The 66,592-nt window shown below is 49.4% G+C and overlaps 1 protein-coding gene across 1 annotated transcript; it reads right to left on the reverse strand.

Moving 5' to 3' along the window:
• Positions 1 to 12,383: 12,383 nt before the first annotated feature.
• Positions 12,384 to 39,254, reverse strand: NPTXR (neuronal pentraxin receptor). The gene is made up of 6 exons (XM_049884986.1): positions 39,170 to 39,254; positions 38,120 to 39,126; positions 21,354 to 21,579; positions 19,425 to 19,672; positions 16,748 to 16,927; positions 12,384 to 16,462 (listed from the first exon to the last, which is right to left on the reverse strand). The coding sequence occupies exons 1-6, from the start codon at positions 39,252 to 39,254 to the stop codon at positions 16,238 to 16,240; spliced, it is 1,971 nt and encodes a 656-aa protein (XP_049740943.1). The 3' UTR covers positions 12,384 to 16,237.
• Positions 39,255 to 66,592: the final 27,338 nt, after the last annotated feature.

Below are 66,592 nucleotides of genomic sequence, written 5' to 3' on the forward strand. Positions count from 1 at the left end.
ATCAAAGACTACAGTTTTCAGTATGGATTGCACCTCAACATAAAACAAAAATCCTCACAACTGACCAATAAGCAACCTGATGATAAATGGAGAAAATATTGACGTTGTCAAGGATTTCATTTTACTTGGATCCACAATCAATGCCCATGAAAGCAGCAGTGAAGAAATTAAAAGGCGTATTACATTGGTCAAATCTGCTGCAAAAGACTTCTTTGAAGTGTTCATAAGCAAAGATTTCACTTTGAGGGCTAAAGTGTGCCTGACCCAAGCCATTATTTTCAATCATCTCATATGCGTGCCAAAGCTGGGCAATGAATTAGGAAGACCAAAGAAGAATTGATGTCTTTGAATTATGGTGTTGGCAAAGAATATTGAATATACCATGGACTGCCAAAAGAATGAGCAAATCTGTCTTTGAATAAGCACAGCCAGAATGCTCCTTGGAAAAGAGGATGGTGAGACTTCATCTTAGGTGCTTTGGATATGTTATCAGAAGAGACCAGTCCCTGGAGAAGGACATCATACTTGGTAAAGTAGAGGGTCAACAAAAAAGAGGAAGAGCCTCAGTGAGATGGATTGACACAGTGGCTGTAGCAATTGGCTCAAGCATAGCAACGATTGTGAGGATGGCACAGGACCGGGCAGTGTTTCATTCTGTTGTACATAGGGCTGCTATGAGTTGCAACTGACTTGATGTCACCTAACAAAAACAGCACAACAAACTGTGAGAAAATAAATCTCTGTTAAAGCCACCCACTTGTGGTATTCCTGTTCTAGCAGCACTAGATAACTAAGATATCAAGTCTTCCAATTCTGACTCCTAACTGCCTCCTGATGACAGCCCCTTCTGGCCACCTTCATGGTGCCACCTATGTTCAGCACACCATGATCTCACTGCATTTATTGCAACAACTTCCCAATGGGACTCCTCTGTCTACAGTCTTGCCCTTCTCTAGTCATCCTCCATATCACGGTCAGCATGATCCATCTAAAACTCAGATCTCACCATCATATTCCTCTGCTTAACAACTCTCCCCGGCACAGTACCCATTACCTACTGGGTAACATCCAGATGCCTTGGCCTGGAATTCAAGGTCCCCCATAGCATCGCCCTTCATATTGTGGCCCTCCATTGTGTGGCCCTCTATTGTGTGGCCTGGGAGCTCCTCCTCCTCCATCCCCTATGCTTTATGCCCCAGCCACACCAACTCTCATGGCTCTCCACACACTCCATGCTGTTTCTCACATCTCTGTCTGCTCACATGTCCACTCTGTCCACATATACCACCTCTGCCACTCCCTCCTTTTGGTTATGTGATCCCATAAGCTTTTTGTTTAACCTTTGTACTTGTTGGGATTCTATCACTTGCAACCACAAGGGTCCTCTGTGCTCCCACCTCACCTGGTGCATGTTCCTGTCATTGCCCTTCTCCACTGTTTTGTACTTGAGTTTAATTCTGTCTCCTCCTGTGAGCTTCTTGAGAGCAAGGACATTGTCCTATTCATCTGTACGTTCCTGGGTTCCACACAAGACCTAACAGAGAGTAGGTGCTCAGCAAATGTTTCAGGAATGAATGCATGAATGAATAAATACAGATGAGATCGTTGTGTAGGGGCCATACCTACTTCTTCAGATTCAGCTCTTGTCAATCTCGAAGACTCTACCTCCATTCTAGCTACACCCTTTCATGTGCTCTTACTGCTGTTTAAAATGACCAATGGTGTACAGCCTCCTGGAACAGTTAGCAATTGGATCAGCTGCAAGTAACAGAGACTGGAAAAATCTCAAGGTTTTATTTTTCTCATGAAACAAGGAGTAGTCTAGGTCTGGCTGGCATGAGGTCTCAGTGACCTCATCAAGGACCCCGCTGAGCCATCACAAGATGGTTGATACACCTCCAGCATCTCACTTGTGTCCCAGGTAGAACAAAGGGAAAGGACAAAGGGCAAACCAGTGATTGTCAGCTAAATCAGTGCCCTTAAAAGAGACCTCCTCTCACATCTTGTTGGTCAAAATGGTGTCACACCATGCCAGGCACTTGACTTATATTTTCTTGTTTAATCCTCACCACCACCCAGCAAGAACTGTTTTATTATCTCTTATTTTTTATATGTAGATCAGGGCTCTGAGTTTCCCAGGGTTATCAGTTATCAGTAGCAGAGCCAGGACCTGAACACCGATCTCATCCTGACTGAGCACCAGTTATTTCTGCGCTGAAAAAAAAAAAAAAATGGTGCAATGGGCTTTTTTTCATATGGCCTTTCTGGCCCTGGGTTTGTTATTCTACATGAGTAATTTGGGAAAAGTGAGCAGGTCCCTTTTTAGACAGAAGTGGGTTCCTCCCTGTCTTAATCATCTAGCGCTACAATAACAGAAATACCACATGTGGATGGCTTTAACAAAGAGAAGTTTATTCTCTCACGGTCTAGGAGGCTAGAAGTCCAAATTCAGGGTGTCAGCTCTAGGGGAAGGCTTTCTATCTCTGTCAGCTCTGGGGGAAGGTCCTTGTCATCAGTCTTCCCTAGTCAAGGAGCTTCTTAGAGCAGGGACCCCGGGTCCAAAGGATGCGCTCTTCTCTTGGTTCTCGTTTCATGGTGGTATGAGGTTCCCCTGTCTCTCTGCTTGCTTTTCTCTTTTATATCTCGAAAGAGATTGTTTTAAGAAACAACCTAATCTTGTAGATTGAGCCCTAACTCGTTAACATATCTGCTGCTATTCCTACCTCATTAACATCATAGAGGTAGGATTTACAACACATAAGAAAATCACTTCAGATGACAAAATGGTGGATAATCACATAATACTGGGAATCATGGACTAGCCAAGTTGACGTACAATTTTTTGGGGGGGATGCAATTCAATCCTTAGCACTCCTCTACGATGCTAAGTGGGGTATTTGTAGAGGTGGAGGGGACTGGTTCACTTCAAATCTGTTCCTATTGTCTACTGTTTGCTTTCTACAAATAAAAATAATGGCTTCCAATTGCCAACATCGTGTGTCTTGTGTGTATGACCCAATTGTATCAGATAGTAGAGTCTTTATCCTGGAAGTTTTATCACTCCTTGTAAATTTGCGAAACTGGCGTGTGTTTATGCACTTAGTTCAATGGTGCTTCTATTGCTCATTCATTTCGAAATCTCCACGGCCCATTACAGTGTCTAGAGCACAGTAAATGTTTAATGAATTACTAAAATAGAGACAATCTTGTGTGGTGCTATAGCCCTGGTCTGGAGTTGAGGGGCATGGGGGGAAAAAGGGTTTGATTCTCCCACCCCCACTCCCGTGCCGTAAATCCCTCTCCTTTCATCCTTGACCAGGCAGTTCTCCATGACCTTTGCAGCCCTTTTAACTTGGCCCAGATGACCCAGTGGTAGGGAATGTGACTAGCTCACATGATCATATTCTATCCCAGAGCAGAGGTGGTTTCAGACTAGCTGTGAGAAGCTCTGTGTTACATCTCCCCGAGACTCTCTCTTTGGCCTCACCCCGGACTGTCCCTCAGGTATCCCACTCCATGGCTCCCAGAACCTTTTCCCTGTCACATTTTTGTCTTCTATCTACTTCCCTGAAGCTTAACCATTCTGAGTCCTAGTAACAGAAAGAATTAGTTTGATTTTATTGGTTCTCTTTGTATGTTTTCCATTTTGTTAATTTCTGCTGTTATGTTTATTATTTCCTTCTTTCTTTCAGTTTAATTTGCTGCTCTTTTTCTAACTTTTGAAGTGGAGATTTAGTTGACTTTCAGCCTTCTTTATTTCCTAATCTACACATTTAAGGCTATAAATTTCCCTCTAGGCACAGCTTTAACTGTATCTCACATGTTTTTCTATGCCATATTTTCATTATCATTTTGTTCCAATTATTGTTTAATTTCCATTATAATTTCTTTTCTGATCCACAAGTTATTTTGGAGTGTATTACCTAATTTATAAACATTTGGATAAAATCTGGTTATCGGATTTTTTTTTTATTGATTTCTGGCTTCATATTCAGTATGCTGTCATTCTCTAAAATTTGTTGAGATGTGTTTTTTACACAAGTATGTGGTCAGTCAGTGTCTTAGTTCTCTGGACAAATTACCACAGACTTAGTGGCTTAAAACAAGACAAATTTATCATCTTACAGTTCTGGAGGTCAGAAGTCCAAAAGGAGTCTCACTGGGTGTTTTAGTTATCTAGTGCTGCTGTAACAGAAGTACCACAGGTGGGTGGTTCTAAAGAACAGAAATTTATTTTTCACGGTTTACAAAGCTTGTTGTTAGGTGTCGTTGAGTTGATTCTGACTCATACTGACCCTATAGGGCAGAGTAGAACTGGCCCTAAGCCTTTTGGTTGGAAGCCATGGTGGCATAGTGGTTAAGAGCTCGGATGCTAACCAAAAGGACAGCAGTTCAAATCCACCAGCTGCTCCATGGAAAACCTATGGGGCAGTTCTACTCTGTCCTATAGGGTCAGAATTGACTCAATGGCAACAAGCTTAAGAGGCTAGAAGTCCAAATTCAGGGCACCGGCTCTAGGGGAAGGCTCTCTGTCTGTTGGCTCTGGAGGAAAATCTTTGTCTCCTTCAGTTTCCGTTGCTTGGCAATCTCCACTTGGCATCTGTCTTTCCCCCATTTGCGCTGGCTTCTCTGTGTCTAATCTACTCTTTTTAATACAAAAATTATTAGGTTTAGACATACCCTACACTAATGTGAGCCCATTAATATAAAAAGAAAACCCTATCACCAAATGAGTTTACATTCACAGATATGAGATTCCAACACATATTTTTTGGGGACACAATTCAATCCATAATACTCAGCTAAAATCAATGTGTTCCCAGGGTTGCATTCCTTCTGGAGGCTCTAGGGGAGAATCTGTTTCTTTCTTTTTTCTAGCTCCTAGAGGTTCCCTTCCATTTTTAAAGCCAGCAACGGCTGGTGGAGTCTTTCTCATGCCACATCACTCTGCCGTTGCCCCCCTCTTCCACATCTAAGGATCCCTGTGGTTACATTGAGCCCACCTGGGTAATCCAGGATAATCTCTCTATCTCAAGGTCAGCTGATTAGCAGCCTTATTCCAGCTGCAACCTTAATAGCCCTTTGCCTCGTAACAGCATATTTGCAGGTTTGGGGGATTAGGGCATCTTTGGAGGGGGCTATTACCCTGTCTGCCACAGTCAGTTTGGGTAAATGTTTCATGTACAACTGAAAAGAATGTCTATTCTGTAGTTACTCTGTCAGGTCAAATTTGTTCATCTTTTTGTTCAAATTTTATGTACCAATAACAAATTTTTTGTCTGTTTGTCCTATAAGTTATCAAGAGAGGTAGGTTGTAATACTCTATTATGATCGTGGATTTGTCAATTTTTCCTTTTGGCTCCGTCAATTTTTATTTTACATATTGTGAAGCTATATTAATATGTACATACCAATTTATAGTTCTTATAAGTACAACTTCAGGTTGTAAAGGATTTCATTTTACTTGAATCCACAATCAATGCCCATGGAAGCAGCAGTCTAGAAATCAAATGACCCATTACATTGGACAAATCTGCTTTATAAGACTCTTCAAAGTGTTAAAAAGCAAATGTCACTTTAAGGACTAAGGTGAACCTGACCCAAGCCATGGTGTTTTCAATTGCCTCATATGCATGTGAAAGCCAGACGATGAATAAGGAAGACCAAAGAAGAATTCATATCTTTGAGTCATGGTGCCGGTGAAGAATATTGAATATACCATGGACTGGCAGAAGAACGAACAAACCTGTCTTGAAGTACAGCCAGAATGCTCCTTAGAAGCAAGAATGATGAGACTTCATCTCACATACTTTGGACACGGTATCAGGAGGGATCAGTCCATGGAGAAGGACATCATGCTTGGTAAAGTAGAGGGTCAGCGGAAAAGAGGAAGACCCTCAGTGAAATGGATTGCCACAGTGGTTGCAACAACGGGCTCAAGCATAGCAACAATTGTGAGGATGGCACAGGACCAGGCAGCATTTTATTCTGTCGTGCATAGGGTTGCTGGATCAGAACCAACTGATGGCACCTAACGACAACAATATATTTTACTTCGTACTTGAGTCTTTACCATTGTGAAATGTTCCTTTTATCTCTAGCAATGTTTCTTGTCTTAAGGCCTACTTTGAACCAAGTATAACTAAACCAGCTTTATTTGAATTGCTCTTTGCATGGTACTTTTTTTTTTCCTATCCTTTTATTTTCAATCTTTCTGATTATCTTTTGAGTCTGTCAATACACCAGTCTGATAATGTTAATCTTTTAATTGGGATATTTATCTTTTTAAATTTAATATAATTACCAATTTACCTTAAGTTTAGGCTTAAGTCAACTGACTTGTTTATTTTCATTTGTCTCACCCTTTCTGTGTTCTTTTTTATCCCTTTTTAAATCTTTTTTTTTAACATTTTTTATTTTTACTGTGCTTTAAGTGAAAGTTTACAAATCAAGTCAGTCTCTCATATAAAACCTTATATACACCTTGCTATAAAAAAAATTTTTTTTTTTTATACACTCCTAGTTGCTCTCCCCCTAATGAGACAGCACTCTCCTTCTCTCCACCCTCTATTTTCGTGTCCATTCAGCCAACTTCTGTCCCACTCTGCCTTCTCATCTCCCCTCCGGATGGGAGCTGCTCACATAGTCTCATGTGTCTACTTGAGGCAAGGAGCTCACTCCTCACCAGCATCATTTTCTACCCCATAGTCCAGTCCAATCCCTGTCTGAAGAGTTGGCTTTGGGAATAGTTCCTGTCTTGGGCTAACAGAAGGTCTGGGGGCCATGACCACCGGGGTCCTTCTAGTCTCAGTCAGACCATTAAGTCTGGTCTTTTTACGAGAATTTGGGGTTTGCATCCCACTGCTCTTCTGCTCCCTCAGGGGTTCTCTGTTGTGTTCCCTGTCAGGGCAGTCATCAGTTGTAGCCGGGTACCATCTAGTTCTTCTGGTCTCAGGCTGATGTAGCCTCTGGTTTACGTGGCCCTGTCTGTCTCTTGGGCTCATAATTACCTTGTGTCTTTGGTGTTCATTCTTTTGTCCAGATGAGTTGAGACCAGTTGATGCATCTTAGATGGCTGCTTGCTACCTTTAAGACCCCAGAGGCCACTCTCCAAAGTGGGATGCAGCACATTTTCTTAATAGGTTTTATTATGCTAATTGACTTAGATGTCCCCTGAAACCGTGGTCCCCAAACCCCCGCCCTTGCTATGCTGGCCTTTGAAGCATTCAGTTTATTTGGGAAACTTCTTTGCTTTTGGTTTAGTCCAGTTGTGCTGACCTCCCCTGTATTGTGTGTTGTTTTTCCCGTCACCTAAAGTAGTTCTTATCTACTATCTACTTAGTAAATACCCCTCTCCCACCCTCCCTCCCTCCCCTCTCTTGTAACCATCAAGGAATATTTTCTTCTCTGTTTAAACTATTTCTCAAGTTCTCATAACAGTGGTCTTATACATATTTGTCCTTTTGCAACTGACTAATTTCACTCAGTGCAATGCCTTCCAGATTCCTCCATGTTATGAAATGTTCCACATATTCATCACTGTTCTTTATGGATGTGTAGTATTCCATTGTGTGAATATACCATAATTTATTTATCCATTCATCTGTCGATGGGCACCTTGGTTGCTTCCATCTTTTTGCTATCGTAAACAGCAATGCAATGAACATGGGTGTGCATATATTTGCTCGTGTAAAGGCTCTTATTTCTCTAGGATATAGACCAAGGAGTGGGATTGCTGGATTATATGGTAGTTCTATTTCTAGCTTCTTTTAAGGAAGAGCTAGATTGATTTCCAAAGTGGTTGTACCATTTTATGTTCCCACCAGCAGTGTATAAGTGTTCCAATCTCTCCACAGCCTCTCCAACATTTATAGTTTTGTATTTTTTGGATTAATGCCAGCCTCGTGGGAGTGGGTTGAAATCTCATTGTAGTTTTGATTTGCATTTCTCTAATGGCTAATGATCATGAACATTTCCTCATGTATCTGTTAGCTACCTGAACATCTTCTTTAGTGAAGTGCTGTTTCATATCCTTTGCCCATTTTTTAATTGGGTTGTCTTTTTGTTGTTGAGTTTTTGCGGTAACACGTAGATTTTAGAGATTAGACACTGATCAGAAATGTCATAGCTAAAAACTTTTTCCCAGTCTATGGTAATCTTTTTACTCTTTTGGTGAAGTCTTTGGATGAGCATAGGTGTTTGATTTTTAGGAGCTCTCAGTTAACTAATTTCTCTTTTGCTGTTTGTACAGTTCTAGTAATGTTTTGTGTGCTGTTTATGCCATGTATTAGGGCTCCTAGCATTGTCCCTGTTTTTTCTTCCATGATCTTTATCATTTTAGATTTTGTATTTAGGTCTTTGATGCACTTTGAGTTGGTTTTTGTACATGGTGTGAGGTATGGGTCTTGTTTCATTTTTTTGCAGATGGATCCATCTGCAAAGCAGCACCGTTTGTTAAAGAGACTGTCTTTTCCCCATTTAATAGACTTTGGGACTTTGTCAAATATCAGCTGCTCATATGTGGATAGATTTATGTCTGGATTCTCAATTCTGTTCCACTGGTCTAAGTATCTGTTGTTGTACCAGTACCAGGCTGTTTTGACTACCGTGTTGGTATATTTTAAAATCAGGTAGAGTGAGGCCTCCCACATTGTTCTTCTTTTTCAGTAATGCTTTACTTATCCGGAGCCTCTATCCCTTCCATATGAAGTTGGTGATTTGTTTCTCCATCTCATTAAAAAATGTCACTGACGTTTGGATTGGGATTGCATTGTATCTACAGATTGCTTTGGGCAGAATAAACATTTTTACAATGTTGAGTCTTCCTATCCATGAGCAAGGTATATTTTTCCACTTATATATAAGTCTTCTTTTGTGTAATTTTTATTATTCCATTTTTTATCCTTTAATAAATTCATTATGTATACATTCTTCTACAAACCTTTTAATGATTACCCTAGGAAAATATAACATTGATCCTTGGCTTATTAAAGTCTAATGTAAAATGAATAGTTTTATCACTTCTAGGATACTAATCAAATACCTTAGGCTACTTAAAGCACATTTATCTCCTCTCATCTTTTGTTGCTGTCATGAATTTCAAACCTCATAAGACATATTTTTATTGTTTTATTCAATCAATGTTAACTTAGATTTATTGCCATATTTACACTTTCTGTTGTTCTTCATTTATTTTGGAATCTCCATACTTACATCTGGGATCATTTTCCTCTCCCTTAAGAACTTCCTTTAGTATTTCCTTTAAGGCAACTCTTTTTGGTGCCAAAATCATTGGGGATGAATACTCTGTTTTTGTTTGTCTGAAAAAATATTCCGCCTTCATTTTTAAAGGGTATTTTCACTAAATATAGACTCTTGGGTAGCAGTTATTTTTGGAGTGCACTTTGAAGATGTCATTTTTTTGTCTTCCTTTTTCCATTCCTTCTACTGAGAAGTTAGCTGTAGGTAGTATATCTTTTTTCTCTAAGTGCTTTTACAATGTTTGTCTTTGATTTATAGTTATTTCACTATCTGGGCCTAGTTGTGGCTTTCTTTATATTTCTCATGCTTGGGGTTCACAGAGATTCTTGAATCTGTGGCTTGATGTCTTTCAACAGTTTTTGTAACATTCTTAGACATTATCTATTCAAATATATTTTTTTCCCTATTTGCACTCCCTGCTTCTTCTGGGGCTCCTTACATGTTAGGCCTTTCACTACTCCCCATGTTAATCATATGCTGTTTTCTGTATTTTTCATGATTTTTTCTTCATTCTAATTTGTAGTGAATGCCTGTTTTTGTTTGCCTGGAGCTCAGGGTCATGCTGTATCAGTTTGATCTTTTGAGGGAGGGGGCTGGATACCGAGCAGTTACATGACTGACCTCCAATAAAAACCATGGACACCAAGGCTCAGACGAGCTTCCCTGGTTAGCAATACTTTATACATATTATCACACATTGTTGTCAGAAGAACAAAAGGCTATCCAGCTCCACTGGGAGAGGACAGCTGAAAGCTTGTGCCTGGTCTCTCCTGGACTTCATCCCATGTGCCTCTTTGCTGATTTTAATCTGTGTCCTTCCACTGTAATAAACTGTAACCATGAGTATAACAGCTTTTCTGAGTTCTGAGTCCTTCTAATGAATCATTGAATCTGATGGTGGTTTTGCAGTGAAGGGAGCAAAGAATTGGGTGATAGCTGGAGGAGGATCTGGACTCAAGGAGGAGGATTTTGCTTAAGGGAGGAGATGCTAGGGCATATTTACATGCCCATTAGAATGATAAAGTAGACAAGAAGTTGGCAACTCAGGAGTGATGCTCTTGAGAAGGTAAGGGGGATGAGATCCGGTACACACGTGCCTTTAATGCAACAAGGTCAGTTCATTCAGAGTGACAGGACAGAAGCCAGAGGCCATGTGGACAGTGCAGATTTTCAGGTAGACTTGATGGTGGGGTGATGAGGGAAGATTGGACTGGTTCTGTTTCTTCAACGAACCTTGAGCATGCAGAGTTGGGGGTGGAGGGCTGTAGGAGATTTAAGGAGAGAGAGGGTCTAAAATAACCATTTTGGAGAGTGGGACCTCAAACCAGGGAAGTGTGCTAAGATTGCAGGGCAGGGGCAAATGTCCCTTGGAGATCTCTTGCCATGAATTTAAAATGAGGCAGTCAACACACACCAGAGCCTTGTGCTTTTCTGCATCCACTTTCAGTTGCACAGGTGTGGACACAAAACAGGTGGGCAGCTGGATTTGGTCAGGCTGGACACTGCCAACTGAGAGGGGCAGAGAGAGAGAGAGAGAGAGTGTGTGCAAGTAAATCAGTGCAAGGGAGGATAAACAAGGTGTAGATTGAATTGAGTCCCCTCCAAAAATGTTTTGTAAATCCTAACCCATATATGTGTGGTTATAATCCCATTTGGAAATGAGTTTTGTTATGTTAATTGGCAGTATTAGTGCAGGGCGTGTCTTAAATCAATCTCTTTTGAGATATGAAAGAGCAGATTAAGCAAGCAAGCACCCTGAATTCAGACTTCTAGCCTCCTGAAGTGTGAAAAAATAAATTTCTGTCTGTTGAAGCCACTCATGTGTGGTATTTCTGTTATAGCAGCACTGGATAACTACAACACAAGGCATATCTGCCTGCAGTTTAATTTTGCTTGATAGTAAGTAAAAACATCTTTGTTTTAAAATAAATCTGGATTCGTTCTGAAGTAGAATGGGAAAAAAAGCATGTGAATTTTTCAGATGACTCAAAACCAACCAAACAAACAAACAAAACCCACTGCCATCGAGTTGATTCAGACTCATAGCGACCCTATAGGACAGAGTAGAACTGCTCCATACAGTTTCCAAGGAGCGCCTGGCAGATTCGAACTGCCGACCCTTTGGTTAGCAGCCATAGCACTTAACCACTACGCCACCAAGGTTTCCTCAGATGACTCAGTAGACTTCAAATACATTTCTTTTTTCCTGTTTGAAGTGCTGCTTCCAGCTATACCTCCTGGTCCTCATGGGGCGAATTCACTCTTGTTGGAAGTCTGGGAAGCTTTGGAACAGTCTAGGAAGCCCTGTCCTACTGATGTGACCCATCCCTTGACCCCTGACTGCCTTCCCCTCCCCCAGCCATTTCACAGGGGTCATCTGAGGATAAGATCCCACCAAGAACAGTGACAGGATTGATAGAGTAGGAAGGTGTAGGCTTTGTGCCCCTAAGATGGTGTGGACAAGAGAGGGCCAGGGGCTAGAACCTCCCAAGGATGGGGTGGGCACTGAAAGTGTTGGGGGTAGCAGACTGTAATGATGACCTGATGGAGTCCACTCTAGAGGCCAAAAGTGTCAGAGGAGTCCCGGTACAGTGTGAGAAAAGGGAGGGAGTTGAAATACAACAGGGTCCTTCCCTCTATCTACCTTATTTCCCCAGGACCACAAGAGAGGCAACATTCAGGGGAGCAGGCAAGTGTCCCGGACACACTGGATCCCAAGGAACAAAGAAGGTGCCCGCTTGCCAGAACTGGGGCACAAGGTGTGGACGGCATGTTAGCAATGAGGCCAAAGCCCAGTTATCAGAACTGGGACACTTTCCATGTGGGACCTGGGTCCTTTACGTCCTTCTGCATAAGTCGTGGCGCCCGGGGTATGTCTGAACCTGGGACATGCAGAACCCATCAGCTTGCGGTGGTATATTTGAGGTCAGGTGAGGCTATGGGGTCATCCAGGGGCAGCCCCCTCCTCTGCCTATACCCATCGCCCTGCCCAAAGTCATTGCCTCCTTCCTGCCCAGTGTCCCCAGTATAGCCCAACCACTGCAGAGAAAAGCCTCAGAGTAAACATCATGTTTATTTGGAACATTCAAATTTACAAAAACAAAAAAGTAACAAAAACCAGGGCATCTGTCACACACACATCATACACACGTGGCACCTCATGTCACTTAATATACAAAACAGGGCAAGGAGGAAGCAGAGGGGTGGGCTTAACAGGGGTGGTCTATAGGGGGCACCAATTCAGTGTCGGACAACGTGACATGCTTGCTCACTGCTCAGCCTGGGCCCACATGAGCCCCTCCCCCACCCAGCAGGGTTGGGGGTCCAGGGGAGGTGGAGTTTGGGGTGACAGGCAGCTGGGACAAAGGGGTTGAAGACAGTGATCCCATCTCTAAGAAGGGCTCCTTCCTAGTTTTCTCAGGCCAAGGGTGCTGGGAACACAAAAAAGGAGGAACCCAGTTCCGGGAAAAAGGGGTCCCTGTGTCACGGAGGGAGTACTGACCTCAGAGTCTCTCCACATCTCAGCTGTGTGGCCTCATGGGTTGCCCACTCCCCTGACTCAGTTTCCTCATCTGTAAAATGGGGGCCTGTAGTCCTAGGTCATGCACAATTGTGGGGAGGAGACATGCCCCCTTGGGACATTGATTAGGGGCAGTATGTCCATCAAGCTGAGGGAACCTGGCAGATAACAGCTGTAAAGCACCGGGCTCAGGACGAGGTCCATAGCAGGAGTTGGGGAAGTATCAGCTTCCCTCTCCTTTCCTGCCTGGGACTGTTGGGAGTCACTCCAGCTTCCCTTTCCCTTTCAGCTGTCCTGGAAATTCCGCTGAGGTAGGGAAGGGCTGAGGCTGCCAGGGAGACACATCCCCTGAGGGTCTGTGAGCCCTTTGGTGGCCTCACCCAAGGGGACCCTTGTCTTGAGGCTGGGCCATTCCATACCTGATCCTCTGACCCATGGGGTGTGGAATGAGGCCAGGCACATTCCTTCAGACTGAAATTCTCAGGAGCAATGGTGGGTGCTAAACCCCACTCCACTCCCCACACAGAGTGGGCCCCCCCCCGGGTGAGCAGAGGGCCCTGCATGTAACCTGCCTTGGTCTGAAATCTGGGCTCTATCGCTTGCTGGCTGACCGACACTGGGCAAGGAACTTAACCTGTCTGTGCCCCAGTGTCCTTACCTGTATAACAGGGCTAAGAATAGTCCTAACTTGTAATTGTGTTGGAAGGATAAACGAGATAATGCCCGTGGTCTGACACTTACTAAGGGTGTAACAAACGTGGGCAGCATCATTATTAACCAGGAACAACTCAGGGACACGGCCGAGCACCGTTTCTAGCTCCTCTTGCTCTTCTGCCAGGAGCAGAAGAAAACACCAAAACTTATGGATGAGTCCAACCGGCAGGTGTTGGATTAATGGATGAAGGGAGGGTGCGAACTTTGGGCTTTGATCTTTCTGGAATGGAAATGGGGTCCCAGGCCCCTCACCAAAGATTCAGACTCAGAACCCACACCCCAATGTCTTCATTTTGTTCCTGTTCCCTTCAGAGGGCTGACTAGGGTGACTCAGTGCAGGAACAAGGCTCAGACATCAGATGTCTTGTCACCACCATGACAAAGCACAAAGATTTGGGACGATGTGCCCGGGTGGACTCAAGTGACCAAAAAAGTCCCATCGCCTCCCCCCGAAGGCCCTTCCCTTCCTCCAAGGCCCCCAGAAACCTGTACCCCTAAAAATAATAACAGAAACCAAATACAGCCCAGCGTCCCCGAAACCCAAGTTCCCAATTCTGCCGTCACCCCAGCAACAGCACGTGTAGTTATGGATGAGACACTTGACCCAGCACTTGGGCTGATGTCATTGGCTGTTACCGGGGCAACCTAGACCTCAGCAGGTTCTGGCTGAGCATGCCATCCATTGCTCCTTCTTCCAAGGGGAGTTGGACCGGAGGTGCTGAATCATCTATTTGTGCTCTTGAAATGGTAACAAGGATCTGGGGGCTGGAGGCAACAAGTCTTGGAGAAGTTTCCACGGCATCAGGCCCCACAGCTTCCAGCTCCTGAATATGCTCAGGCTAAGTGGCCAGGGGAGCTCCGAGGGGGGACAAAAAGGGGAAAGGCAACATGCCATGTGAGCCAGGTAGCCTGCAGCTGCCCAGACACCTGGTAGGTGCTGGCAGGGGTGGGACACCTGCCATTCTCAGCTCTCCATTCCCACCAGAGTACCCCGGGGTCACATTCTCCTCCCCCTACCTCCTGGGAGGTGCCAAGATGTCTGGGTGTTGCTTAAAGGAAGATGTCTCAATAGTCCTGTTGGAAAGCATCCTGACCTCTCAACTGTCCATTCTCTTGTGTGTCAGCTGGACTCACAAGCCCTTGAAGACAGGCAGTATAGTGAGGAGGGAGAACACTGAAGAGGGAGTCAGAAGGCCTGTGTTCTAGTCCTGGTTACGCCCCATTGTGCTGTGTGATCCTGTGCAAGTCACTTGCTCTTTCTGAGCTCTTTCCCATCTGTACAGGCAAGGGGTCACAATGGATGGCCTTTCTCAGCTCTGAGATTTTCCCCATTGTCTTGGTGGTGCTGGTGAGGTCTCAAGGTTGGGAACCAGGAACCACCAGCTCTTTGAGACAGCCTCAGTCAGGCAAGGGTGCCAGATGGGGGATCCAGAGGGAGGTGATTTTTTTTTACAATTCACGTGTGAGACTGGCCTGCTTTGAACCCTAACCTTGCCCTTGACTCTCTGGAGGAGCTGCTGAAACTGACCCGTGCCTACCCTGATCCCATCTGCTGCCCAGTTCCAAGACTTGCCGTTACCATGCTCCTGGGTCTCCTGGGAGATTCCCGGGCTTGCCCCACCCTATATACTTGGAATCACAGACCATCTTACGTTCAGTCTGGAGGGGGTCTCAGAAATGATCAAAGCAAGGGCCTTAGCTTACAGATGAGCAAGCCCAGGCCAGAGAGGGCAGGGCCTTACAGAAGGCTACACAGCACGTTAGCAGCCGGGCTGGCCAGGAACAATGCTCCTCTCTTGCGTCCAGTGCTCTGCCCACCACCACACACTTCTCCCTGTCCTCGCAGCTTCTTCCCTTCCCAGAGGCTGCAGGGCCATGCAGAGGGAGTGGCCATTGTGGCTCTGCCAGAAGCGGGGTCCCCTGGGGCATGGAGCCTCTGCCTTAAGCTGGCCCCAGCTCAGGTTGAAGCAGCCCAGGCCTTGTCCTGGGCACAGATGGGGAGGGGTGGCCATGCCAGTGGGGACAGCTGTGGGCGAGCAGAAGGGGTGATGGGTCTGGGCCAGGCATGGAACCAACATTCAAACAACTTCACACAATGAAACAAGGAAAGAGGGGGAGGGGGCAGGCTGGAGGGGCCTCTATCAAGATTCCCATGCCCTTGACCAGCAGCTGGAGGAAGGGTGGAGGAGGGGCGAGTCTGAGCTTCACATGCCTCGTAAAGTAGTCCCCTTCTCAGCTGGGGGGACTGTTCCACAGCCTCTTCTGGTCTTGAAGTGGGAGACACCAGGCCTGCTGCATGGGGGGGCAGTGGGATGGACAGCCACCCCCACCACTGAGATCATAGGCCCTTCTCCCATATACAACCTATGGTGGGTGCTGTTGAGAACAGTGGAATCAAACAGGATGGATGGGACAGGGTAGATGGGGGCAAGAGAGGGTTCCAGTGTAATGCCAGGAGGGTGGGCAGGGCTGTGGACACTGCTACCCCCTCCAGCCCGGCCCTGGCCTCACTCCAGGTTTGACTTGCTGACTGGGGCTGCTCGTCCCCATCTAGGTGGGGTTGGGGGACACCCATTGCTGGGCAGGGCATCTGGAGGTGTGGAGGAAGGTGGGGGAAACGGGGGGCATGGCTGGGGCTGCAGCAGAGGGGAGGCCAGTGAGTGGGAAGGCTGAGAAGGGAATGTACCCCCCTCAAGTCCCCAAAGTGGCAGGCAGGGGAGGGGCCCTGGATGAGGTGGCTCCTCATGGCTTGGTCCTCCCCTTGCAGACATCAAAGGTGGCCTTGGTGGCACCCCCAAAGGCCTCCACTAGCTTGTCTTCCCAGGGGAGGACGTTGCCCGGCAGCAGCTCAGTACAGTTGGCAATGCCCAGGACTTGGGCAGGTGTCAGGGCGTGGTCCCACAGGTTAAACTGGGCAATGTCACCCACGAAGGCCTGGGTGGCATCAAACCTGCCACCGAGGGTGTCCTGGCCGGGAGAGCAGCAGAGAAAGGAGAGAGAAATGGAGTGAGGGAGCAGAAGAGACAGCAGGCAGACATAGCTAGTCAGGCCCCTGTCCTTGCCGAAGCCCACCCCCACAGATCTAGCCCCTTTGGCAGGTCTCTGCTCTCCCTGGGCCTCAGTCTGACCATCTGTAGAATGACTGGGTCAGAAGGAACGATCACTGCTGTGCTTTCAGGCTCCCTCTGCCCAGCCCCTCCTCCTCAGGGGCCCTGGAGAGATCGGCTTGGGCAATGCCAGCCTGAGCCTTACCTGTTCCTGGCCCAGGATGAGGATTCCATGAGGCTTGATGGGGTGCCAGGCAGCCAGGTTCTCACCAGAGCCCCGCAGCTCGCCATCCTGGTAGGCAGACCACAGGCCATCCCGTGTGGTCCAGGAGATGCAGATGTGGTGCCAGCCATTGTCCTTCAGGCTCAGGGGCAGCTGGGCCACCTGGACACAGGTCCCCGACCCCAAGTCAGAGATGCCACAAGACCCAAGCTGGAGCAGTGGCAGAGGCACCCTTGCCCTTTCTTTCAGGGGCTGATCAAGGCTGACCCTCCCCTTCCTTCCAGTCCAGCATCTTTCCCTGATTCCTCTACCTTTTAATCCCTATCGACCTAACCAAATTGCCTCACTCAGATCACAAGGGGGTGATTCGGTGCTGGTTTTCGGTTGTTTCCTGGGAGTTCATTCCTCTTTAACAGGCCCAGAAGGCCATGCAGGGTAGGAGCTGTGTCTCATAGTCCTTGGACAGTGCTCAGCCCAGAGAAGAGGCTCAAGACATCCTGGCCCAGGCTCTGCCACCAACCCCCTTGGGGAGGCTGTTTTCCTCTCCGGGCCTCATCTGAAAAGTGAGGAAGTCAGACCAGGGATGGCAAATATGCAACCAGTGTCTCTTCCTCCACCCAGGGCACACATGGCAGATCAATCAGGAGCCTAGACTCAGCCTCAGGATCCTTCTCATCACAGTGCTCCGGGAAGCCACTGCTGATTGACTACAGTTGGCCTGTGAGATGAAAGGTACTTCCTGCCTGTGGATTTGATGTTCCCAAGGGGCTCTTTGATTGCAGAAATTCTTGGAGATTACAATTGAATGTAACATTCTTTGAAGCCTATTTGGTGCCAGGCCTTGCTCTGGACACTGGGGCTATGGACCTGGTCTTAACCTTAAACGAAATGAGTCTGCACAGGAGGGAAAGATTTCAGGGACAAAATTACAAGACAAAATAACATAGGAGCCATATGGGAGGCACTGAGGCTGTGAAGGCTCAAAGGAAGAGGCGGGTATGCGAACAGAAGACAGGGTGTCTAAAGAATGCCTGGGAAGACAATAGAATTTGTCTATTCCACTTAAAGGCAAACCGAGTAGAGGGCACAGCAGGAGCAAAAGGCTTAGAGGCTGGAATAAAAGAACACCGAGTAGCCTGCTAGATTCGTGCTCAAAATGACTGCAGAGGTTCCTGGAATAGGGCTGCCCAGTGCCCTGTCCAGGGTGCTGATTTCCTTTCCGTGGGAACTGAGCTCCGATCTTGGGCAGCGGCAAGGACGACAGCCAGGGTGTACGAAGGGAACAGGGTAGTATGATCTAGATGTAGCCTGGCCTTGGTCTTCTTAGGACCACATGAGAAATTCACTACCCCCTGGGCCCATCTCTTTCCTTCTCCCCAGGACACCCATGAAGGGCAGCTCCTGTGGAATTGCATTTGGATGGGTGACAACCACTCCCAGTGGCTCTATGTGGCTGTGGACTGGTCACAGATGGGTGTGATATATAGTGTCTGTATTTACAGAGGGTCTCAAAAGATGACCATGCCTGCAAGACCCAAAGCAACGTGGCAGACAGGGGAGGGCATTTTGGGGGGGATGGAGGTGATAGGAAGCTTGCCTTCCCCCAGTCTTTCAATGACTATACCCTTGCAATATCATTTCCCACCCAAGGCCTGTCCTGGTCCTGTCCTACAGTCAGAACAAGGGAGGAAGCTGGGGGTGAGCTCAGGGCATGCGGAGGGTGGGTGGCCCAAGGGAAGAAGAGGAGAGGGATCAAGAGGCTGCTTCCAGAGCCTGAGACCCCAAATCATATTACCACCCCTTCACCAGCTGTGTTGTCAGGGTGTGTTATTTCCTGTCTCTGAGCCTCAGCTTCTCTATCTGAAAAATGGAGATAATGCTGGCACCTACCTTCCAGTGCTGTTAGAAGGGACATGTGTGATAATGTGAGTAAAGTGCTATTAGCACAGAGCCTCGGATAAGAAAGTTAGCTTACATTTATCAAGGCTTGCTAAAGGCTAGGCTCTGTTCAAACACCTTATGCGTATTTAAATCACTTACTCTTTGCCACAACGTATGAGATACAGACTATTAACAATGCTGTTTAACAGATGGGGAGACTGAGGCATAGGAAGGATAAGTGACTAAGCTCACACTGTGGGTAAGTGGCAGAACCAGGATTGAAATCCAGCACTCAGGCTCCAGAGCCTGACCCTGCACCATTCTCCCCATTAATGGGCAGGGGCAAAGGACCTCCTAGTACCAGGGGAGTAGCAGGGAAGAGGAGCCTGCCAGCAGTCTCTTCCTCTCTTCCTCCCCAGATTAAGTCCTTGGACCTCACTTCCTTTTCTCTTTGCCCAGGGGAATGAGCAGGGGCCCTGGAGAGATCTCCGGCCCTGTCCCTAACAGCTGGTTTGTTGGGGAAGTCACATAAGCTCTGTGAGCCTCACGTACCTCATTTGTAAAATGGGAAAAACACTTAATGCTTCTATTAGACACAAGCCCCTCTTTAGCCAGGACCACATCTAGCTTGCCTTTATATTCCCAGAACCCAGACTGGTCCACTGTAGGCATTTAATGCATACTGAATATGTTAAATGGGAAAATTGAAAGAGCCAAACCATGCATGGGACCTAGCCCAGCCAGGACCCAGCTAAAACATGCAGGGGCCCCTGCTCACCTTGTCATTGATCAGCAGCTCCATGGGGTCATGGCCTGCCTCCAGAAGCACTATCTCATTGGCCTGGCCAGGTACCGAGTAGGAGAAGGGGGTGCCCTGGCCAGTGCCGCCCGACCGGGACCGCAGCCACATGCAGACAGTAAAGGCGTAGAGCTCAGGCAGCGCCTTCCGCATGCGGGCGTACATGTAGTTATTGCGGATGGGGATGCTGATCTTGAAGGCGTCTGGGGTGTTGGAGGCCGAGGATCCTGAGGGGGAGGGTAAGGCAGGCATGTGGGGGTCAGTGGACACTGACAGGGGTGGGGTGGACAGGTGGCAGACCAGAGCGACAGCTAGTCATTCCTGGGCACCTGCAATGGGCCAGGCACCTTCATGTCCTTCCCCACTCTGCTTCCTCGTTGACGGGGAGGTTAAAGCGTAACAGCCCTGGACCTGAGATGTTCTGGGTTCAAATCCTGCCTCCACCACTTACCAGCCATGTGACCTTCAACAAGTTGAAGGTTAACCTCTCTGTGCTTCAATTTCCTCCATAAAATGGGGCTAATAATATTTCTTCTCTCCCAGACCTGTGTGAGTGCTGAATGGGAGAAAATATGTAAAGGGCCTGGCTCATGGTAAATAAATATGGTAATAAAATCATTGTCATTTTCTGTAGTTCTCTGCCTACTTATTTAACACGTACTATAGTGCTTTCTGGAAACCCTGGTGGTGTCATGATTAAGAGCTACTGCTGCTAACCAAAAGGTCGGCAGTTTGAATCCATAAGCTGCTCCTTGGAAACTCTATGGGGCAGTTTCTACTCTGTCCTATAGCGTCGCTATGAGTCGGAACTGAGTTGACGTCAGTGGGCTTGTTTTTTGGTATACTGCCTCCTTTCCCAGGCACTGTTCTAAGTGCTTTTACATGTATTCTCTCGTTTATTCCTCATAACAACCCTATGAGATAGGGTTCAGTAAAATCCCTGTTTTATAGACAAGGAAATCTTGGCTAAGAGAGGTTAAGTAATCTTTTCAAGGCCACAAAGCTAGTAAGTGGCAGAGCTGGGATCTGAATGAAAACAATCTGGAGACCAGATTCCTGGTCTCCAAGGTATCTCTCGGCTCAGTTTCTGGGATTCTATATCTTGAATATAAGAGGGCTGTCTGCAGGGGGTAGACTGGAGAGGTACCACCTCTGGGGGAAGGGATACACCCAGCACACCCTAGGGTGGGAGGCCACGGGCACTGCCATCTGCTTGGCACCTCCTGATTCCTGGAGAGGCAGGAACCAGCTAGGTGTCCCTCACCCCAGCTGGTTGTTGAGGGCTGGGAGGAGGAGGTGGGGGCTGGGAAGGCAGGTCCAGGGTTCCCAGGTCTGCTTGGGGCTGGGGGTGGAGACTGACGTGATGCATCACGGCCAGAGAACAAGGAAGTCAGTGACTGCCTCTTTGAACCCATTTCATAGATGTTAAAATTGAGCCCCAAGAAGGGAGGAAACTTGCCCATGGGCAGACAGATATCCAGCCCAGCTGCCTACTTCCCCTCTGTCCCTTGAGGGGACATTCCCCCAACCCCTTCGGAGACACAGTGTAGAAAGACAGCGTCTTGGCATTTGCCAATTAACCCAGTAAGACTGGGTAGGGATTGAGGTTCCTGTCCCTGTGCTCCAGGTGGGATGTTGTGAAGATTACACCAGCTGGTGTGTCAAGTACTTAGCTCAGTCCTGAAGCATAATAAGTGCCAGAAAATGGTAACTGTTGGTAATGATAATAATATTCCCTGATTTTTCCTCTCCCTCTTCTCTTCTGCAGCTTCCCCCCACACCCCACCACCCCGTTCAGCTTTAGCCTCCGGATACCATGAAAAGAGCTTTTGAGTGGCTCTGTCATCCAAAGACCCACCCAAGGACCAACGCCTTGCACACTCTGCACTCTGTGGGCCCAGGACCCACCATGTTCCAGCTCCGCCACGCGGCCCTGCAGTGCGTCCAGCTCCTTCTCCACCTCCTGCCGCTGCCGGTGGCTGCTGTGGCTGAGGGCTGCGCGCTCCTTCTCCAGTGCCAGCACCTTGGCCAGCAGCTGCCCCTCCAGCTCGTCCATTTTGGAGTTCAGGGCAGTGGGCACTGCCGGGGCTGGGGATGCGGCGGCTGAGAAGTTCACACGGGCCGGGAGCTCCTGCTGCTTACAGGGCAGAGAAAGAGGGGCATGTGAGGTCACATGGAGAGAGGAAGGAAAGAAGCATGGGCCTGGAGATGCCCCAGGTGAGCCTCAGCTTCCCCACGTGTGAAGTGGGGATGGCAATTCCAACTTCAGCCAATGCATGTTGCCTGGGTGCCTAGCACTGGGTGGTGTAAACAGCTAAGGCTTACAGTGCTTTGTTACTAACTGGAAGGTGAGAGGTTCAAGTGTACACAGAAGTGCCTCAGAAGAAAAGCCTGGCCATCTACTTCTGGAAATCAGCCACTGAAAACCCTAAGAAGCACAGTTCTACTCTGCACACATGGGGTTGCCATGAGTCAGAATCAGCTCGATGGTAACTAGTTAGCTGGTTGGTAGCTGGTTCTGTTTCCAGTGCTGATGCATAATGGTGAGCAGAAGCAGACCTGGCGCCCACCCTCAAAGACATCTCCGTCTATGGTGGGGGGAGGGGAGCAGGGAAAGGGCAGAGGGAGGCTGGCATGGAGTGCCAGAAAAGCTCCCTGGGTGGATCTAATGTGTAGTGGGGGTTGAGAGCCACTGCCTAGTCCTGCATGGCTGGAAGGTGGTACACCAATGGGCCCTCCAAGGGGTGGACTGTCTTAGTCTTTGCTCATTCACTCGCCAAGCTGCTGCATCGCTGGAAAGCAGTACACCGATATGCCCTCCAAGGGGTGGACTGTTTTAGTCTTTGCTGATTTACTCACCAAGCTCCTGCATAGCTGGAAGGCGGTATACTGACAGGCCCTCCAAGGGGTGGACTGTTTTAGTCTTTGCTCATTCACTTGCCAAGCTTCTCTAAGGTGGTACTATGTGCAAGGTTCTGTGTGGGCACAACCAAGGGCTTCTGGATCAGGGCTCCAGTGGTGTGGTCATTCCAGGGTAAGATCACAGACTCTGGAGTCAGACAACCCAAGGTTCAAGTCCAGCTCTGTAACCAGCTTGCTATGTGACCCTGGGCAAATCATTTGACCTCTGTGGATCCAGTTCCTCACATTCAACACAGGACAACTGTACCTACTGGGAAGTGCTGTAGGAAGGGTTAATGGTAAATGTCAGTAAACAGATTGTTTATTGAAATTTACTGTCTGGGGCTGTCTTAGTTACCTAGTGGTGCTATAAACAGAAATACCACAAGTGGATGGCTTTAACAAAGACAAATTTATGTTCTCACAGTTTAGGAGGCTAGAAGTCCAAATTCAGAGGGCCAGCTCTAGGGGAAGGCTTTCTGTCTCTGCTGGCTCTGGAGGAAGGTCCTTGTCTCTTCAGCTTCTGTTTCCTGGTTCCTTGGAGATCTCCATGTGTCTTGGCATCTATCTAACCCCATCTCTCTTCTTCACTTGCTTGTTTAATCTCTTTTATATCTCAAAAGTGATTGACTCAAGCCAAACCCTACACTAATCCTGTCTCATTAACATAACAAAAACAATCCACTCCCAAATGGGATTATAACCACAGGCATAGAGGTTAGAATTTACAATGCATATTTTTGGGGGACACAATTCAATCCATAACAGGGGCAGAATGCTTCAGACTGTGCTCTGACACCCCCCACCATTCTGCTCAGAATGAGGATCAAGTGTTTAGAGTCCCCCCATCTCATCTTTTGATCCCAGCAGTCAGGAAATTTGGAGCAAGAGCCAGGGGGTACTCTCCTTTCCCTTCCCCTGCTGGAGAAAGCCCCTTCTGGGGTGAAGGGAGGCAGGAGACCACAGGTCTAGATTCTTGGAGGGGGCAGCCTCTGGTGGACACGTCATGGGAGCATCAGTAGGAGATTAATAATTCACTGAGCTTCTGGGAGCCAAATTAAACCTCCCCCACTGCAACCCCCCTCCCCCCGCTTCCTCCCTTCTCCTAATTCTCCACTGACAGGCCCAATGCTTTCCCGTTCCCCAGAGGCCTGCTGGTTCCTATTCAGCCTGGCCCTGAGCCCTACCGCCGGCTTAGGCCCCAGACATGACCTCATTGAATTCCCACACTCATTCACTGAGCAAATATTCAGGGAGCACAGACTATGTGCCAAGCACTGCTCCAGGTGCAGAAAAACAACTGAAAACAAAACAGAAACCCAGGAGCATACTCAAAACTTCCCAAGCTTTGGGCGACTACGGGAGCTCCCTCTCCAGCCTCACTGGTCAAGTCTTGGCCTTGCTGGTCATCTGCTGGGTGATGTGGGCAAATTCCTTAACCTCTCTGATCCCCTTTCCTGACCATGTGACAAGGGGATAAATGTGTCCCCTGCCACAAAGTGCTGGGGACAAAGGATGTGCAGGCAAAGTGCCACACGCTCAGCGACTGAGACCCCGGTGCTGCCACCATGGCGTTCCCTGTTTGTGCTGGGCAGTGAAAGTGACCTGGGGCTGAGCAGTTGGAGGACTGACCCTTGGCTCTGCCATTCTGTTCAGGGTGGGAGGGAGGGGGGACCTCACTGGTATCATTTTCCCTCATCTAGCAAATGGGGCTTGGAATGGCCAATTTGTGAGGCTGTTGTCAGGATAATTATGCGGAAAGGGCCTAGTGAAAGTCCGCCTAATGTGGGGGGTTCAAGGCCAAGGGTTCCAGCACTTGGGGTAATAGGAAGACCTGAATGGGGTGCTCTCAGAGGTGAGCTGAGCCCTAGCAGGCACCTCGCAAGCATTCACCCACTGGATCTGCTTAACGAGTCTGTGAGGTAGGTACCACTAGTGTCCCCATTTCATGGGCAGGGACACTGGGTAAGAGTGACCCCAAATCACACAAGGAGCAAGCAGCAGATCTGGGATTCGAACCCAGGCAGTCTGGCATTCCAACCCATGCTCTTAATCACTCCGCAAGCGGCCTCTCCCAACACCTGCCCTGCGGCCCCTCTGGCAACCCTCTTCCCTCACTGTCCTACCTGTCCCCAGGCTCTGCTGGGTGGCTCAGATGGGAAAGGTGGGGCTGCCTCAAAGGGCTGGGGTCAGGTACCAGCTCAAACTCTCACTTTGTGTGCGTGCGTATGTGCGCGCGCGTGCTCATGTGTGCGTGTGCACGCGGAGGCGCGCGCATGCGTGTGTCGGCAACCACAGGCAGGACTTGGAGCAGCTTTTTTCAGAAAGCCTTCAGTCCTTCTCCTCCCCCTCTCTCCATCTGCTGGAGGTGGGAAGGGACTGAGGATCCACCTCCCCATTCCAGGCTGTGAAATGGGGCAACAGAATGCAAGTCACTGAGTGGTCCAGGCTGCCTCTGGGCAGGGACCCCACGAAGCAGCTGGGGTTGTGGGGGGCTCAGGGCGTCTTTATCATCCACCACGTCCCAGGTAAGAGGTCACAGCTGTCCATCAGTGCAGACACCTGCGTGGCCACCAGGCTGGGGTGGAGGCCAGGCGAAGTGGGGCGGGAGATGGCTAGGTGACCAGCTCAGTTCACTTCGGTTCCCTTGGTCTTACTTTTGTTACACTAATCTTGCTCTCCTGGCAGCTCCTTCTAACCCCCAAGGCACCTATGAATCCTGGCTCTGGTATGAACTAACCATAAAATCTCAGTTTTGCCTTCTGTAAAATGGGACAACTGCTCCCCACTGTCTACCCTGGTGTAAGGATGGGAGGAAAGAGTGGAAGGGACTGGCCCTCGTGGGCTGTAAAAACATTATACAAACCGTGAGGCTCGGACACGTTAGCTGATGGCCCACCGGAGTGACAGGGCCAGCCACCCGACTGTATGAAATGGCTGGATTTCCAGAATCCTTTTTTGGGCATAGGCAATTAGCTCACGGGGTGCATTTCCATCTCAGGGCTGGAAGGGGCCAGAGAGCATCTCCATGGCCCCCAGTGCTGCTCTGTCTGGCCTCCATCTGACACCTCAGTTCCCCACCCTCCTATACACCAGTCTTGGCATGAGGGCCACACGACTGAGTGAGATCCTATGCCAGGCCTGTCCTTGCACTTCACACGTACTACTCCTAAATCCTCACGGCCACTCATGGAGGTTGGTACTCTAATTATCCCCACTTCACAGATGGGGAAACCGAGGCAGACATCCTTTTGAATTTTCTGCAATGATGGGGCTGGGCAAAGTCGATGCTTCCTCTCTCTGGAAAGCATCCCCGCCTCACTCAGAGGGAGAAACACCTGCCAGGAAGGAACAGGACGTGGAGGGCTATTTACACAGATGCCTGAGTGAGGAGAAAACGTGCGGGCTGAGGGGGTGGGTGCACAAGCTGTTCTTTTGTAAGAGCCGCCAGCTCTGCAGCCGCCAGGAAGGCAGGGAGGGGGCCGGCTCGCACTATCATCTGTGGCCCCCTCCCCACCCCATGTCTCAATCAGAGAACATGACTCCCTGCCCCCCGCCCCACTTTCCCATCTGCTGTGGGCACAGGCTGTGCTGCGTGGGCTCCTGGCCTGATGCCAAGTAGGCCCCTGGCCCAAGATGGGGGGAGGAGAGGGGTGGGTGACGACACCATCGTCCCCACTCAGCTCCTGATGGGCAGGAAAAGGGGGGCTCAGAACCCACAGCCTGTTCCTGCTGAGAGTCTGGGGTGGGAGCTGGTGTAAATATGCAAGGCCTGGAGTCAGAGCCCAGGGTTCTCGTCCCAGCTCAGCCGCTAATGTGCTGGGCTCACTAGCACTAGCAACAGTAATGCTCACAGCACTCACTGCACACCAGGTCCTGCACCAAGGAAGCCCTGTGCAGACATGTCATACCCTGTCAACAACCTGGGAAAGGAGACAGGCCCACTCCACTGATGAGGGGACTAGGGCTCAGAGAGGGCCAGTTGCCTGCCCAAGGTCACACTGCTGCCAAGTAGCAGAGCAGGACTCCACCCCAGGCCCTCCTTGTTCTGGAACCTGTGCTCATCCCTCCATCCTCCCCAGACAGTCTGGGTCTCCCTTTGCTGGTCTGCCAAGTGGGACAGTGCCAGCTGCCCTGCCTGGCTTGAAGGCCAGTGGAACAGGTGCTAGTGGTGAGGCTGTGGGGGTCCCATGGGTGGTGTCAGACTACGGTATGGGCAGCTTCACAGAGGGGAATGGGGAGAAGGGCCCTGATGGCACAGGGCAGTTCTGAGGCTAAGAGGACATAGAAAGTGCCCAACCTCCTCTCCCACCCCAGGGTCAGTGCCTTTCCTGTGGGGAGCAGGAGGAAGGGGCCAGCTTCAGAGTCAGGGCCCAACCCTCTGCACAGCTCACCCTCCCAGGACAGCCCAGGGTCTGGCTCCAGGGGCTGCAGGGCAGGGAGGAATGTCAACGGGTTTTGGGGGCAGCAGAGCTGGTCACGTCTCCTTGCCTCCCCCATCTGGTCACCCCCAAGCCTGTCAGTCTACTATGACTGCCCAGGCTCATGCCTCGGCTCCACCAACTGAGTGAGCTTGTGACATGAGGGTTCCGTGCCTCAGTTTCCCCATCAGCAAAAAGGGCACAATGATAGCATTGCCTCATAGCATCCTAGCTTTCTTTTTAATGCCTGAAATATAATGACTTTCTTAAAAAAAAAAAAAAGAGAGAGGGGAGAATCCAAAAGTGGAATCTTGAATGCCAGCATCTAACCCCGAGTCTTAGCCATCATCTCATCTCAGTCAGCTCCTTTGGCCCTGCCCTAGCCCAGGCCACCAACCCCCGGGCTGTGGTCACAGCAGCCAGAGGCGGCCGCTGAAATCACAAATACAGCCATGTCACTCACTTACCTAAAATCCTTCACTAGCTCTTCTCCCTCCTGCTGTATAAAGTCACAGCCGCCATCTCACCCCTCTGGCCTCGGCCCTCACCACAGGACCCATCTGCACCTCCGAGCAAGCTATACTTCACTCCTACCTAGAGTCCCCCAGCTCCTTCTCACCCCAGGGGCCTCCGCATGGGCTGTTCCTTCTGCCAGATTTTGCTGGGAACACTCGTCTTGTTCCCCCTCCCCTCGCCAATGCCTACTCAACCTCCAGATGGCGGCTTCCCTGATGCCTAGGCTAAGATGTTCCAAAGAGAAAGAAGAGTCCCAAGGGCTTCTCTGCCCCACCAGGGGCTGCAGAGCCTTCATTCACTCATTCATTCATCCATCTGTCAACGTGTGCTGTGGCAACGTGATGTCGTGGCTAAAGGGCCTGGATCTTTTCCGAGTTCCTCACTTACTAGGTCTGTGGCCTTCAGCAAGTTGCTCAACTCTCTGACCCTCAGTTTCCTCATCTGTAAATTGGGATAATAATAGTACCTACGTTTTATAAGTTAGGATAAAATGAAAGAATAAACGTAAGGTCTGGCATATACTAAAACCTAAAGCCAAACCTGTTGCCACTAAATAGTTGATAAATGCACAGAACCACTATTATTGAGAACCATGAATTGACTTGACGGCAACTCACAACAACAACATTATTGAGAGGCAGGAGGGCATAGTGAGTAAACATGTGGGCCCTCGAACCAGACTGCTTGGATCAAAAGCTCAGCTAAGTGACCCGGGCACGTTTCTTAACCTCCCTGAGCGTTGGTTTCCTCATCTGTAAAATGGGGATAATAACAGTCACGTGGTTCTTGTGGGATTAAACTGTAAGGCCCTTGGAACAGGCCCCGCACAGAGGGCGAGCTCATCCCTGCCACCTCTCAGTGCAGCCTGCTGCAGCTGTAGGGCTCTCGCCCGCCACAGGTGGCGCTCTCAGCACTGTGACAGCGGCAAGAACACCAGGCAGGGAGGGACAGCTCTGCCTGGGAGGAGGGGGTGAGGTGGTCAGGGAAGTCTTTGTGTAAGAGCCCCGGTGGGGGAGGGGCCATGTCAACCCCAGCCTGTCCCCCAATTTCCTCTCCAGGAGCAGACCCAGCAGGCTGCTCTCTGTGTAACCCAGGGAGGGAGGGGATGGGACAGCGAGGGGCAGAGCCCAGACTGATTTTTCAGTCCTGGTCCCCCAATACCAATTTGAAGCTGTAATGGGAAGATGACAAATGGGCCACTGTGCCCTGAGGGTGCCAAGTGAGGATGAACAGGTGCAGTGAGGGTGAGGGCAGGAGGATGACAGGAGCAGAGAGAAAGGCTCTGTGGAAGTATCTGGTGTTAGAGGCTGGAGTGGGGAGGGGTCTACCCCACTTGCCCTCCTGGGCTCCCAGACTCCAGAGAGTGCCTTAGGACTCCCCCAGTCTTAGGCCTCGTACCCAGCACCCCCTGCTAAGCTGCTACTTTGAGAAGGCCACCCAGAATTTCCTCTCAGGCGCTGTCTGACCACCTACCTTCTGGGCTCTAGCCAAAAACCCAGAGCAAGGACTGAGAACCTCCATCCCCCTTTAGCCAGAGATTCTGGCTGTGATCTTGGCTTAGCTTCTGCTGTGCTATGTGGCCTTGGGCAAGTCCCTTGGCCTCTCTGAGCCTCAGTTTCCCCTGGAGTAAAATGAGGGTTGTGGGATACATAATTGGTCCTACTTTGGGCTGGCTGCCTCAGTCCCCATCCTAGGGTTCAATGGGGAGGATATGCCCAAGACTGTCCTGGGAAGACACTCCTACAGTCATCACTCCGCGAGCAGCACCAACTTCTGACTTTGCTCCACCTCCCACAGGCAAGAACTGGCCAACACTTTACAAAATGGACAATAAGCACAAGAAAAGGTGCTCAGCAGCGTGAGTCATCAGGGAAATAAAAGTGAAACCACAATGACCACTACACGCCCACCAGAACAGGGAGCATTTTTTAAATGACCATAGCAAGGATGGTGAGGACGGGAAGCATAGCGTGGGTGGGCGTGGAAACTCTCCTAACTGCTTGGGGAGAACGTTTTGTAGTGCCTACTAAAGCTAGACATGCCTCTTCTATGATCCAGCCGTTCCACTCTTTAGTGTTTGCTCAAGAGACATGAGGGCTCGTAACCACCAAAAAGTATCACAAGAATGTTCACAGAAGCTTTGTTTGTAGTAACTCAAAACTAGAAACAACCGAGATGTGTGCCCATAGTAGAATGGGCAAATAAATTAAGGTATATCCATACTGTGTTCTTAGAAGCAAGACTTTGGCGAGACTTTGACTCACTTACTTTGGACACAATCAGGAAAGACCAACCTCTAGAAAGGGGGCATCATGGCTGGTAAAGTGGAGGGTGGGCAAAGGTGAGGGAGGCCGTCTGTGAGATGAGTTGGCACAGTGGCCGAAACAATGGACTCGGACATAACAATGATCATGAAGATGGCACAGGGCCAGGAGATGCTTCGTTCTGTTATACATAAGGTTGCTATGAGTCAGAACCAACTCAGTGGCAACAAACAACAAAAACAGATCCATAAGATAAAACTACACAGCAAGTAACAGCACAGGCAATAGTGGGCAGAAAAGTATTCCCTGACACCGACACGTGCAACATGCCTGAATGTCACAGGCATAATGTGGAGCGAAAAACACCAGGCACAAAGGAGTATAACTGTATGACGTTCAAACACATGCAGAACCCCTCTACGTGGAAAGAAGTCAGAATAATGGTCACCTCCGAGGAAGAACTGGCTTTGGGGAGCATAAGCGAGCCTTCTGGGAGGCTGGGAACGTTCTGATTCTTGATCTGGGTGGTGGTCTCTTGGGTGTCTACACCCATAAACATTTACTGAACTGTATTGTACACTTAAGATGTGCGTCCTTTATAAATAAGCTATGGGAGGTCTTATATATTTGAATGTAGGATATAAGTTTAAAAAAAAAAACCCACAGGTAAAACCCTACTTCTGTCCAAGCAGCCCCTGCCAAGGCTGGAAAAGCAGGAAGGCCCTCCTCTCCTGGAAGGTCTGCCAGGGACTGGAGGCTTCCAGGCTACAGGATGGCAGAGCGAGAGAGGCCTTCTGGGGCATCCTGCCCACCCATCCCCTTTCACAAATGGGGAAACTGAGGATTAGAGAGGAGACGGAATTATCCGAGGTCACGGCAAGAGAGTAGCAGAGCCAGGGTTTAAAAAGCTCAAGTGCTACCATGGGCCGGAGTAGGGAGCTAACGGCCTCCCAGTATGGGTTTCCCACCTGGAGATAGGGTGAGGTCAGGGTGGGGGGGCAGCCAGGTCTGCAGGCAGCCGGGGTCCAGCTCCTCACATTCTAATACCAGCTACTCTTCCCGAGTTTGTATTCCCTGCCAAACCCTGTGCCAAATGCTCTACCATTATCTCTTCTGTCCCACGAGGGAGGGGCTGTTTTTTCAATGTTCATTTTACAGATGAGGAAACTGAGGATGAGAAAGTGAGCAGCTTGCCTAAGGTCACAGAATTCTCCAATGACAGAGCTAGACAGTGAACCTGGGCAGTCTGGCTCCAGAGTGTGTGCCCAGAACGCGATTCTATACTACGGCTCCGGAGGAAGACCAGGGCCAACGCTCAATCAGGGGCTGGGGGAGTAGGCAGAACCCTCTCCCTGCATTCTGCTGGCCCCCATCACCTCCTCTTCCCAGGCCCCCTTCCCTGCAAAGGGGCGGGGTCAGGGCAATCACCACCTACCAAAGAGTAGCTTCCAGAATGGGCAGCAATGTAAGACAAAGGCAAAAGCCATCAATAGACTTCAGATAAGGCATCAAAAAATCTTCTAAGCTGCTGTGTTTATCTGCAGGTTTCCCCAAGAACTGGGGGTCCGAGGGTGGTGTGGTGGGGATGCGGTGGCTGCGCACACACACATGCATGCACCACCCACACAATTCCTATTCAGGAGGCATCTGCCCAAGGACCCAAAATTCTAGAACCCAAAGGGTCCGTAGAGCAAACCAATCCCCTCTTCCCACCCGTTTTACAGATAAGAAAACCAAGGCCCAGAGCGGGAAAGTGATTAGCCTTTAGTCACAAGCAAGAAGAGCACACAGTCTTCCTATTTCAGAGAATATTCAGCACAGGACGAGAACCTTTTTACAGAGGGGGAACTGAAGTCAAGAGCAGGTGAACGCCTGGCTCGGTGTCCCTCACGCTCCTGGAGCCTCTACTTCCTCACCTGTAAGATGGGGATGTACAGACTACTTCATAGAGCTGAAGACTGAATACACTAAACAAGCTAATACGTATACAGTAAAAGCCTAATAACTGTTAGTTATTGTTATCGTTATTATTACTATTAAAGATCCCACAGCGAGCTTCCTGATTATCTCAATAGCCTGCGGGACAAGCCTTTGAGAAACTAGCCCCATGGCACTTGCTCGGGATGTTCTAAGACAGAAGTGGTGGAGGCAGCATCAAGCAGGAGGTACGCCCTCACGTGTCTTGCTCTTTTTCAAAGATGAGTGAGGTCTGACCCCCTCTGGATGGGTTTAGAGCAAATGATGAAAAATAAGAGCCCTGGAGCCAGACACCAAGTTCAAATCCAAGCTCCACTGCTGTGTGACTTTGGGCCAGTTTCCTAACCTCTCTGAACCTCAGTTTCTTCATCTATGAAAGGCAGCTAGAACAGTACTTCCATCATAGAGTTTTTACGAGGATTAAATGAGATAAAGCACAGTGCCTGATACTCAACCAGTGGTGTCACTAGGGGAACGAGGGGGTGTGGACCACACCTGGTGACGCTGTCAGAGAGTTGACACTAAAATGACTGTCTATAAAATTTTTGTGCAGTGTTTCAGAAAAAATTTATTATTTTTAATTAAAAATATCCATGTAGTTAGTTTTAACAACATTTTTCGTAAGCTCGGCTTACACATATCAATACACGTACAAGACTAAAACTCTATGCTAATTTACCTTTTGAACCTTCTAATGTGCGCCGGTCACAGCTGTCAGTATTAGCCAATTACGAGGATGCTCTGAGTCACGTGGTTTCGTCGGCACGCGTGACAAGCACACACTGTTGTTTTCTTTGCTGCCGGCGTTTTTATAGTCACTGATTTGGTCAAACTTTCTGGCGTTTTAGCTACAATATTGTGGTAATTCGTATCTGTGAACCTATATCAATAACTTTTTTGAGGGCGAAGTAGTAATTGAAGGAAAAGGAGAAAAATCAAAAAAGGCTTCGGCTCAGTTACTAAAAATGTAACTAATAATGTTGTAATTCGATGTAGAGCAATTTTACAAAACAATTTTGTTAGTACTCATATAATCTAAGAAATATTACCTTTAAGCAATTTACAGCTGTATTTATCACCTGTTATTCTATGATTAAAATTGATAATACATATTACTGTGGATTCTGTATGGTCTGTTTGGGAGGAGGTCTGTGGGGTTGGGAGAGGCGACACCATGAGTCACCGTGCTGCGTGACACCAACCCTAGTGACACCACTGCATTCAGCAAGTGCTAAGTAAGTGCTAAGTGCTCAGTTAGTGTGAGCTGTAACTGTTAATAACACAAGAGTGGTGGCTCCCTGAGTCCAGGTCCTCTGTGAACACCACCACCAGGGTGTCCCTCGGCATGGCCTCCACTCCAGGGTTAGGGGAAGCCACCCGCCTACATCATATACACTGGGTCAAAGATGTGGCTTTATGTCAAAGAACTGCTGTTTCAGTCGATCTTGGAGTTTCATTTTACACATATATTAAATTAGTGCAAAAATGGAAAACCGGAGCATACATACATGGCTGGTTACCGCATAAATGGTCCAGTCCTTTTGGAAAGTGATTCTTGGCTGCAGCCGTACAAAGTCAATATCCTCTGACCCAGTAATAGCACTCCTGGGAATTTAGTCTCAAGGAATAATTCAATAGACTTAAAGAGAAAGAAAGAAAAAAAACAAAACAACAAAAAACCACCAAACAAACAACTACCTGCATGAAACTGAGCCTGCAATGAGCATCTAGAAGAAAAACAATTGGAAGCAACCCATACCTCCACCAGCTGGAGGCAGGTCAAGTGACTGGTGGGTGGCAGAGCTGCAGATGAATCCCAGGGAGTTCCGGTGACATTAAAATGTAATTACACAGCAGCCCAGAAGCTGTAACAATGTCTGCATTCGGGAAAGGGCTAGTGGGGGCTGCACAAATGGATAAAAAAAAAAACCCAAACCAGACCCATTGCCATCAAGTCGATTCTGACTCATGGCGACCCCACGTGTTACAGGAGAGAACTACCTCATAGGGTTTTCTGGAAGTAGATCATCAGGGCGTTCTCCTGCAGCACTGCGGGTGGGTTCAAACTGCCAATCTTTAGGTTAGTAGTCGATTGCAAACCATTTGCACTAGCCAGGCACCATTCCAAAGGGATAACCAAAAAAACAAACCAAACCCATTGCTGTCCGGCCGATTCCGATTCATAGTGATCCTATAGAGCAGAGTAGAAGTGCCCCATAGGGCTTCCAAGAAGCAGCTGCCGACCAGTGGCTAGATTTGAACTGCTGACCTTTTGGTTAGCAATGGAATTAAATGGAGTTTCCCTCCAAAAACCTTTGGACTTTTTGCAATGAATAACAACAACAAAAACAGAAAAGAAAACACAAATGATTTCCTACTAATCCCTCAAACGTGGCTCCCACTTGAGGCCTGGGGCAGGCGGACCAACCAACTTTACCTTCCCTCCTCTTTCTGGTCTGGAGGCAGGGAGGGGAGAGGGGATGCAGAGCCCTGAAGGCAGGGATGGAGGCAGGGATGTGCTGAGGGTTATGGGAGCAAGGAGGGGGGACAGAGTGTGACCATGGAAGGCTTCCAGGAGGAGATGTCCTCAAAGTAGACCCTTAAATGAAGAGCAGGGATGCACTGGGGGTGATCTAGGCCAAAGGCAAGAAAAAACTGGGAGGTGGGTCTGGAGAGCTGGGCCACATGGCAGCCTGGGAGCAGGCAGAGGAGTTCGCACCAAAGGCGTTTCCACAAAGGAGCTCCATGGAAGGGCTTAAGGAAGATCCCTGGGGCTGCCTGGAGGAGAGCCAATAGAGGGGTGTCCTGGAGGTGGGAGACCGGTAAGGAGGCTGATGCAAGCAAGCACACACAGAGAGATGAGGCCGACAAGAACTAGGAGGGGGAGGGAGGGGCTAGGATGGCTCCCAGGTTTGTATCGGAGAAGCAGGCTGGGGAGATGCTGAGTTCAGGTGAGGTTAGGGGATGGGTGGGACGTCCAGGGGCTCAGCTGGACCTACTGGCCTGGAGCTCAGGAGGGCAATCTGGGCTGGAGGGGCACAGTGGAATGGGGTGTTGGAAGCCCTGGGGTGTGGCTAAGTTCACCCAAGGGACAGTGAGAGGGTCGGCAGGAGGGGGCGCGAACGTTAGAAGACCCTGTAAGGAGCAGAGAAGCAGTAGTCAGAGAAGGAGGCAGAGAGGCAGGAGCGGAGAAGCCAACGACATGGAGACTTGAGAAGGAGGGAGTGATCAGAGGGTCAGGTGCCCAAGAGGGGTCCAGCATGACAAGGACAGAAAAGTTCCTGTCTGATTTGTCAACTTTGGTGACTTCAACAAGAGCCCTTTCAGTGTGCTCTGGTGGGAGAGAGAACGAGCGGTGAGGAAGTCACTCTGAAAATCAGAGGGCATCCTTGTGAGGGTACCAGATGAGAAGAGACAGGGAGAAACTGGATAGTGGCTGGAGGAAGCATGAGGTCCTGCTGACACCAGTCGTCTGACCCCAAGTCTGTTGGGCTTCAGAGGCCAGCCCCTCCCAAAGCCCCCGAGGCCGGCTCTGGCTGCTGCCAGCTCCAGAGGCAGACCTGGTGGCCACGTAGCCCCCTGCCTCTGTCTCTCCACATCCACTGCACTAGAAAGCAGGAGGGAATGTACGTGGGGGAAGCCAGGGTTTGCCCAGCTGGGAAGGTTGATCTGGTGCCAAAGCCCAGCCGTCAGGATCCCCCCAACCTCAGCAGGCTAACTGGAGGGGAGCCCACCCTGCCAAGTGCCGCAGGTGCTGAGGGAACAGGTCCAGGGCAAGCCCAGCCTGCCAGCCCCAGACGTGGGGGAGCCACCTGAGCCATCTGCGTGTGTGGGGGCGGGGACTAAGGTAGGCAAGGAGGAAGTTTACCGAAAATCAAAGCTTTTTTTTGACATTGCTATAATCTGTTTCCTAAAAGGAATGTTTGTTCCCATTTTGATTTTTGACTATATTAAAAAAAAAAGTAATATTTTAATTTCAATGTTCACGGAAGCAGCAGTCAAGAAATCAAACTACGCATTGCATTGGGCGAATCTGCTGCAAAAGATCTCTTTAAAGTATTAAAAAGCAAAGATGTCACTTTGAAGACTAAGGTGTGCCTGACCAAGCCATGGTATCTTCTTCTTCTTCCTCTTCTTTTTTTATTTTTTATTTTTATTGTGCTTTAAGTGAAAGTTTACAAATCAAGTCAGTATCTCATACAAAAATGTATATACACCTTGCTATATACTCCTAATTGCTCTCCACCTGATGAGACACTCCGCTCCTTCCCTCCACTCTCTCTTTTTGTGTCCATTCCACCAGCTTCTAACCCCTTCTGCCCTCGCATCTCCCCTCCAGATAGGAGATGCCAACATAGTCTCAAATGTCTACTTGATCCAAGAAGCTCATTTTTTCACCGGGATCTTTTTCTATCCCATTGTCCAGGCCAATCCCCATCTGAAGAGTTGGCTTTGGGGATGGTTCCTGTCCTGGGCTAACAGAAGGTCTGGGGGCTCAAACCATGGTATTTCAATTGTCTCATAGGCATGTCAAAGATGGACAATGTATAAGGAAGACCAGAGAAGAACTAATGCCTTTGAATTATGGTGTCGGCAAAGAATACTGAATATACTGTGGGCTGCCAGAAGAACGAACAAATCTGTCTTGGAAGAAATACAACCAGAATGTTCCTTAGAAGCGAGGATGGCGAGACTTTGTCTCACATACTTTGGACATGTAGCCAGGAGGGATCAGTCCCTGGAGAAGGACATCATGCTTGGTAAGGTAGAGGGTCAGCAAAAAAGGGGAAAACCCTCAACCAGATTACTGACACAGTGGCTGCAACAATGCGCTCAAACACAGCAACAATTGTGAGGATGGTGCAGGACAGGGCAGTGTTTTGTCCTGTTGTACACAGGGTCGCTATGAGTCGGGACCGACTCCAGGGCACCTAACGACAACAATATTATAGCTTTAATGATAAAAACAGTAATTACTCAAACGGATTAGTTACTAGCTGTGCCAGGCACTGTTCCAGAACCTTCACAGGGATAAACTCACTTAGCCCTCCTAACACCCCAGTGAGGTAGATGCTATTATTATCCCTATTTTACAGCTGAAGAAACTGAGGCTCCCCTTCACTGATGATTTTCAGTGTTTCTTTGATTATTTTCTTGCGTTTGGCCCTCTCATTCTAGAAACCCCTGCAGAGCTCGTGCGGGGGACAAGACCCTCTTGCGTCCTTCCTGCCTCTGCCACTCACTCAAACTGTGACCTAAGGGGGTCTCTGAGCCCTGCTTTTGTCGTCTGAAAGTGAGGGGGCTGGCTGCCACTGTGATACCCTGTGGGGTGGGTACCGGCCCCAGCACAGACTCTCAGGAGGGCCTGGCCATGGGCAGCGTCAGCCTTCTATATGGGCATCCCCTGTGCTGCTCTGCCAGGGATGGGTGGGGGGTCCCTGCATTTGCTCCCTTCCTCTGCTTTGCCAGCTGCACTGTTTGGGGGAAGCTCATGGAGGGGGCAGCTGGTGCTTTAGCCTCTGTTTCCACCCTCCTTCCACAGATCCAATTTTGTCTGTTTGTTAGGCCCCTATAGCTTTACTAACCCTCCTCCCTGGGGTCTTGCAATCAGTGATGGCTGGGGGTGATCAGTGACTCCTGCCATCTGCCCTGCCCAGTCTGATTGTCCCGCTCAGTCTGACTGGTTGCCCCTCTCTGGGGAACCCCAAATAGCTGCTCACAGGTTAGAAGGGGGTCACACCTCTCCAAAGGGGGGGGTAATGACTGGCCCAGGGTCACACAACAGCCAAGAGCAGATCCCCCTTGCAGGACACCATGTGTCTGGCTGAGTGCCTGAGCCAGGACATCAAGAAGAGGGGAGTGGAGGAGGCCAAACGGGGCGGGGCCCTACTCCACCTAGCCCCCAGCCCAGAACTGCAGGCTTCGGGGTATCAGTGCCTGGGAGCCGCATCTGAGCCTCCCGCTGTCTGGTCGTGGTCTGAGGTACGCTGGGAGCTATGGGGGTAGAAGGCGGTGAGGGGCACCTGGATTTGGCTTATGGACACTCTGTTCCCTGCTCTTCGGCGGGTAAGGAAGACCCCGAGTCTCTTGGGTAGTGTGTCCTGTGTCGGGACCATAGAGAGTGAGTATAGGGCTGGTGCTGCCTTGGGAGTGTCGGAAGCAGGAAATGAAAATGGCTTTTAATAGCTCTTAGTAGGTGCCAAGCATTTTCCCATCTAATCAATTGATCTGAATCAATCCCCACTACAAGTGGCCAGGCACTTACACCCATTTTACAGACGCAGACACTGAGGCCCTGAGCGGTAAGTGCCTGGAGAGGAGAATGGAACGGAAATGAGCCTTTCCCATGAGCTCCGCCGTGCCTCTGAAACTGTGCAAGACGCTTCTCCGAGTCCCCTCCCGGAAATCTTCCCCTCTCACCTGCGAGGAGGAGCGTTCATTCCCGTAACATGGGCGGACACGGGAGGCTCGGAGACCTGCCCAGGGCCTGGCAGCTCCCCGTCGGCGGCCGGACACCGGAACGGCTGCGCGCGTGGCCGCCGCCCGGGCGCCCCACCCACCGGGCCCGCTCCCCGACGGCGCGGGCGGCGCTCACCTCGATGCGGTCGATGCGGTCCCGGAGGGCGCGCACGGCGTCCTCCAGCTCGAGGACGAGCGCGGGCGAGTCCCAGGCCCCGTCGGCCATGGTGTCGCGCCGGGGCCCGGCGTCCTGGAGGCCGCGCGGCAGGCCGCTCTCGCAGCGGCCCAGCTTGCGGGTGAGTTCGCGGATGGTGTCCTGGTCGGCGCGGATGCGCGCCTCCTGCTGCAGCGCCGTCTGGCGCAGCTGCTCGGCCGTGCTCTGCAGCAGCAGCAGCTCCTCGCCCTCGCCGCCCGCCGCGTCGCCCTGCTCGGCCCCCGACGGGCAGGCGGCCGCCAGCGGCGTGCACAGGAAGCGGCTGAAGAGCGGCCCGGGCGGCAGCGGGTGCGCGCTGGCCGCCGGCGCCCCAGGCAGCGCGGGGGGCCCGGCCGAGCCGCCCGCGCCGTGCAGCGCGCTCAGGCTGCGCTGCGGGCCCGGGGCCGCGGCACCGGCCGAGGCGGCCGAGGCGTTGTCGGCGCCGCCGGGCAGCGCCCGCGCGGGGCTGGCCGCCAGGGGCACGCTGGCGATGATGCAGATGACGGCACCGAGGAACGCCAGCATGCCCGCGGCCAGCAGCACGGCCAGGAACTTCAGCGTGAGGCGGCGGCGGGGCGCCGAGGCCCCGGCAGGCGCGGTGGCGGGGTCGGGGCGCGGAGCCCGGGAGCCCTGGGCGAAGGCAGGAGCCGGAGCCGGAGCTGTCGCCGCGGCCGCTGCTGCCGCCGCTCTGAGCCCAACCGCGAGAGGCGGAGAAGGCGGCGGGAGGGGCGTGGGCGCGGCGGCCCCGCCCCGCTCGCTCCCGGGGCAGCCCCGGCCCAGCCCGCACCCGTTGCGCGCCGGGCGCCCAGGTGGGGGCGCGGTCGGGGATGCGGCTGGGCGCGGGGGCAGCGCCCAGGGCTTCACCCGCCGCAGCCGCAGCGCGGAGAGCGGCGACCCGATGGGAACGCGGCGAGACTCCTGAGCGAGCCCCAGCCCAGCGACCCTGCGTCCTAGCCCCCAGCGGTACCAGCAATGCTTACAGCTTACAGCTACCTTGTGCGGTGCAGCTTTGCTCCATGTCAGGCTTGGGGCTGAGCAAGCTACATACTTGGTTGCAATTAAACCTCCCCGTGGACATGCTTACAATACGAATGAGGAGACTGAGGCCCATCGAGGTCAGGTCGCTGCCCAAGGTCACACCGGTGGGACACGGTGGAGCATTTGAGCTCAGGCTTGTCTGACAGGACCCAGACTGCGGGGTAGCACTGGGGTGGGAGTGAGGAAGGGGAGAGAAGAGGCCAGGTGGCGTGGAGTGGGGGAGAAAAGTTGAACCCAATCTCTGCCTATGCTATGGTCATCTGTCACCCCCACCCCAACCTCCTGAAGGAGCAGAGTCCACTCCCTGCCATCCCATCAAACAAACAAAAAAATCTCTCTGCGATCTTAGAGGTCCTGAATCCCCTGTCTGAATCCTGGGCGGCGGGGGCGGGGGGGGGGGGCTAGACCATTAACGATCCCAGAAATATTCCCCCCCCCCATTACATTAGGAGGGCACATAGGACTTGCCACCCTAGTGGGTGTGGACCAGAAACTGGAAGGAACAAGCAGGCCTGGGAGTGGGCTGTAGTGTGTGGGTGGCGGAGGAGCAATTTTAATTTCTCTTGTCAAAAATGTCTATTTATATTTTGTTGAAATTAACTTTGCAATTAAAAACTTAAAAAAAAAACTACGGTCCTTTGCCATCCAGCTCCAGCTCCAGTTTTCCACGAGGCCTTTCCTGACCTGTATGGAAAAGGCAGAGCAGATCACTCTGCAGTCTAGGGTAGAGAAAGGGGCTGTGGTTCATGGGACCCTCCTGTGAGGCTGCACCCAGCTAGGTCTTGAGCCAAGCCTCAACTCAGTCCTGTCTCCCTTCCACTCCTGCATTCTTGACTTGGCAGGAAGGCTCAAACTGGGGTCTCTGGGCCATCATAGCTAATGATGTGAGGTGGGGTCAGGGGCTTGAGTGGTCTTTGTGTAGTGTTGGTAGCAGGGTGAGACCAGAACATTTCTCAGGAGGGAGTAGCCCTGGAGGACCCTGTCTGGTGGACTGGCCACTGAGATCCTGCCCAGTGGTCCCTGGATATGTTCTCCCCCGCCTCCTGCCCCCATGCTCACCAGGCATGCCCACCCTGCTTACCATGTCCCTGGGAGTGAGGGCTTTCAGGACTCCAGACCTGAGCTATAAAATAGAAGAGAAGCAAACTCACGCTCTGTATACAATGAGCTGTGCGCGTGTGGGTGTGAGTTAGTACTCACTGAAGCAGTGACCTGAAAACCCAGTCCAGGCAACACAGCTGGGAGAAAGCCTCCTGGGCTGGGCATAGGCAGGCGGCCCCAAAGTCCTCAAGGATTCGCAATCCTGGCACATCCACCTGTGCTCCATGAAGACAGAAACTCTGTTCTGTCACAGATAGCACCCTGAGATGAAACTCATAGACAGTCAGGAGGGACCGGAGAGGCTGAGAGAGGGTGCCGCTGCCTAGAGCAGCAGAGCCACTGTGACTTGGGCACCAACGGGGCCACCTCTATGGGAGCTGCCTGGGAGAGTGTGGGGACAGCTGGATGAGTAGGCCCAGAGACTGGAATAGAAATTTGTTTAAACTGCCCCCCTAGAGTGACTGTAAAAAATATTTTTAGTATACTTCATTTTTTAGAGCACATTTAAACATTTACAGAAAAAATGGGCATAAAGAGTTCCCACATACCCACTCTCCCTCAACGTCTAGTTTCCCAGTACATTTGTTACGATTGATGAGCCCATATTGATACATTATTAACTAAAGTCCATACTTCACATTAGGATTCACTTTTCATGTTGTATAGTTCCCTTGTACCTGTCACCGTACCAAAAAGATTTGGTCGACGTTCAACCGTTTCAGGAAGTGGCATATGATCAAGAACCGATGGTACTGAAGGAAGAGGTCCAAGCTGGACTGAAGGCATTGGTGAAAAACAAGGTTTCAGGAATTGACAGAATACCAACTGAGATGTTTCAACAAACAAATGCATCACTGGAAGCACTCATTTGTCTATGTCAAGAAATTTGGAAGAAAGTTACCTGGTCAACCAACTGGAAGAGATGCATATTTGTGCCCATTTCAAAGAAAGACAATCCAACACAATGAGGAAATTATTGAACAATATCATTAATATCACAACAGAAGTAAAATTTTGCTGAAGATAATTCAAAACCAGTTACAGTAGTACATCGACAGGGAACTGCCAGAAATTCAAGGTGGATTCAGAAAAGGACATGGAACCAGGGATATCATTGCTGATGTCAGATGGATCTTGGCTGAAAGCAGAGGATACCAGAAAGATGTTTATTTATGTTTTATTGATTATGAAAAGGCATTCGACTGTGTGAATCATAACAAATTATGGATAACATTGTAGAGAACGGGAATTCCAGAACACTTAGTTGTGTTCATACGGAACCTGTACGCAGACCAAGAGGCAGTTGTTTGTATGGAACAAGGGGATTCAAAATGGTTTAAAATCAGAAAAGGGGTGCGTCAGCGTTGTAGCCTTTCACCATACCTATTCAGTCTGTATGCTGAGCAAATAATCTGAGAAGCTGGACTATATGAAGAAGAATGCCGCATCAGGATTGGAGGAAGACTTATTAACAACCTGCGTCATGCGGATAACACAATCTTCCTTGCTGAAAGTGAAGAGGACTTGAAGCACTTACTGAGGAAGATCAAAGACTACACCTTCACTATGTATTACACCTGAACATAAAACAAAAATCCTCACAACTGGACCAATAAGCAGCACCATGATCAACAGAGAAAATATTGAAGTTGTCAAGGATTTCATTTTACTTGAATCCACAATCAATGCCCATGAAAACAGCAGTCAAGAAATCAAATGACGCATAGCATTGGGCAAATCTGCAGCAAAAGACCTCTTTAAAGTGTTCCAAAGCAAAGATGTCACTTTGAGGACTAAGGTGCACCTCACCCAAGCCGTTGTGTTTTCCATCACCTCATATGCATGCAAAAGCTAGACCACAAATGAGAAAGACCGAAGAAGAATTAATGCCTTTGAATTATGATGTTGGTAAAGAATATTGAGTATACCATGGACTGCCAGAAGAATGAACAAATCTGTCTTGGAAGAAGCACAGCCTTAGAAGTGAAGATGACTTTGTCTTGTGTACTTTGGACATGTTATTAGAAGGGCCCATCCCATTGAGAAGGACATCATGTTTAGTAAAGCAGAAGGTCATCGAAAAAGAGGAAGACACTCAACGAGATGTATTGACACAGTGGCTGCAACAATGGGCTCAAACATAGCAATGATTGTGAGAATGGCGGAGGACTGGGCAGTGTTTCATTCTGTTGTACACGGGGTCACTAGGAGTTGGAACCAACTAGACAGCACCTAACAACAACAGCTTAGTGCTATGGATTTTAACACAAGGATAATGTCATGTATTCACGTTGACAGTAACTTGAAGAATAGTTTCACAGCCCTAAACATGCCCTGTGCTCCACCTGTTCATCCTTCTCTTACCCCCCACGCCCCATCCCTTGACAGCCACTGATCTTTTACTGTCTCTGTAGTTTTGCCTTTTTTCGGAATGGCATGTGGCTGGTGGAATGACTTTTTAAACATGTGATATGAACATATGACTCCCCTCCTTGTCAACCTGCAGGTGGCTCTCCATTAGTTATGGAATAAAGTCTAACCTCCTTAAGAGGCAGTATCACCTATTGGTCAAGGCCATGGGCTCTGGTGCCAGAAGACCTCATTCAAACCCTGCTTCTACCTGTTACCTTTTGGGAGACCTTGGGCAAGTTATTTAATGTTGGAAGACAACTCCCCATGGGTCTCTCGTGTTTCTGCACATCTCATGAGCAGAGGCACTGACAGTTTTTGTTAGTATTTTCTCACACATGTTTGCTGGTGAACAGCCTTGGAAAATAAAGTGTTTCCCACTGGGGGAAAGGTTGGATGGGTTGCTTGCAGTCCATTATATGAGACCAGGTTCCCTGAGCTCATGATTCCTTGGCTGCGATGAAAACCTACTGTATGCACAGCATCCGTGTAGGTTCACCTACAGTGTCCTATAAGGGATGGGGGACCAGTATGAACATGAAGTTCATGCTACCGTCTGTGCCGTGAGTAATAAAAGTCCTTTGTCTCTGACCCAGGGGTCTTGAGTCTTCTGCCAGCATCTGGGAAACCATGGTAGTCTAACTCATTAGCTTGTGAATGGGATAAAATCTCAGACCCTCCACAGTTTTGGACATAGCCTCTCTGTGCCTCAGTTTTCTGATCTATAAAATGGGGGATAATGGTAGAATTACAACTGCTGTTGTGAGCGCTACATGAGTTGGCAACATGGTATGTGGAAAGCCTCAATAAATGCTGGATCTTATTGTGTTGGCTTCTCTCAGTTTGCAAGGCTGCCGGTGTTCTGGACACTCTTCCAGCCTCATCTCTCATCCCTGGCTGCGTGGAGAGGGTCAGTTCCAGCAATAGCCAACTGTGTCTCACTCCCCAAGCACACCAGGTATCTCTTCTCCCTGCCTTTGCTCCTGCTGCCCCTTACTTCCAATGCTCCTCCCTCTCCTTCCTCTATTTGTCTCTATCCCCAGCATCCAGCAGGAGACCCCACCCAGAGTAGCTTCTCCAGAAATGTTTGCTGAGCTAAATCCTTCACTGTGACCCTCTTTGCTGCTGGAGGCTGAGGGGGGAGGCTGTGACAGGGAGGCCCTGAAGCCATCTCTCCTGGGCTGTGGGAGAAAACAAGAAAACCTAACCCACTGAGGTTGAGTGGATTCCAACTCATGGCAACGCCATGTGTTATAGAGTAGAACTGAGCTCCATAGTGTTTTCTTGGCTGTAATCTTCATGGAATCAGATTGCCAGGTTTTTCCTCCCCGATGCCTCTGGGTTGGGGGGGGCGGTTTGAATTGCCAACCTTTCAGTTAGCACCTAAGCGCAAACCATTTGCACCACCCAGGCTCTGAGAGAAAACCCCCTGAATCTCAAAGGATGGTCAGAAAAGGATTCTCGGGAGAGCTTCTTAAGCCAGCAGTAGTCCCCATGGTTTCTCAGAAAGTCTCACTTCTCCTAAGTTTTCCATTCCCTCACTCATTCCATTCTGAGGATAAGGGAATTCTGACCTAAATGGACAAATGTAATCATTCATTCAAAAGTATGATTTGAGCCTACTTTGTGCCAGGCAGTGGGGAAAGACGGGAACAAGACAACCTCACAGATCTTATATTCTAGTGGGGAGGCAGGCAGTAAACAAATGAATAAGTGAATAACATAATTTTTATTGTTGTTGTGTGCTGTCTAGTCAATTCTGACTCAAAGTAGAACTACCTCATAGGGTTTCCTAGGCTGACATCTTCACAGAAGCGGGTCACCAGGTCCTTCCGCTGTGGTGGGTCTGAACTGCTGACATTTCGGTTAGCAGCCAAGCTCCTTAACCATTGTACCACCAGGGCTCCTGCCAAAATTGTGATATTGATAAGAAGTATGAAGAAAATTTAAAAAGTGATATGATTTTTTTTTTATGATATAAAGTTATAGGATATGTCCGTGTGTGTGTGGCTGGGAGACAGGTATCATCAGATCAGGTTGTCACAGAGGCCTGCATTTAAGCTGAGACCTGAATAACCTGAGAAACCAGCCATGCAGAAATCTGGGGAAAGACTGAGTGTTCTAGGCAGAGGAAACAGCTAGTGCAAAGGCCCTGAGGCAGAAATGAGGTCAGGGAGCAGCTCCTCCAGGGGTCCATGGGCCTCTCTTCTTGAGGAACTCTTAGAAGAGGGATGAGCTGTCCCTGCAACTGCAGTTGGTCTCACGGCTATAGCAGGTACTCCTTGTCCTCCTCCTCTGGATTCTAAATCCCCCTTGCCCTCACTGTCACCTCTGCTAGTCCTGGTGTGACCCTGTGACCCACACCCTCATTCCTGAGGGATCTGAGACCCTGATAATCATACCCTTCTCAGGCTAGGGTTGCTGCATGGTAACGTGCTCCATTCACAGTTTCAACTGGTCAAAGGAGAACCAACAGGTGCCCAGTGGATCAATTGACTTCCACACCTATTTCTCCCTGCCTCCTCCTGCTTCTCTTGCTGATCGAGATCAATTATCCCTGCCAAAATGGTGACTGTTTTTCTTGCCTGCTGGTCCTTGGATACAAAGATTCCAGAACACTCAGGCAGCAACCATAGCATGTAGCTCAGCGAGACCCTTGCTGTATTCCTTGGCAAGAGTGTACCCTCTTTGGGGACTAGGACTGCAGAGCCCAGAGTTAGAGGGTGGGGAAGTACAAAGTTCTCCACTGGATCATTGGGAATGTTGGCAAGTGGGACCTCATGGTTCTATCCCTGGGTTCCTGGACCAGTGTATTATCCTTACTAGGGACACAGTGCCTTACAGAGGTCTCTAATTCAGTGTATACACCGTCCTGGAGGATGACACCCCACTCTTGAAGTGTATTGTCTTTAGCTGGTGCTTCATCTATGCCTTCATCAGCCATTGTTGTTATCCGAGGCTGGTTGCTACTGAGTGGTATTTGATATGACTGGTGGGTCCTATGGTTATGGCCCACTCCCTTACCTCCTTTTCCGTAAAAGGTGTTTCCTTGTTGGATGCTATATTCTGTGAAGTTCCGTGTGTGGGGATCATGCAGTCTGTAAATCCATCAGTAGTGGTACTCTCTGAGGCTCTGCAGTCAGGAAAGCTTAAGCCATACCTTGAATAAGTGTCTATTCCCATTAGAACAAAGCACTGGTTCTTCTATAACAGAAGGGGTCCAAGGTAGTCAACTTGCCACCAAGTGGCAGGTTGATCTCCTCAAGGAATGGTGGACTCAGTACTGATCTCTGCTGCTGATCGGTGGGACATTCAGTGTCAGCGTAGCTAGACAGGCCTTGGTAAGTGGAAGTTTGTGCCGTTGGGCCTGGGCATAGCCTTGTCTAAGCTACCATGGCCACTCCATTCATGTGCCCTTCATGCCAATTTTGGGTTGGCCGATGAAAAAGACTGGCTAACATCCACTGGCCAAGCCATTTTGTTTATTTGGTGTTCAGTGTCTCTTCCATGGTGGATGCTTCTAGGTGGATTTTAGCAGGTGTGATAAAGAGCTTCACATTTTATGCCCACTCCCACATATTCTTCCACATGCCTCCTTCTCTGATCTTCTAATCTTTCTCCTGCCAGACACCTGACCATCACAATTTACCACTGCCTATGTTTTTTTTTTTTATGAGTTTATATCTAGTCTCACCTTGAGCTACCTCTCCTTCCATAAAAAGTAAATGACCTGTGTACTCAGACCTCCACATGTTAGGAAGATTTTCCATTGCCATCGTCTTTCAAGGTCACTCCTGAGTGTGGCTGCAATGCGGTTGCCACCCATTTTTGGCTTATTCTCACATGCTGAACCAACACACCCGTAATCCAGACTCAGACTTTTTCCTCCTCCTTTAGTTAGTTGTACAGCACCCCCCATTTGGTCATCAGTGTAAACAGAGGGAGATACGCTGTGGTGGGTGACTTTGTGGTCTGGGCTGTCTTTCATGTGCCTGCCTCATGCCCTCTGGTCCTACTTGGGCTTAACCTGGATGTACCGTTTCCACCATACAATGGGCTCTTGCTGCCAGGCCTACCCATTTTATGATGGGATGTTCTGGACACCCGGTAACTTGGTGTCTCATTGACAAGTGTTATTTCTCCACCAGGAGGGCTCAGTAACTCTCTGCTGAAGATGGCCTGGCCTTACGTACACACCCTAGGGCATTGTGATTCTCCCGTTGGGACTTGCCAAAAACTCCACACTGCATTCTTTTCCACCGTTGACCCTCCCGGTACCATCATGTCTGCCAGAGTGAGTGGCCTCAGCAGCAGTATAGCTTGTACTGCAGCCTACACTTAGACCTCATCTCAAGAGCCTTAACTTACTTACATCTGCAAAGACCCTATTTCCAGATAAGGTCACATTCACAGGTACTGGGGGTTAGGACTTGGACATAGCTTTTGGGGGGACACAATTCAACCCACTTCTTGAGGGTAATACCATGAAAGATAAAGGCGGAAGAAATAAATGTTTACTAAACTGTGATGAATATTAGAAAGGGTGGTAGGAAGAGGTGAAATTGGACAGGGAAAGCCTTCAGAGTCTAATGAAGTCATTTCTAAAATAATAGAAGAAGGCGGGGGGGAAGGGTGCTAATTAGGTAACAGGTAGTTTCTGCCACAGGCACCTGGCAGAGACAGACACTGAACTCAGCACTTAGGGAGACCAGTTCAACCCAGTTTGCCCGGGATTTTCTGGCATCTGGGAAACTGCTCAGTCCTGGACAAACTGGGGAGGTTGGTCACCCTAGCTGACTCCAAAACTCCCACCCTTTCACCATACCTCTTCCATGCTGGTATTTAATGGGCGTGGAGCACAAGTTCTTTTCTCTCCCAGTCTCTTTTGGGCTCCCTCAGCTCCCTGGTCTTCCTTTCATGTTACCTGTCTCCCTACAAGACTGTGAGCTCCTTGAGGGCAGGGACTGGCTGCTGCCGCCCTCCTCTCTGTATCCAGGGCTGGTACCTGCGGGTGCTCAGACTCTCAGGAATGAAGACAAACCCCTCTCTGTGTGCTTGTGAATAAAATAGCTTCTTTCCTTAGGGGGTGGGGAGTGGGGGCTAGGGACAGAGAAAGCCAGCGGTCTCCATCCTGGGCGTCTCCATCAGAGTACCTCAGTCTCCTCCATCTGTAAAGTGGAGCCAATATTACCTCCCTCACAGGACCATGAAGAGAGTTAAGCAGGGCCAGACGTGATGCACCATGCAAAGTCCTCCAGGGACACAAGGGCAGGACCGTTTCGTACAGCGCTGCTTTATGCTTTCAGGGCACAGCGGTGCCTGGAACATCGCAGATGCCCAGTACGTGCTACTCCCTCATTTATTCCTAGGGTGTATTAAACCTGTTGCCATCGAGTCGATCCTGACTCACAGTGACCCTGAAGGACAGGGTAGAACTGCCCCATAGGGTTTCCAAGGCTATAATCTTTACGGAATCAGGTTGCTATATCTTTTTCCCATGGAGCGCCTGGTGGGTTTGAATCACTGTCCTTTTGGTTAGCAGCCAAACACTTAACCACTGCATCCGCAGGGATCCTAGGTGCTCCAAAATGTTAATTTCCTCACTTTGCTTCTATTTGATTCCCCAGATGTCTATATTCCTTACTCCATAGCTGCTCTGTGCTTTCTTGTTCCCTTCCCACCCTCTTTCTGGTGGGAAATCACTCAGATTAGGGCTTGTACATGTATTTGATTAACACACTCTGGGGCCTTCCAAAGAGGAAGAAGGGCTCAAGTGGTTGTTGTTAGTTGCCATTGAATTGGCTCTGACTCATGGTGGTGACCTTATGTACAATAGAACAAAACATTGCCCAGTCCTGTGCCACCTCCATGATCTTCGATATATTTAAGTCCATTGTTGGGGCTATTGTGTCAATCCATCTCATGGAAGATTTTCCTCATTTTTTCTGACCTTCTACTTTACCAAACATGGCGTTCTTTTCTAGCAATTGGTCTTTTCCTGAAGATGTGTCCAAAGTAAGTGAGCCAAAGTCTCATCATCCTTGCTTCTAAGGCGCATTCTGGTTCTATTTCTTCTGAGATGGATTTGTTTGTTCTTCTGGCAGTCCATGGTATATTCAGTATTCTTTGCCAACATCACACTTCGAATGCATCAATTCTTTTTTGGTCTTACTTTCTTTTATTATTCACCTTTTACGTGCATGTGGTAGGACCCAGAAGTATTTGCACATGAGTAGTGGATGCCGGGATTAGGTACCCAGACCAGAGAGCAGGGAGAGGAAGCCAGGGAAGAGAGAGCTTTCCTCTCTGGGGAAGCCCAGAGACTTCCATCCAGGGTTTCTGCTTCCCTGGAAGCAGCAAAAGGAGCCAACTCAGCTCATATGCTCAGGCAGGAAGCCGGACATCTGCTCCTAGGTAAGCCCAGGAGGAACGGAGAACCAAGCAGGAAACGTGTGTGTGTGTCCATCTTGTGGGGGGCCTGGGGGTTGGCTGGGACGTGTGTACCCTAGTTCAGGCCCAGGGAAGAAAGGCCAGAAAGAGTGGCTGGCTAATATGGCTACCTCCTCTCTCCTGGATCTCTGTGTGTGTGGAGGGGGGCTCTCACTGTCTTGAGGTCATCCTAACAGCGCCCAGTTGCCGGTATGTTCCTTCTCTTCACACTGCTTACTTCTACTGGACCCTCACCTATGGTAACCCTGGAGCTCCATATTATTTTTTAAAAAAGCTGTTGCTGCCAAGTCGACCCCAATCATGGTGACCCATGTGTGTCAGAGTAGAACGGTTCTCTTTAGGGTTTTCGTTGGCTGATAATTTCAGAAGGAGATCACCAGGCCTTTCTTCCAAAGCGCCTCTGGGTGGACTCAAACATTTGACCTTTTGGTTAGCAGCCGAGTGCATTAACTTTTTGCACCACTCTGGGACTCCTCTCCATATTGTAATTGTCCATATGTCATAGATAAGGAAATGGAGGCTCAGACAGGTTCAATAATTTGTTGAAAGTCTCAGGGTCAGTGGGTTAGAGCTGGAATTTGAACCCAGAAGTTGTTAGACTCCACATCGCATGTTTTCATGTTCCTTCAAAGAGCTGATCAGACCCTGCAGAGTGAGGAAGCCAGTCAGGTACATCCTGGGTGGCTCCCACTCTCCCTGTACTCTGTCCACCTCTGCTCCAGGCCCTTCCTCCTCACCCAGAAGCCCTCCAAGCCCACAGGCCGCTGCCACCCCCTTTCTCCCATGCCATGGTCTTTGCGTGGATCTGGGATTTGTGTTCCTCCCACAAGTCTGTGCACGTCTTAGGATCTGGCATGCATGTGCATCTTGCCCGGGCCCTTGGCACCCAACGGGAGCTCAGGGTGTGGTTGGTCCTTCATGATGGACTCTGAGGGCTGATGGCCATTATACAGCCCACCTAGAAAAGGCGGTATTCCGATGGCCCCCAGGATTCTAGAGACACTGCACTTGGAGGCAGGAAAGCTGAGTTTTAAGTCCAGCTTCACTGCAGAGGGGCTCTGGGGACCTCCCTTTCCTAGTTGGTAAAGTGGGCATGTATGAGCAGTGGTGGTTCAGCGGCAGAATTCGTGTTTCCTGTGCGGAAGACCTGTGTTCAATTCCCGGCCGATGCACCTCGTGTACAGCCACCATCCGTCTGTCAATGGAGGCTCGCGTGTTGCCAAGATGATGAATAGGTTTCAGTGGGACTTCCAGACTAAGACAGACTAGGAAGAAAGGCCTGGTGACCTACTTTTGAAAATCAGCCAGTGAAACCCCTGTGGATCACAATAGTCCAATCTGCCATTGATCATGGGGATGGTGCAGGACCAGGCAGTGTTTCATTCTGCTGTGTATGGGGTTGCCATGAGTCAGGGATGACTCAACAACAGCTAGCAGCAACAACAAAGTGGGCATGGGCAGACCTGTCTCACCTGGGGACATGATGAAAGGCCTGTGAAAAATAAACAATCCCTTAGAAAGGAGGGTCAGGGCAGGTGGACACTGAAGAGCCAGGTCAGAGGGCGGTGATGGGGCCACTTAGAGGCAAAGAGGGGCCTGGGTCCTTATCTCAGTGGCCATTCTTATGTGCCCAGTCAGGAACCAAGAGCACCTGGCAGCAACTCCTCAAATGCCATCTGCTTCCTGATCTAGCTCAGAGGACCAAGGGGAGCCCTAGAGGAGGTGAGGCAAGCTGAGGGGACTCTCAGAGGCTTGGAGAAGGGATGTGCACAAGGACAGATGGGTGGGGAGGCCTGGCTGGTCTGCTTCCCTGCTCCCACCGCTGAGCTGCCTTCCTTCCTCCTGGCCCACCCTTGGGGTGGGACCGGGCTTTGGTCTCCCTCCTCTCTGAAGTTCACCCGCCACCAGCACCAGCACCAGCTGCAGCCACGAGCAAATTATACCCATGCCCAGTTTATTTTTCAGACCAAAGTAACCAAGACACAGGGAGGGAAAGGGATTTTTCCAAGATTACATAGCCACGAGGTGAGGGCATTTGACAATATTGATTAAAGCTGACACTTTGATGTGCCTTACATGGAATAATTCACTTCAGCCTCACAAAAACCCAACGGAACAGGTGTGGTATAGTCACCAGCCCCATGTTGCAGATAGTGTTGCTGAAGCTCAGAGAGGTTAAGCAACTTGCTCCAGGTCCCTCAGCTGCTAAGTTGTGGGGCTGGCATTCAAACTCAGCATTCAAGCTCTTCTGATACACTGCCCCTTTAGATGGAAGCCAGGTGCAGGGAAGGCTGACGGGGCAGGCCTGAGCCTGATGGCCTGGGATGGGGCTCGAGCGTTAAGCAGGAATGGCAGAAAGGAGCTAAAAGGGCCTGGTTGGGGGCAGATACAGCCCTTAGCTGTAGCTGACACACAGAATGAGCGGTGCTCGGCAAGCTGCAGGCAAAAATAACTATCCTTTCCCAGCGGCAGCTTCTTGAACTTGCTCCATTGCTCCAGTCTTTCCCATCTCTGGATGAAATCTCAGGTATAGCTCCTAGCTCCTTCAGCTACTCTTGGGTTTTAGCTTCTTTTTTTAGATATTAAAAAAGTCTAGCCTGGCCTAATAGCATGGAGTCCCTGGTGGTGCAAACAGTTAAGGGCTTGGCTGCTAAATGAAAGGTTGACGGTTTGAGTCCACCCAAAGGCACTTGGAAGAAAGGCCTGGTGATCTGCTTCCGAAAAATTAGCCATTGAAAACCCTGTCTGGACAGTTCTACTCTGCCAAACATTAGACAACACCTCATAGTCTCAGGTTGTTGTTGCACGCCATCGAGTTGATTCCAGCTCATAGCGACCCCATATGACAGAGTCGAATTGCCCCACAGGGTTTCCTAGGCTGTAATCTTTATGGGAGCAGGTGGCCAGGTCTTTTCTTCTGCAGAGCCGCTGGTGGGTTTGACCTCGACCTTTCGTTTAACAGCTGAGCGCTTAACCATTGCACCAGCAGGGCTCCTTTTTGGTAGTCTAATAGCAAAACTTGAAACTGCAGTCCCAGTTCAAAACGTCTCCTCCCCAGCTCATTTGTGCCTTAGATCTGGAAGGAGGAAGGAGGCCCAGTGGGCTTTTCCTCTGAGGTCTAAGGCCCCATCTTGATCCCCTTTGAGCACCCTCACCATGAGGTGCCTCCAATGGAGTTGGAGGTTGTGGGAGGGAGGAGAGAGGGAGCAGGGAAGGCCTAACTGGGCTGGTTTAGGTGTAATGTGGGGCTGGTGTTGTCAAGTGGGTCAGATGCCTGGATGTGGGTGCTTTCTCATTCTTCAGAGACCCCCATCCCTAGGGATCTCCCACCTGGAGGTCCTACGTGAGCAAAGCCTCCTCTGCCTGGCTGGCTGCTTATGACCTCCCTTCAGCACCTGGCTTCCGGTGTCCACCCAACACAGGTTCTTCTTGATAGGTTCACGTGCCCCTTTCCTGCCCCCACCCCACCCCACCTTAGGCAATCCTCTTGGGGCGGGATCCTATTTCAAGGTGACCTCAGACCTGCCACGTGCCCCATTCTGCAAGGTCCTCATCGAGGCGGGAGGATGATGTGGAGGTGGGAAACACACTCCCATCCTGGCCCTCAAATGCCTCTCACCTTTGTTCTAGTCCCCGCATCTCCGAAATTCTTGTGGACACTTGCCACACCCTCTGATTCTCTGAAAACCAAACCTGGTACCTGTCAAGTGGATTCGTACTCATGGTGACCCCGTGTGTTACAGAGTAGAACTGCTCCATTGGGTTTCCTTGGCTGTAATCTCTACAGAAGCAGATCGCCAGGCCTTTCTTCCATGGCGCTGCTGGCTGGGTTTGAGCCACCAAACTTTAGGTTAGTAGATGAGTGCAAACCATTTGTGCCACCCAGAGACCTACTGAGGTAGGGAGGATGCCAATTCTCTCTAGAGCAACCTCACTCTCCAGTCTCCTAGCTCAAACGTGGTTTCTAAGCCACACAGCCTTGGAGGGACAATGAACAAGAGCACTTTCTGCCATTCCTTTTGCGAGTCCACATTTGGGAATGGGGGTACTTGGTATCCTTTGTCCTCAGGTTTGGGGGTCTGGCTGGAGTAGGGGCAGCAGGGCTGGAGAGGAAGTGATGGGCCTGAGTAGAATTTCCATTTAGGAATCAGTTAGGGGTGTGTGTGTGTGATCAGCCCTTTATTGAAACTCATAACTTTCCCACCTTATGATAAAACAACAAAAATAAATTTCAATATATACAACCTTCATATGGACGATTTGACTATACACAAGGCATAGTAATAACACAATCTAATCTTCATAATAATTTGTGCACAAAAAGACAGACAACTTGTGACCATGACAGTGAATTGACCTCGCAGGTCCTGTGAAGACTCAGCACACTGTAAAACATACTCATCTATTGCAAATGAAGCCTTTCTAAACACCTGGATTTCGTCCAGTAGTAATTCTCCCAGCATCTGAAGCAGCGAAGTGCGTGGCTGTGCATCTTCTAAGTGAGGTAATCTCTGCAGATAGGATCACTGTCCTCTGCTTCAAATTCAAATTCTCTGGGTCAGAAACTTTGCAGGCAGCATCTTTAAGTTCAGCAGCTCCAGCTTTTGAAACTTTTCTGAGTTTTGCCTCTAAGTTCTTTTTGATGCCAGTGTTCTGGTTTGAGAGGCACGTCTTGAATGCTAGTCACTTGCTCTGAAAAGGGAGAGAGAAGGAGCAGCTGGCCAGAAAGGAGTGAGTCAAAGACCACACACAGATGTCAGGCCCTCAGCAGGAGAAGGCTGTGATTCAGGCAGCCTGTAGGGGGCGCCAATGTGCAGTTCAGAGATTGGCTTTGAACATGAAGTGTTTGAGGGCATCTCATGGAGATGGAGCAGCGCAGTTGAAAGCATGGGCTCTGAAGTCAGAACGTTTGGATTTCAATCCCAGCTCCACAATTTACTAATTAAAAAAAAATAGTGTCGCCTGGAGCAAGTGACTCAACCTCTCTCTCCAGTTTCCTTGTTTGCAACATCAGAAGATTCATGAAAAAGTGAAACTCCTAGAATTCGATGAGGAAGGCAGTATTACTACCATTCTTCATTTTATAGGCGGGGAAACTGAGGCACAGAACAGGCAAGCAATATACCTTAGGTCACACACAACCAGACGGGCCAACAAATGTGCTCTGAACCAGTACGGTATGCAGGGAGATTGCTTGATCAGTGGTTAAGCACAGCTAGACGGGTTCCAGTGGTGGCTCTAACATGCATGAATTTCAAGCAAGTTACTTGCCCTTTCTGAGCTTCAGTTCCCTTATCTACATACTGTGGGTACTGTACTCTCTGGGTTGTGAGGGTTTAATGAGTTAATGCTCGTAAAACCCACTCTGTACATGTTAGCTCTCCTTCTTGGACTAATTCTGAGTTGGAAAGAATACACAGAGACAATCATTCCTGCCCCCATTTTACCGAAGAGGACACGGAGGCCCAGAGAGGGAGACTGAGTGGCCTGAGGTCACACGGCTGGCGGAGCTTGGACTCAATCCAATGTTTTTTTTTTTTTTTTTGTCTGTTTTGTTTTTATTGTGGTGAAGCTATAGATAACAAAACATTTGCCAATTCAACAATTTTTCCATGTACAATTCAGTGGCATTGATTACATTCTTCATGTTGTGCAGCCATTACCACCGTCCTCTCCTGAATGATTCCATCACCACTAACATAAACTCACTGCTCCCGAAACAATGACGCTGTCTTCCCCCTCCCTCCCACCCTTGATAACCTCTAATAATTTTTGCTTTCTATAGATTTGCCTATTTCACATAAGTGAGATCATGAAGAAGAGACAATATAGTTTTTTTCAGTGTATTAGTACAGCTATATAACTATATAAGCTGTGGTTGAATCTCTAATCTTTGAAACATTGATTACTTGCTCTGGAGTCTGTCTCACGATTGTTCCTTTGGAGAAAAACTAGGTAATCAAGATTTTTGATTGATTAAATTATGTTCCTCTCCCAGGGGGTGAAGCAATTAGCGATACCATCAGGACAGAGGTAGTTGAACAAACTACGGATCCATCTTGTGACCGAAACCAGGGTGGCATGAAGGGGCTTGCAAGACTTCAGTAATATGTCACTTTATCATTATGTCCACCTCAAAGAAAAATCAGCGTTCCTGGAAATCTCTAAACCCTGACCTTCGCCCTATAAAACCCTCCAGTTAGCCCTTTAGAGTCAGACAGAATTTGGGAGGAACCTATCCCCTCTGTCTCTTGGATACTGGTATTCAAATAAAGTCTTTTTGCTGCTTACCTCCTCCTGCCTCAGTATCGGCTTTGTGGCAGGTGGCTCATATCTGCAATTTGCAGTAACATTTATACAGTATCTGTCTGTCCTTTTGTGCCTGACTTATTCCACTCAGCATAATATTTTCAAGGTTCATCCATGTTGTGGCATGTATCAGGACTTCATTTCTCCTTATGGTTGAGTCGTAGTCCATTGACTGTATACACATTTTGTTTATCCAGTCATCTGCTGATGGATATTTCAGTTGTTTCCACCTTTTGACTATTGTGACTAATTCTGTAATGAACACTGGCGTGCAGGCAGTGTTACTGCTTTCAAATTTTTGGGGTATATACCCAGGATTAGGATTGCTGGGACATATGGTAGGCCTTGACGCATTTGAATTGTGGTATTGGCAAAGAATATTGAATATACCATGGACTGCCAGAAGAACAAACAAATCCATCTTGGAGAAAGTACAGACAGAATATTCCTTAGAAGTGAGGATGGTGAGACTTCATCTTGCTTACTTTGAACACATCATTGGGAAAGACCAATCGCTAGAAAAGGACATCATGTTTGGTAGAGGGTCAGTGAAAACGAAGGGAACCTTCCGTGAGATGGACTGACACAGTGGCTGCAACAATGCGCACAAACATACCCGTGATTGTGTGGATGCCGCAGGACCGGGCAGCGTTCCATTCTGTTTATATGTTAAGCTCACCATGAGTCAGAGCCAAGTTGACGGCAGCTAACAACAATGGTAGTTCTATGTTCAACTTTTTGAGGAACTGCCAAACTGTTTTATACAGTGGCTGAGCCATTCTGGATTTCCACCAGCAACAGACCAGGGTTCCTCAATTTGCTGTTTTTCTCTTAGCCTTAAGCAGTTACACGAGAGGAGGACATTGAGAATTGGTTAGCAGACAGCTGGGACACTCGGATGGGAAGTCGAGGCGCCTTCAAGGCTCTGGAAGCTGTCTCTTCTTACCCATGCAGTGCTGGAACCAAACCCTTTCACACCATCGCCTCCTTCAATCCTCTCAAGTAACCTGTGAAGAAGAGCATGCTGGCGTTCCTTACAGCCGAGGAACACTGAGGCCTGGAGAGGGAGAGCTACTCGTGGTAGGCCTTGAGTCGTGGAACACCTGAGTCCTGGACAAGGATCCCTTGGTGGTGTCTGAGTTGTGGAAGGCAGGAGGGCAAATGAGCGTTCAGGCAGCGAGTCAGAGAGGATGAGAGCAGCAGACCGTTTGCTAGGACAACACCGCACAGTAACCCAGCTGCAGTGCCGGCAGGAAGTACCGAGGGAGAAAAAGAGTCAATGATCATTTTAATGAGTCACTTTGGTGACAGAGCCCACATTGGCCTTTTCCAAAGCGTGTCCTGTTTCCTTGCTCACAGCTGGGAGAATCTGAGCCTTAACGGAGAACTCCTAGGGACCTTCAGACTCGCCCCAAAAGAGTGTGTTACTCATGCTGGGATTTCAGAGCATGAGGCAAGATGGGAAGGAGGCTTTTGGCAGGGGGCCTGGTCTTTATCTCACAGGACCAGGACCCCTGCCACCAGGCTTTGTCCCATTTCCAGCAGCCCACCTGGCTATGCACGCCTGTTTCCCAGACCCTCTTGCTCATAAAGGCTGATTCCTGGTGGCTGTCATTTAAATGAAAGCTCACGTCTTTGTCACAAACTGAGCTCATCCTTTGGAGAGGCAGAAAAGACTTTGGTACTAGGTTGCTCTAATGAAAGCCATATCCCATCTTGAGCAATCAGAAGGGGCCTGTCCTGAACCAGCTTCAGCTCTGATCGGCTCCGTGTCTTCTGCGTGTCTGCCTTCTATTAGTCATTTTCATGACCATCCTCAAATTTCATTCTTCTAAGCCATCTCAGAAGTTTGGGGAGGTGGGAGGGGAAAGAGAAATCTGGGTTACTGTCCAAATATAGGAGAGATGAATGGATAAACTTTTAAAATTGTCTGTTATTGATTTTTCACTTAATAACCCCTGATTTGTAACACTGATGTTTTATGAAATTTATGGAGACTTGTTTTATGTCCTAGTACATGATGTACATGGCTGTCTTTGGAAATCTTCAGCATGTGCTTTGAAAGAACGTGTTTTCCTTAATTGTCAGGTGCAGGATTCTATATTTGTCACCTTTCTGAAGGGTCCCTAAGTAAAGGTTAATCCACTTAGCTGCTAAGCAAAAGGCTGGAGGTTTGAGCCCACCCCAAGGTGCCTCAAAAGAAAGGCCTGGGGACCTGCTTTTGAAAAATCAGCCATTGAAAGCCCTGTGGAACACAGTTCTACTCTGACACATGGAAACTCGTGGTGGTGGTCATCATTGTCTTGCTGACTCTCATTCTTTGTGGCTTGCTTCTTTGTATGTTTTGTAATTTTGGATTGTGAGCTCATATTTGCAAGTGTTTTTATCTGTGAGATTCTTGTGTAGCCTTTATTGCGGGTATGTCCCTCTAGATACTTTTGTATAGTCGGCCCTCTGTATCCACAGGCTCCACATCTGCGGATTCAATCAGCGTGGATAGAAAATATTTGGAAAAAAAAAAAGTCCAAAAAGCAAAACTTGAATTTGCCATGCACCAAGCACTACACCGAATCCATACGAATGAAGTGGTGTGTAGGCATACCCTGCTGTAGCCTCCTGCCATTTCACAGAGCCTCAGTCTCTCTCCAGCACTATTGTTTGAGCATTGTTCACCTTGCATCTTGTCATTATTCCCTAAACAATACAGTATGACAAGTATTTATATAGCATTTACACTGTTTTTGGTATTATAAGTAATCTCGAGATGATTTAAAGTATGTGGGAGGATGTGCGTAGGTGATAGGCAAATACTACACCATTTCTATATAAGGGACTTGAGCGTCTGCAGATTTTGTTATCCGTGGGGGTGCTGGAACCAATCCCCCACAGATATGGAGGGATGACTATATTTGCTTCTACCATATGCTCTGTTGTTGTGAGCCTTTGAGTTGATTCTGACTCACATTGACCCTGTAAGACAGGGTAGAACTGTCCTATAGCATTTCCTAGGCTATAATCTTTATGGGAACAGATTGACAGGTCTTTCTTCCCCTGAGGAGCGGCTGGTGGGTTTGAATCACCCACATTTCGGTTAGCAGCTGACTACTTAACCGTCACACTACCAGGGCTCCTTTACCCAACCTAGGTTTGCTTTTTATATTAATTTCTAGGCTTGGAAATTCTGGGGCCATGTGGGTAATGTAAATTTAAACACCAAATTTGTGTCAGGGAAGGTCTAGAGTTACAACTTCTCAAGGGAGATTTTATTTTTCCAGCAGAGCTGAAAATGAGACAGACAACTTCCTTGACATCTCCCTTTGCAAACGGGCAACTACCGCCCCATTTGCTGTTTTACTGAGAATATGGGTCCAGCTTTATTCATGGGTTCAGTTACAAATCTCTGGCGCCCCAAGGCCTTGCCTCCTATCCCTATATGTTATTAGTTGCTGCAGAGTTGGCTCTAACTTGTGGCCACCCCAGGTACAACAGAACAAAATGTTGTCTGGTCCTGGCCATCTTCAGGATTGTTTGTATGCTCGAGACCATTATTGCGGCCACTGTGTGTGTGGAGTACCTTCCAACCTAGAGGTTTCATCTTCCAGCACTATATTGGACAGTATCCTGTTGTGATCCATAGAGTTTTCATTGGCTAATTTTCAGAAGTAGATCACCAGGCCTTTCATACTAGTCTGTCTTAGTCTGGTAGCTCTGCTGAAACACGTCTACCATGGGTGGCCTTGCTGGTATTTGAAATACCAGTGACATAGCCTTCAGAATCATAGCAACATGCAAGCCACCACAATACTACACACTGACAGACAGGTGGTGGCATCCCTATTAAAATCCAAGTTCCTTGGTTTCCAAGATCAGTAAATGCTTAAAACCTGAAACCCCATCCCCACCCGCCACCCATAGCCCCAGCCTGCGGGGAAGTAAAAAACCAGCATCTGCTTGTCTCTCTGATTTTTGGCTTCCTTTTTGTTTTTGGTCCCTGGGGATTTCTTTACTTTCTTAGATGCTCCAAGTGACCTCAGGAAGCCCTTCCCTCTCTAGGCCCCACCTCCTCACCTGTGAGATGGAGTTAATCATTCCCAGTCACCTGCCTCACAATCTCACCTGGGTGTTTGGTAAGATGAAAGGCATGCAGTAGTGGAGAGGCAGGAGGAGGGGGTATGGGTCCCTGGAATTCCCTGGTGGCCTCAAGAGCTCAGCACCTAAGTCCTGGTGGTCCTTCCAGGAGGGATGGTGACCAGTCACCTCAGAGGTGAGGTGGGCCCAGGGGCAAAGACTCTTCAACAAAGGGACAGGCTTTTCTAGCAGTACCAGGTTGGGGCAGGACTCAAATCCACAGATGAAAATGCTTCCTGGGCCCTCTGCTAGGTTCACACTCAAGGTGTCCCAAGCTGAACTTACCTTCCCTCCCAAGCCGACTCCATGCCAAGTTCCCTGGCTGTGAGTGGTGCCAACACCTACTCATTTGCCTTCACTGGTAACCCAGGAGTTTTTTAGACGCTCCTTCTCTCAAGCTTTCAAAGCCAATCAATTATCCAATCCTATCTCCTAACCATCCTTCTACTCTGGCCACATCCTGTGCTCTCCACTGCTGTAGGCCTCATTATCTCTCACCAGGACTATTTCAGCAGTTTCACCCTCGAGTGGCCTGTATTCTCTGATGGCTCTTCTGAGCTCACAGCTTCCCTTTCAGGTGCTCAGGTGCGTGGGTCTCAAAGGATGCCGGGGCCTCTCACCTGCCGCTCCCTTTTTGATCCCTCTACTATGGATCAGGTGTACCTTGTGTGTATGGCTTCTGCAGGCTATGGAGGCCTTTATGGAGCATGCCTTCTCTGCAGCCAGCAGCCTGCACAAAGAGGGCACACTCAGCACCCAGGCTTGTTAGCTGATGTTAACAGGTGCTTTGACGTTTTGCTGCCACCACTCTGGCCCGCCTTTTCACTCCAGGCACAGCTCAGCAAGGACCAAAAGACCATTAGACTCTGAGCTTTAAAAAAATGACCAGTGCTGTTTCAGGTGGTGGAAAAATTTGGAAATGGATAGTGGCGATGGTTGTATAACATAATGAATGTAACTAATGCCACTGAATTGTACATGTAAAAATATTGAAATGGAAAATTTTATTATATATATTTTTACTACAATTAAAAAAAAAATGACCAAGTCATTTTGCAAAGCAGTCATTCTCACCCCATCCCAACCCCCATCCCTTACGTTGTCCCAATCCTGACCTTCACCCCATCACTGACTCTGACCCAGGAATAGGGTGAGGTAAGGGATGGGGCTAGGTCAGGTCCTGCCTGGCAGAGGACCCCCGTAAAGCCAGCTGCGGTTGTGTGTTCCCACCTGACTCACCCAAGCCAAGAGTCTGCTTGCTTGTGGGCGCTTTGCTTGGTCTTGCCTGGTCCTCATCACAAATCCTTCAGTTCCTCCTTTAGAAATTGCTGTGGTCACACTCATTAACCCTCAACTAATAAACAGACTTAGTGGCTGAGTAATGGCATGTCTTGTGACAACGAGCAGCAGTGACACTAGCTCAGGGTGAACCATAGCCTCAGGGCAGCCCCAGTGTCCTCATGCCCCGGAGCATGGGGGAGCATGGGTTTCAGGGTGGAAGAGATGGGTCGGGGTGAGTCTCCATCCCACTATAGGTGCGGAGGCTTGGGCAAACGAATTCTTTATTTACTTCAATTCTCTGCCCTCTCCTCCCCACCTGGCCCATTTGCTCATAAGGCACAACCTCGCTCGGCAGTGGTGAGGGGTCAGACAGGCGAGACCAGTGTAGTGCTCGCCAGTGCTCAGCACGTAGTAGGTGCACTGATCATCCTTGTTTTTCTTTTCTTTTTTTTTTTTTTAATTAAGTGCTAAATGGGGATTTCTTGGGAACAGAGCACTGAGCCAGGTGCTCCAGATGAAGACGTAGGGGTGGCGTGGAGTGGGTGCCTGGAGATGGGTCAGCCCTAACTCCACGGCTGACTCCTTCCCCTGCCCCCTGCCTTGTCCTCACTCGGCCTGCCTGCCCGGCTTCTTTGGCCCCTGAGTCTATGCCCAGTCACAGGCAGGTCCAGGCTCCCACTTGTATTGCTGTCCCCGGGGCTCAGGGACCATTTGATGAATCACACTGGAGACCAAGGGCCAAGCTCAAAGCCCAAGTCAGCCACCCCCAAGCCTCCCTGTTTCCATTAACACAAGGAGGAGGGCTGACCCTCAGGAAAATTTGAGGAAGATGAATCAAAGGCCTACAATGTGCCAGGAGCCAAGCTGTGAACTGGGGGCACAGAGGTGCTGAAGACATGGCCCTGCTGTTTGGGAGTGAGATGCACAAGACCACAGGTCAGTCCGAGGGAGGAGCCAGGGCACTGGGGAAGGCAGGTCAGCACCCCCAGGTGGGAGGGGAGAGCACTGCAGGCAGTAAGGGGCAGATGGGGCTGGGGGAAGATGCCTCCCGCAGGCAGGGCTTTGGCTGAGGAATTGGGGAGGTGACCCTGAGGGTCTTCCAAATGTCCACGGCCCTGCTGGGGAAGATGTGTGGGGCTGAGTGCAGTTAAGATCGGAGGCTGAGAGACCAGGGCGGCTTTTGCCAAAGGGGCAACAGTGAAGGCCTAGGTGGGGTCACCTCTGGGGGAGACAGGCAGGAGACACAGGGTGGGGAGACATTTGAGAAAGATGCTCTTAGTACCAGCAATTCAGCATTTGAAGGGGGGCGGGTGGTGAGGAAGCAAGGAGCCCTCGTGGCACAGCAGTTAAGCTCTCGGCTGCTGACCTAAAGGTCAGTGGTTCAAACCCACCAGCCGCTCCGAGGGAGAAGGATGTGGCAGTCTGCTTCTGTAGAGGCTGTTATTAGGTGCTGTTGAGTAGGTTTCAATTCATAGCAACCTCATGTACAAAAGAACGAAACATCGCCTGGTCCTGTACCACACCCACAATCGTTGCTACGTTTAAGCCCATTGCTGCAGCCACTGTGTCAATCCATCTCATTGAAGGTCTTCCTCTTTTTTCCTGATCCTCCACTTTACCAAGCATGATGTCCTTCTCCAGGAACTGGTCCCTCCTGATAACACGTCCAAAGTACGAGAGACAAAGTCTCACCATCCTCACTTCTAAGGAGCATTCTGGCTGTACTCCAAGACAGATTTGTTGATTCTTTTGGCAGTCCATGTTATATTCAACATTCTTCGCCAACATCACAATTCAAAGGCATCAAATCTTCGGTCTTCCTTATTCATTGTCCGAGTTTGTGTTGCATATGAGATGACTGAAAATGCCCTGGCTTGAAGGGAAAGGTTAGTCCAAAGGACTAATGGACCACAACTACCACAGCTTCCACCAGACTGAGTCCAGCACATCTAGATGGTGCCGGGCTGCCATCAACTGCTCTGACAGGGATCACAATAGAGGATCCTGGACAGAGCTGGAGAAAAATGTAGAACAAAATTCTAACTCACAAAAAAAGACCAGACTTACTGGAAAAACCTTGAGAGTATGGCCCCCGGACATCCTTTTAGCTCAATAATGAAGTCACTTCTGAGGGTCACCCTTCAAAGACTGGACAGGCCCATAAAACAAAACAAGACTAAATGGGCACATCAGCCCAGTGGCAAGGTCTAGAAGGCAGGAGGGGACAGGAAAGATGGTGATACAGAACGCAGGGTTGAGAAGGGAGAGTGCCGACATGTCATAGGGTTGGTAGCCAATGTCACAAAACAATATATGTAGTAATCATTTAATGAGAAGCTAGTTTGTTCTGTAAATCCTCCTCTACAAAAAGAAAAAAACAAAAAACTCTATTCCTTGATAGAAAAGCTTAATATGTCACATTTATTTCTCCCACAATTATTTGTAATTTAACATCAGTTGCAATTCTAAAGACACTACTCTAAAGTTTGTTTGGAAGAATACCCAGGAAAGACTTGAAAAAACATGAGTAACTGGGGAGGAATGATGGCAGAGGCTAATATCACTGGCATTTAAATATGTTAAAAAATCGTAATAATTAAAGCAGGGTGTATCGTGTGCAGAAATAAACTGAAAAGTTCAAAATGTATTCAAATATATATGAAAGTATACTACATTAAAAAGTTGGCAAACCAAATTCACGGAGGGATGGAAGGTTTATCTAAAAACAAGCAAACAAACAAACAAAACCCTGGCTAGAGTCAGGGGCACCTTAGTCCTCAAAGTGACATCTTTGGTTTTTAACACTTAAAAGAGACCTTCTGCGGCTGACTTGCCCAGTGCAGTGCGTCGTCTGTAAATCTGTAAAGATGTGGAAAGCCTATGGGGCAGTTCTACTGTGTCCTATAGGGTTGCTATGAGTCGGGATGGACTCAGTGGCAATGGGTTCGGTTTGGTGAGGAAAAAGTCAAGGGCAACGGCTAAGCTTAAGCCCTGGCAAATGGGTGGCCAAGGGTGGCAGCTTGTCCTGAGATGGAGCTCACAGGCCCTGTGCAGGCTTGGGAGGAAGGGATGGAGTTTGCCTAGGGCTGCCCTGCTCTGTGGGGAGGAGGCTGGTGGTCTACTCAAAGAAGGCACAAGCGCCCAGCCCAGCACCTGTGTGAGGAACCACGGGACAGCTCATTGTCAAAAAGGCCACGTTGTGTCAAAACTGTGGGAACCAAGGGCAACAGCAGCCATGTCCCACTTCGCCCCCCAGGCCTGCTCTCCCACTCTGGAAATCTAAAGCCCGCCTCCCCACCTGAGGTTTATTCTGCCACAGGACCCTCCCTCTCTGGGTACTATGATTCCAACAGGAAGGCCCACAGTGGTAGGACCCCCGCTCCCCCCAGGTGCCTGCCTACTAGTTATCCTTAAGGCAGGCATCTCAGTTCTCCACAAACACAGGCTACTCGCCACCTTGGTGCCCATGGCCTACCTCGGCTGGCTGGAAAGTCGTGAGGTGGAGGAATGTGGGAGGCCAGGAGCCGGGAAACGGACTGGACATGTGGGATACTGGCCAGCTGCGGGACATGGTGGTGCTTCCCCTGGGGCAGGGCCTTTCTGTCCTCACCTGGAGCAGGTAAGGCCCAATGCTGTGTAATGACCACAGTTCAGGTGGAAGAAACCACACACACACACTCCCGTCCCAAGGGCTGGGCCTTCGCTTCGGAATGTGACAATTTATTTGGGGGGCAAAAGAGATTCTTTACCCCCTACTTCCTGGCATTGATACAATATTGAAGAGCAGCAGAACGAAACATACAAGACAAGAGTAATCGGCACCAACCCGCCCTCCCCCAGCCCAGAAAAGACTGAGTCCAGACCAGAACCAAAACCCCACCCTGTCTTCTGCACCCGCAATCTCCACTGGGGAGGGGCAGGAGGGCCGTGGGGGACCCACGCCACAGTCCCTCACCTCCTGCCAACCCCAGCTACTTTCCTATCTTGAATCACTGGAGGCAAAGTTTAGCCAGCTGGGAGCTGGATGGTTGAACCACAGACAAAGGCAACGACACTTTAATTTTAAAAATGAGAGCGAGAAAAGAGACAGCGCCCCTCCCCAAATATAGCTATATATGTATACTATATATATAGAATTCATTCGTGCACGAGTCATTAAATGAGCTTTTCAAAAATTAAAAAAATTATAAGATACATATTTCTTTAGGCCTTTGTGTTTTTAAATTAAAACCAACAAAAAGACGTCTCCATCTGCACTACGTCCCGACACCAAGGGCAGCCCTGAAACTTTGTTCCTTCTGCCCTCTGCCCCTTGCCAACGATTTCCCATTAGGCCATCACCCCCCTTTGCCTAGCTGATGCCCTGCGAGACAGCACTGGGGAGCCCCTCTCCTCGGGTTTTAGCCCCTCATTCTGGGCTCTCTGAATCCAACAGATGCAGACAGAAAACAAAACCTTTAAAAACCTTCCTTTCTTCTTTACAAAAGTGATTCCTCAAATCATATGAACCCCAAAGAAGCTGCCTGGGCTAGTGCAGGGGGCCGGGGTGTGGGCCTGCCCAGGCGGGCTCCACTGGCCAGCGTGGGGGAAGTGCAAAAACATAAAAAAACCAAACTAAAAAACCCCAGAAAGGTGGGGTAGGGGGGTGCCCTTGGGTCCCCGCAGATCTCCCTCACAGGCAGTGTCCTCCTCTGTGCTGACCCTCCAGCCGCGTGCACCCTCAGGGGCCTAGCGTCTTTCAAGGCTGGCCGGCTCAGGGGTCCACCAGACAGACTGCCTGGCAGTGACTTCGAGGCCTGGCCCCACCTTCTCAAGGGGGGCCTTCCCTAAAACGCCAGAGCAGCTTGCACTCCAGGCCCTGCCTCTAGGCCTGTTTCCTCATCTTTGATGGGGCGACCCCACCCACTCTGCCCACCTCACAATGAGGCTGGGGACTGATCATTGCCTCTATCCAGGGCAGAATAGGGTCATATGAGGCTCATTTTGACCTTGACCCCTTTGCAGGGGGAAAAGTAGAGAAGGGCTGTGGGAGGCTGGAGGCCCCAGCACCACAATCTCGACCATCACTGCTGCTCCACACCAGGAGCGCTTTAGGAAGAGCTGCTGCTGCCCAATACAGCCATTTCACAGAAGGGCAAACTAAGGATCAGAAGGAAAACGGGACAGGACTGGGTGCCAACTTTCAGTCTCAAACCAGGCCTCACCTGCTTCCTATGACACGGGAGGGAGTGGCATCGAAGGGGAGATGACAGAGACCCCAACCAATATCGAATGTAGGAGATGGGCTCTGGGGGGCATTTCACATACAAAAATAAAGCAAACCGGACTGCAACTCCTGCTGGGTAATTAGGAAAATGGAAAAGCAGCATGGGGTGGGGAAGGGCCCATGGATGGCTGGTCCGTGCAAGTAGGGGGCTGGAACTTGGGGGCCCAAGCTCAGAGCCACCCTGGAAGAGAGGTAAAGAGGGCTCCAATAGGTCTTGCCCTCCGCCCCCAGGCAGTGTGCATGGGTGCCTCTGCACGCACTTGAGGTGGGGTGGCCCGGCTTGAGGGTCTGGGCAGCAATGCGCCCATAGAAAGCCCAAGAAAGAAGGGACTTCTCCCCACAGTGACCCCAATCCTTAGAGCCACACCCGGTTCTCCCAGGATCCACAGCTTCTTTCTTTCTGAAGCCTGCATCCCCTCCCTGGCCAGGGAAGC

Source organism: Elephas maximus, chromosome 4 (genome assembly GCF_024166365.1).
Source record: "Elephas maximus indicus isolate mEleMax1 chromosome 4, mEleMax1 primary haplotype, whole genome shotgun sequence".
Taxonomy (NCBI): Eukaryota; Metazoa; Chordata; class Mammalia; order Proboscidea; family Elephantidae; genus Elephas; species Elephas maximus.

Excerpts from the sequence above, each read along its gene's own strand:
- NPTXR (XM_049884986.1), bottom strand. The coding sequence starts at position 39,254 with ATGTCCACGGGGAGGTTTAATTGCAACCAAGTATGTAGCTTGCTCAGC. Across the intron at positions 16,928-19,424 it reads AGCTGCTGATCAATGACAAG|GTGGCCCAGCTGCCCCTGAG; the intron begins GTGAGCAGGGGC and ends ACCTGTGTCCAG. Across the intron at positions 16,463-16,747 it reads TCATCCTGGGCCAGGAACAG|GACACCCTCGGTGGCAGGTT; the intron begins GTAAGGCTCAGG and ends TCTCCCGGCCAG.